Source organism: Xyrauchen texanus, chromosome 29 (assembly GCF_025860055.1).
Source record: "Xyrauchen texanus isolate HMW12.3.18 chromosome 29, RBS_HiC_50CHRs, whole genome shotgun sequence".
Taxonomy (NCBI): domain Eukaryota; kingdom Metazoa; phylum Chordata; class Actinopteri; order Cypriniformes; family Catostomidae; genus Xyrauchen; species Xyrauchen texanus.
The window spans coordinates 27,684,086-27,750,176 of NC_068304.1; the positions used below are offsets into that span (position 1 = coordinate 27,684,086).

The window sequence follows — 66,091 nt, forward strand, 5'->3', positions numbered from 1 at the left end:
GCAGGCAGTGAGGGAGGCCGAGAATTGTGGGAAATGTAGTTTTAGACAAGGACAGTGAAACACGGGGCGGACAACAAGGAAAACATGACATGGAGCGTGAACGGTGACGGGTGAAATGGAAAAACGGAGCAGACAAGGAAACATGACATGAACGTGAATAGTGAGACACAGAACACAGGGTAGACAACAGAGGAACGTGACATAACCCCCCTCAAAAGGACCGGATTCCAGACGGTCCTAACAAAAAAGACAGAAATACCAAAAACAATAAATTACCAAGGAGTGAGGGGGTAGACAGGGGGGAAAACAGACAGATGAAAGGGAGCACAAGGGAAACAGCGACCATCCAGGGACAAGGGACCATTAGGCTGTCCATGGGGGCACAAGGGGCAATTAGGCAGTCCACGGGGGCACAAGGGGCAATTAGGCAGTCCACGGGGGCACAAGGGGCAATTCGGCAGTCTACGGGGGCACAAGGGGCAATTCGGCAGTCCATGGGGGCACAAGGGGCAGTTAGGCAGTCCATGGGGGCACGAAGGGACAGGTTTAGGAGGCCAGGGAGGTATCGACCGGGCAGGGACAGGTTTAGGTGGTCTGGGAGGTGTTGACCGGGCAGGGACAGGTTTTGGTGGCCTAGGAGGCCTGGAAGGCTCTGGAGGCGGAGCCAAGGGAGGCTCAGGGGGCGGAGCCGTGGGAGACAGAGCTGTAGGAGGCTCGAGAGGCAGAGCCGTAGGAGGCTCGAGGGGCGGAGCCGTAGAGGGCTCGAGAGGAGGAGCCGTAGAAGGCTCGAGAGGCGGAGCTCTAGAAGGCTCTGGAGTCTCTGGGAGCAGAGCCGTAGGAGGCTCGGGAGGCGGAGCCGTAGGAGGCTCTGGGGGTGGAGCCATAGGAGGCTCTCGTTGACTGGGCAGGGACAGGTTTTGGTGGCCTAGGAGATGGCCGTGGGGCAAGGGCCGGTTCAGGGGACCTGGGAGGCGGCCACAGGACAGAGGCCGGTTTTGGTGGCCTAGGAGATGGCCGTGGGGCAAGGACCGGTTCAGGGGGCCTGGGAGGAGGAGTGGCCACTGGGGAGGCCGGCGGAGCCGCGTGAGGCGGAGCCAAGGAGGACCTCTGAGGCGGAGCTGAGGGAGGCTCGGGAGGCGAAGCCGAGGGAGGTTCGGGAGGCGGAGCCGAGGACGGCCCAGGAGGCGGAGCTGAGGAAGGTTCAGGAGGTGGAGCTGAGGAAGGCTCAGGAGGCAGAGCCGAGGGAGGCTCTGGGAGCTCAGGAGGCGGAGCTGAGGGAGACTCATGAGATGGAGCTGAGGGCGGTGGCGCCGTAGGCAGCTCTAGAGGTGGAGGCCTGGAAGGCTCTGGAGGCGGAGCCAAGGGAGGCTCAGGGGCGGAGCCGTGAGAGGCGGAGCTGTAGGAGGCTCGAGAGGCAGAGCCGTAGGAGGCTCAAGAGGCAGAGCCGTAGAAGGCTCGAGGGGCGGAGCTCTAGAAGGCTCTGGAGTCTCTGGGAGCAGAGCCATAGGAGGCTCAGGAGGCGGAGCCGTAGGAGGCTCTGGGGCGGAGCCGTGGGAGGCTCTGGGGGCAGAGCCGTGGGAGGCTCAGAAGATGGAGCCGTGGGAGGCTCGGGAGTCTCTGGGAGAGGAGCCGTAGGATGCTCGAGAGGCGGAGCCCTAGAAAGCTCTGGAGTCTCTGGGAGCAGAGTCGTAGGAGGCTCGGGAGGCGGAGCCGTAGGAGGCTCGATAGGCGGAGCCGTAGGAGGCTCTGGAGTCTCTGGGAGCAGAGCCGTAGCAGGCCCGGGAGGCGGAGCCGTAGGAGGCTCGGGAGGCAGAGCCGTTGGAGGCTCGGGAGGCAGAGCCGTAGGAGGCTCGGGAGTTTCTGGGAGCAGAGCCGTAGGGGGCTCGGGAGTTGGAGCCGTAGGAGGCTCGGGAGTCTCTGGGAGCAGAGCCGTAGGAGGCTCTGGAGTCTCTGGGAGCAGAGCCGTAGGAGGCTTGGGAGGCGGAGCCCTGGGAGGCTCGAGAAGCTTGAGAGGCAGAGCCCTGAGAGGCTCGAGAGGCTTGAGGGGCAGAGCTCTGAAAGGTTCGAGAGACTTGAGGGGCGGAGCCCTGGGAGGCTCGAGAGGAGCCCTGGAAGACTCGAGGGACTTGAGAGGCGGAGCCCTGGGAGGCTCGGGAGGAGGAGCTCTGGAAAGCTCGGAAGGCGGAGCTCTGGAAAGCTCGGGAGGCTCGGAAGGCGGAGCTCTGGAAAGCTGGGAAGGCGGAGCTCTGGAAGCTCGGAAGGCGGTGCTCTGGAAAGCTCGGAAGGCGGTGCTCTGGAAAGCTCGGAAGGCGGTGCTCTGGAAAGCTCGGAAGGCGGTGCTCTGGAAAGCTCGGAATGCGGAGCTCTGGAAAGCTCAGAAGGCGGAGCTCTGGAAAGCTCAGAAGGCGGAGCTCTGGGAAGCTCGGGAAGAGGAGCCCTGGAAGGCTCAAGAGACTTGAGAGACGTAGCCCTGGGAGGCTCGGGAGGAGGAGCCCTGGGAGGCTCGAGAGGCGCTGACTCTTGGACGGACACGACCACTGGCGCTGGCTTTTGGACGGTCACAGCTACTGGCGCTGGCTCAGGGACGGTCGAGGCTACAGGCGCTGGCTCACTGACATCGGAGGCTACAGGCGCTGGCTCACTGACATCGGAGGCTACAGGCGCTGGCTCGCTGACGGCTGAGGCTGCAGGCGCTGGCTCACTGACATCGGGGGACTTGAGAGACGTAGAGTGACGGATGAAATGGAAAACACGGAGCAGACAAGGAAACATGACATGAACGTGAATAGTGAGACACAGAACACAGGGTAGACAACAGAGGAACGTGACACAATTATGAATAGGTAACATGTTGCAATATGGAAATGAGTACACGTGTTTGAGCAGGTATCCATAAAATTACTTAATTTTACTTAATTAAAAAATTACTTCCCTTTTGTGCTGGGTGATATGAAAAAATCATTTGAATGATAATCACATTTAAAATATCAATATCCAATTATATGGTCAATCCCCAAGGTCGGTGAATATTTTTGCTTTATTGATTTTGCTTTCAAAAATAAATTAATTTATTGAAACACAAAAAAATTGAACAAAAGACATTTCTAAATTCAAATTGCACTTTAAACGAAACAAAAAAGAAATACAAATAATGAAGCGATAAAATCTTATATATAACACCTACCGTCTCCAACTGCTCCATTTGCCATCACGCAAATATCAGTATGCAGCAACAGGTGAAAATTACTAGCATAGAACTTAAGAACGAAAGACAATTATGAATGTAAATATAATTACAATAATCATCATAATAAATAAGCCTAAAAAAATGCTACCAAATGTGTGTTCTTATCGAATGTGTTTGTATTCCATTTTGGTCATATTTATGCTGCCTAAAAACAAAAATAGAACTCAATTTTAGGTTCAAGGTGAACGGGTCTTGCTTTACCTTATGATTTAATCACTTTTGTCTTTGTTTATTTAATACAAAGATACATACCTACGAAGTTGCGTTCACAATGTGTAAGAGCGAACTAAACTCGCAGTACCTCACGAGATGATCATAGATCATCTGCAGCATTCTCATAGACTACATTATTCTTGCAAACAGTTTTCAGTTGAATAAAACGAAGAAAAAGGAGTGATAACTCTTTACATGCGCTTGTTTCGTGAGACAGGGTCCCGTTGCACGCCTCTCAAGAGTGAATCTGACACGAGCATTGACGGCTTTTGTCTGTTCTTAAAAATATTATAAAGTTGTTTCTTCAAACACGTCAGCATTTCTTTTCATGTGTCACTCCGAGACATCTTACAGGTCACCAACTTTTTGCAGGTAGATGAGCAAAATTACTTGTGCATGAAATGCATTTGGAGAGGAGCTTACGAACTGGATTAAAGGGCACCTATTATGGCATTTAAAATGTTCCTAATATTGTTTTGGGAGTCCCCAACAACAGTTTTACATGCATGCAATGACAAAAAACACTTTTGTTGTCTTATAATATGCATTTATGTTCACCTGATTTGCTCACCGACTCCCAAATGATTCGTTCAACGACTCATTTTTCCAAACCCCTCCTTTGCGTGACGCTAATCTGCGGTGATTGGTCAGATGACCCAGTCAGTTGTGATTGTATACTCTGTGCAGAGATTGTCGGAAACGGGATGCCCATCACCACTTTGTAGTAAAAAAATCAAAATCAGACAAGGAATTTGAGTTGATTTATGTTAGCGATCATAGCCCAAAGTTCGGTGGTAAACACCCAATCAGTTATTGTTTGCGTTATCCCAACGCATAAACATATTGCTAAAGCACTGCATTACTAGCCTACAAGTTATTGCTCTATTCTATATGACAACTCCAATAACATTGACAAACATTTCACATATTTCAAAAGAATTGACATTGGAGACCTAGAAGCTGCGCTGAGCGTAACTTACACACCACACACAAACACTTATTAAGCATGCTAAAAAACACATAAAAGCAACAATTATTAATAATACTTACAGGTTGTGATTTGGAGGAGGAAGCTGATCCAAATAAACTTGGTACTGAAACTTCCTTCAGTATCAACCGGCTCGCGAATCCACACTTGAAAGCATTCATGTTCGTAAAGCAATCGTCATTAAAATGACGCGAACACAGCACAAGGTTCGGGCTATACTTGTGTGGTATAGTTGTAAATATAAACTCTAGCCACTGATTCTTCACATGCTCGTCCCTAGGCAGTGAAAAAAAGGTCGCTTTTGATATGCACTTCAGAACACAGCGCCTTGTTGTCGAAATTATGTTTTCAAGTTTTCCCTGGTCACTGCGCGCGCAATGAGTGGGCGCGGCCAATTTCATAATTTTTCGTCTTGACGTCATAACGAAAAGGAAAATGACTCGTTGGAAAAACGATTCATTACATTGACTCAGAGTCGACTCCTACTTTTGAGAGACAATAACCTTTTTTACGGTGAACTTTCATATATAAAACTTTGCAGGATGTTTTTGTTCACTTAAATCTATGTTACACACTACATGAAAGGTAATTTTCAAAATTCCATAATAGGTGCCCTTGAAGTCTCTTCGCATTTTGCGGGTGCTACATCACAACCTGGTTGCACATAAAAATAACGAACGTTCATAAAATCGCTCGTAGAAAATGTTCTTAACAGCTAAGATCAATAGTCATTGGGAAACGAGTCCCAGAACTCTATGAATGTTTGTGTGTTGGAGAAGCACTTTCATTGTACTCAGAGCTCACTCCATGCACATATATAAAATCAGACATGCATCAGCGGCTTTTCTTTCATCTGTTCTTCAAAATATATTCACGTTTCATCAAACGTGTGTCTTTGTGTGTAATTTCTTGTTATATATCTCTCCAACAAGTCTTTAAGGTTGCCTTCCACAGTGGCTGGAACATCAGCAAAATACTCTGCATGAAAAATCAGCATTTGGCAGGTTTTCATTTAAAATCTTGTGCACCAGAAGTAGGCTGTAAAATTCAGGAGAAGGGAAACCAAAACAGTGTCACTGACTTCAAGTTTTGCAATCGCACCCACACTTTCTGTTGGAAAAGTATCTCTAAAAAGTTTTAAACGATCATTTGTTGGTGAATGGTGAGAGACCCGGTGAGCCACTTGATTTCTAACAAAGAGCCACTTGTGGCTAGTGAGCCATAGGTTCCCAACTCCTTTACTTTATCTTATTTATTAGATATTAGTTCTTATTCATTAGATACTAGCATTTATTCATTAGATACTGCCATTTATTCCGAATGTTACTAGTAAGATTTTTTTTATTTTACTAGTAAGAATTCTACTCTAGTTGCCATTCTGCCTAGTCATTGCATTGGATGGGTAAAAAAAAACTATTGTTGCTAGTAAGATACAAAATGTTACTAGTAACAACAGGAAAAGACACGATACAAAAAGTATTTTGATTACTGAAGAGATTACTTTGCATTTTATTGTGATACATCTAAATGTTGTGATCAAAAGTGCATTTGAACAGCGTTGAAACACTTTCATATGATGTGTTACATTCATACGAGCAGTAAATGTTTTCTTTACATTTATGCATTTAGCAGGCGCTTTTATCCAATGCGACTTACTAGTGCACTTATTACAGCAGTGGTTCCCGGGCGGGCGCGAGTAGGCTACGATGGAAGGGAAAAAAAACTGGAAGAAAACAATTTTTGGGCACATTTTTTTTATCACTAAACTACTGTCATAAAAAGTTATAGTTTTGTATATACATAACTCCTGAATAAAAATGAAAATGTGTTTGGACTGATTTAAAAAAAATTTTTTGAAATTTGAACAAATTTCATTAAGCGAGTCATTAAGTCGTTCATTCAAACGATTCGTTCAAACGGCCGATTCATCAAGAATGAGACAGATGTTTGTGAATGGGTCATTGAATCTTTGACTCAACCGATTCGTTCACAACACTGAATCATTCAAAACACGATTGAGTATTGCTGTGAGATGCGCTATGGCTATGCTGTGATCTTTGTTTGGATCCATCGGATCTATTTTCGCTGCTAAAATAGACCAAAACAGTCATTATTTCGTCTAAAATGTAAGTGACTTAATATTATTAACTTGTTTGTTGAACTGTCATATGAAATCAGTGTCACATTTTCAATCGTGAGGTGATGGTAAATTAAGTGATGGTCAACTGTCAGCTCTCTTGGTCGTCAGGTCGTGTGATGTACAGTATGTTGCTGAACTGTATTCAAATGTTATAAATATAAAAACACCACATTTTGAAATTTAACTGCAGTATGTCAATTTAGTTTATTTGTGTGTGCTGCGCTCATAGACTTTAGAAAACGGCACTCATTTGTTTGATTTCAACCTGTCTTTGCAAGGCCGCGAAACTCATATTTTGCTCCTTGCAGACAAAGTGCACGCCTTCACACAAAAACGTATCGGTTACCTAACGTAACCTCGGTTCTCTCTAAATGAGGGAACGAGTATTACGTAAGCTAACTACGCTTCACGGGAAAGATTCATCTTTTCTGAGATATTGAAGCCAAAAATTATCCTTAATTTTTGTATCCATTATCAGCGCAGTCGCGGCGGCTGCAGACCTTGGCCGGGCTAGCTAAGCGAGCTCATAGGTTGCTCTGTGGCAACTGCTGCAGCCTATAGACGAGCTTGGCGAACTCGCATCCAATGAGAGGCGTCCGGCGCTCACTGCATCAAAGCCCGCCAAAATGGGCGTGACTAGAGTGCATATAAGCGTGGTTCAGTAGGCTGGAACCCTGGTTTTCATTGACTGAAGCGAAAAGTTAAGCTAGGTAGCGCGAGCACGGCGGCTCACGCAATACTCGTTCCCTCATCTAGAGAACCGAGGTTACGTTAGGTAACCGATACGTTCTCTTCTGAGAGGTTCTCTCGTATTGCGTAAGCTAGCTTACGCTCACGAGGAACCCATTGTCAGCGCCGTCTTGCTCAAGCATCCACTGTATGAGCCCCAGGGAATTAAGGGGGGACCGGGGAGCCCTTATGAGTGGGGAAATAATATTTGGCCGGCAAGAATGCGGGTCATTGATTGTGTAATACATAAGCACATAGTGGGAAGGGAGCGACAGAGCGGCGGTGCGGTCTGTGTGGAATATGTCCCATCAGTGCAGCTCACCAGGGGAGCTGTAGCGTGATAAACAGCTAGTAGTTTTGCCTGCAGAGCGGGCACTTCCATATTGTAAAATCTGACAAAGGTGGAGGAAGTCCATCCGCTGCCACACATATGTCGTGAATGGAAATCCAGCTGGACCATGCCCACGAGGATGCCATGCCTCTAGTGGAGTGAGCCCTAATGCCCAGCGGGCATGGCAGATCTTTGTGGCGTATGCAGCAGCAATAGCGTCCACTATCCATCTAGATAGTGTCTGTTTCGGCTGAGACCTTTGGTGCGCCCTCGAGCGAAGCAAAAGCTGCTCAGAGCGTCTGAAAGCAGCGGGCGCGCAGTATACAATCTCAGTGCTCTGACCGGGCAAAGGAGATTGGCGTCGCGTTCAGCTATCGGTGCTGGCAGCGCCGATAGGAAATGACCTGTGCTCTGAAAGAGTACCGATCACCTTGGGAACATAGCCGTGTCTAGGCTTTAAAATGACCTTGGAGTCACTTGGTCCAAACTCAAGACACATGGCGCTGACAGACAGCGTGAAGGTCTCCCACGCGTTTGACTGATGACAGGGCAGTCAGAAAAGCGGTTTTGAGTGAAAGGTATTTCAAATCCACGGATTGAAGTGGTTCGAAAGGGGGCTTTCATAGTTTAGAGAACTATAGAAAGATCCCAGATAGGAACCGATGGAAGCGTGGGGGTTCATCCTTCTAGCTCCCCTGAGGAAGCGGATGACCAGCTCGTTTTTACCCCATGACTGGCCGTGCAGGGGTTCAGCGAGCGCCATAGCGGCCGCCACTACACTTTGGCGTGGATGGGGATCTGCCCTTATCCAGCAGCTCTTGTAGAAATCTGAGCAGCGACGACACCCCACATGTCCAGCGGGTCCAGGTCTCTGTCGGTGCACCATTTTGAGAACACAGACCATTTTGGCGCATAGAGTCTTCTCGTGGAAGGGGCTCTAGCGTGTATGATGGTGTTTATTACTCCTTCTGGCAGAAGCGGCGGGTAGTCGTTGATCACTCGCATGCAGCGCCCAGCGCTCTGGGTGGGGATGCCAGATTGTGCCGTGAGCTTGAGAGGAGATCTGCTCTCACTGGGATGGGCCCGCGGCTGTCAGTGACAGCTGCGTAAGCTCCGGGAACCATGTCTGATTCTCCCAGCGGGGCTATGAGGAGCACCGGTGGCCAGCGTTCCCTGATCCTCTGCATTACCTGTGGCAATAGCGAGGCGGGAGGGAAAGCGTAGCGAGCGTCTGGGCCAGTCCTGGGCCAGCGGCGTCCTCGCTTTCGAGAAAAATATTGGGCAGTGAGAGTTCTCTTTGGGCGCAAAGAGGTCTATCTCTGCTCTGCCGAATAGGTGCCATAGCGTCTGGACTGTTTGGCGTGCAGGGACCATTCCCTGGGGAATATTGTCTCTGGACAGTCTGTCGGGCCGTCGTTCAGGTGGCCTGGCGCGTGCGTCGCCCTCAGCGGCGCAGGTGGCACTGGGACCAACTCAGTATGCGTTTCGTCAGATGGAAGAGGTTCCTGGATCTGACACCGCCCTGGCGGTTTAGGTAGGATACCACAGATCTGTTGTCGAGCGGACCAGGGCGTGGTGACCCTGAATGACGGGAGAAAGCGCCGCGGCGTGCTCGACCGCTATCATTTCCAGACAATTTATGTGAAGGAGCTTTTCCTGAACTGACCATAGGCGAAAACCGGAGAGCCCTCGCGGACAGCGCCCCAACCCGTGTTGGGCGCGTCTGTCGAGATGACTTTCGGCGAGATACAGCTCCCATTGTCACTCCCGCTGATACCATTCGGCCACTGTCAGGGCTGCAGAGCTGATATACAGGTCTGAGTCACCTTGATGGGCTGGTGGCCTGTGGCCCAAGCCGGCGAGGCAGCGGTGTTTAGCCAATGCTGAAGCGAGCATGTGCAGTAAACCCAGCTGAAGTACTGCTGCGGCTGAGGCCATGTAACCTAGCACTCTCTGGAATTTCTTCAGAGCGTGAGGCTGTTCATCTGAAAAGATCGCGGCTAGTCAGCTGAACACGGCGTCTTGCGCTGTGTAGATAAGCGAGCCGTCATTGCCACGGAGTCTAGTTCTATTCCCAGGAAGGAAATGGTCTGACTGGGCTGTAGTGAGCTCTTGGTCCAATTGACTGCAAGACCCAAACTGTTCAGATGGCTGAGGAGAACTGCTCTGTGAGACAGAAGCTCCATATGTGACTGAGCCATAATCAGCCAGTCGTCCAAATAGTTCAGAATTCGCAAACCCTGACTCCGCAGGGAGTGCGGCGCCGCATCCATGCGCCGTGAAAGTGCAGGGTGCTAAGGACAGGCGAGCGGAAGGGCGGTGTATTGATAAACCTGGCCGTCGGCGAATCTCAAGAATGGCCTGTGGCGGGGATTTATCTGAATCTGAAAGTATGCATCTTTCAGATCGAGAGAAATAAACCAGTCCCCTAGGCACATCGCTGAGGAGTTTCCTGATTGTAAGCATTTTGAGCGGTCTTTTTGCAAGCACCTTGTTCAAAACCCTGAGATCTAATATGGGTCTGAGGCCGCCGTCTTTCTTGGGAACAAGAAAATAGCGGCTGTAAAGCCCGACTTCGCTCAGAGAGGGTGGCACTTTTCTATGGCCCTTTTGCACAGAAGGCTTGCTATTTCTGAGCGAAGCATGCACGCTGCTTCCGTGTTCACAGTGGTTTCGAGCAGCTCTGAGGCGAGGCGGCGATCGAACTGTAGCAAATAGCCCTGTTGTATTGTGCTTAACACCCACTTGGATATCCCTGGAATAGCTTCCCACGCTTTGAAGCGTAACGCTAGAGGGTGAATGGCCAATTAAGCTCTGATTGCCGCACACAGGCTGAACAAAATGTGTGGCGCGTTTAGTGTGTTCATGCATGATTGCTCGCAGACAGCATGAACAGGCTGTTTTGTGAGTGACTTCCGATTGGAATGAATGGGGAAAGAGTCACATCTGTTACGTGATGCATAAGCATAGTCATGGACGCGGGACTTACACACAGAGGAATGTTTGCTGGCCGTGTAACAGAGCGGGCAGAGAATGAGTAGCGCCGCGCATTTGTGAGCGCCTTCATTGACTCTGGCCTTCGGCGGTTACGTAACAGCTTTATGTGGCGTGCTCTGGTGGGGACCACGAGACATGCAGTGCTTGTGTGCAGAAGTGAACACTGGATTGTGGGCACATTTTCTACACATAGGGCTGGTCGTGTGACAGAGCGGGCAGAGAATGGTAGCGCCTGCGCATTTGTGAAGCCTTCATTGACTCTGGCCTTCGGCGGTTACGTAACAGCTTTATGAGGCGTGCTCTGATAGGGAGCGCGGGATGTGTTATGCTTGTGTGTAGGGCGAACACTGGGTTGTGGGCACTTTTTCTACACATAAGACATGTTTGCTCTTTACAAGATTTATTTGGATTAGCCGTAAGCGGCGTTTGAGTGCTGAGCAAGCGGGCAGTGTCACCGGCTTGTTGGCTGCTAAATTCACCACTGTAGTAGCCTGAGAGAAGGGGACTGACAGGGGGCAAAGCTTTGGCGGTGGTCGGCCGTGGCGGGACTGAGCCGTCGTTTGTTCAACAAAGTTAGGAAGACCCGGTTGCTCTGGTTTCAGCGTTACCTTAAATCGAGGCCAGCGGTGGCGGTCTGCTGCGGCTGTCTGAGCCTTGATCGAGGCGGCCGCCCTGTCGGCGCTGAGAAGTCTGAGTTTGTTGAACTGGAGCTGTGAAGAGGCTGCGTGCAGGAGGCTGATCACGTGGCGGCCTGCAGAGGAGCTAGCTGGCAGCGGCAGGAAGAGGTTCATGGCTTGGGTGGCTTTCTGGACTTCTGAGAAGCGGTCAACAATGCCACTCACCGCGAGCCGAAGAGACCCGGTCGGAGAGGCGGTGCGTTGAGAGCGTGGAGCGCTCTGCTTCTCCCATGTCGGCTAGTGTTAGCCATAAGTGTCTCTCGGTCACAGTCAGCGAGGCCATGCACTTCCCTAGAGCTTGGGCTGCAGCTTTGGTAGCCTGAAGGCGAGGTCTGTCAGCCGTAGATCAGTAACAGCCTCTGGGTGCCTGCCTTTCTCATCCCACTCGAAGAAGGTCTGCTTGTAGGATCTGTAAAACGGCCATTGAGTGCAGAGCAGATGCGGCTTGGCGGCGGCGGAATAAGCGCGGCCAACATAGGCGGAAGTCGCTCTGCAGGCCTTAGGCGGGAGCACAGGCTTGGACACGCCATCTCGCGGAGGCGGACAAAGGTGTGCTGCTACCGAGTCCTCGACCGGGGGATGGAGGAGTAGCCTCTCTCAGTGGCGCCGTCCACCGGCGTGAGAGAGGTGGAGGCGTGGGAGCGGGTCCTGGCTGAAAAAGGGCGTTCCACGACTTTGCAAGCTCCGTATGTAATTCCGGCAGGAAGGGGCGGCCGGGCGCTGGTGTAGAGCGGCGATGGCTTTGAAGAAAGCAGCCGTCGAGTCTGTTGGGTGCCTGCTCAGGGGCGGTGACCACTCGAGCCGAGGCGGTCGGCGGCCTGTGTGAGGCGTGTTAACTCCCGCCGACTCCGGCCGGGTCCTGCTGGATTCCTGGGCGAGGAGGAGGCTTGGAGCCTGACCACTCCTCGCTGTCGAAGCCATGATGGAACAGCGGCCCTTATCCTCCGCCTCGTCATCCGAGATGGCAGCAGTCGCGGCGCTTCGGCGGCAACTCGCGGCGTCCGAGGCGGGGAGGGTGAGCGATGCTTTCGAGGAGAGGCTCGGCGAGGCAGTCGCTTCAACCACAGTTTCCGGCAGCCTTTGTGGCGGCTTCTTCCTCTTGTGACTGAAGGTAAGGCGTGGCGGTTTCTGCTTTGGCGCTGAGTCGAGCCCGCGGGGTCGACATCGGTAGCTCCTCGCAGAAATCGCATCCGCCCTCAGTGAGGCGAGCTCTGCATGCCCCAGTCCCAGGCAGAGGCGCCAGATGATGTGGCGGTCTCCTGTGCTGAAGAGCAGCGACATGAGCGCAAGTGGGCGAGGCATCTTGAAAAAGAGCGCTTCGTACTCTTTTGTGAATAGTTACGTGAGAACTAGCTTGCTGAATAAAAGGATCGTCGTCGGATGGCGTGCTTCGCAGGATGGCTGAAGGTGGCTGAGGCGGCCGGCTTCTTCTAGCGCTATCCACGCTTGCTTGATGCCCCTCGAGCGGCGGCGGCTTCCAGGTCAGCGATCGCGAAGAGCTCGCTGAAGAGATGAAAATCAGGGTTCCAGCCTCACGAACTACAGCTTATATGCACTCTAGTCACGCCCATTTTGGCGGGCTTTGATGCAGTGGCGCGGGCGCCTCTCATTGGATCGTGAGTTCAGCCCAAGCTCGTCTATAGGCTGCAGCAGTTGCCACAGAGCAACCTATGAGCTACGCTAGCTAGCCCGCTCAAGGTCTGCAGCTGCCGCACTGCGTTGACAATGGATACAAAAATTAAGGATAATTTTTTGGCTTCAATATCTCAGAAAAGATGAATCTTTCCCGTTGCGTAAGCTAGCTTACGCAATACGAGAGAACCTCTCGTAAGAGAACTAGACCTCTGGCATGGCCGCATCAGTCGAGGGAACTGCGACATGTTCCCCAGCATTGCAGACATTATCACTGATGCAGGCACGTCACACGATTTCTCCTCCCTATTTCAATCAGCGTCTGAGCACCTGTCAGCAATGAGAAAACAATTTGCGACGTACTTTAAAGAGGATTATCGCTCTTTTGCGTGGCTTCGAGATCCGTTTGTGTGCAAACGAGCTATCAATTGATATGCAGGAACAGCTTATTGAGCTGAAGAGTGACAGTAGACTGAAGGAACTCTTTAGCTCCTGCCCTCTTTCGTCATTCTGGGCAGCATTGATGCAGGAATACCCTGAACTCTGTGACGTCGCCTTGAAGATTCTCCTTCCTTTCGCGTCGACATATTTGTGTGAGGCAGGATTCTCAAAAATGACTGCACTCAAAACGAAATACCGCAATCGTGCACAAATCGAGGATGATTTGAGGCTATGTTTATCAAACATTGAGCCAAGAATTGAGGATCTTTGCAAGGCAAAGCAGGCTCAGGTCTCACATTAACATCACCTACCAGCAAGCTTCTGTAAAAATGCAGATGATGCCTACTATTAGGCCTAGTAATAATAACAATAATAAAGCATAAATTAATATCAGAGGTCTGGTGCCAATTCCCAATTATAGCAATAGCCTAGTAATGATAATAGGCCTACTGATGATGATAATAATAATAATAATAATAATAATAATAATAATAACAACAATAAAAGCATGTAACCTCATATAATTATATAGCAATAGCCTAGTAATGATGATAGGCCTACTACTACTCATAATAATAATAATAATAATGCCTGCAAGCTCACATTAGAAGTCTGGTAATACTGCCAATTATAATAATAATAATAATAATAATAATAATAACAACAATAAAGCATGGGGCGGGGCGGGGGGCACTGGGGCCCCAACTGCAATGAACCAGCTTTGGGGGGGCCCAGCTTGCAAAAGGTTGAGAACCCCTGTATTACAGGGATAATTCCCCCGGAGCAACCTGGTGTTAAGTGCCTTGTTCAAGGACACAATGGTGGTGGCTGTGGGGATCGAACCAGCAACCTTCTGATAAACAGTTATGTGCTTTAGCCCACTACGCCACCATCAATCCCACTTTCCTTTAAAAATATATGTAAAAAAAAAATTCCTTAAAACAAGATCAGTTTGATTTATCTTGTTTTTGAAACAGCACTGAATAAGATATTTAGTTTTTTTTAACATGTGTATTTTGTCTTGCTGTACTGGCAGAGTTTTTATAGTCAAAACAAGTGAAAAAATTTACCAGTGCTGAAGAGTAATCCAAAGCATTTAGAATATGTTACTGACCTTGAGTAATCTAATGAAATACGTTACAAATTACATTTTACAGCATGTATTCTGTAATCTGCAGTGGAATACATTTCAAAAGTAACCCTCCCAACACTGACCATGGCAGAATGTCTGTAAACAGAGACAGATAAAAAACAGAGCCACCTTGACAAAGTTCAGACTCAGTGGACACAGCCTCATTATAGAAAAGGGCAGCCACAGGAAAACATGGCTATCACAGGAAGAAAGATTGTGTCCACACTGTGATCAAAACACAAAACATCGAGACAGAGCTGCATTTCCAAACAAAATGCACAAAATACACAGACAACCGTTAACAAGTGATGAAAAAATGCTCTTCTTATTAGGAGAACACAAGGATTGATGCATGATAGCTTCACAACATGTGTCTGTCTGCCACAGAATGAGACAATGAGTGAACTGACTTGACTCTGTGTTTCAATTATATTTTACTATGGCTGCTTCTTATTGTTTTGTTTTTTTTATAACTTTTTCTTTTGTGTAACTTCTCATCTTTTTTTACACTATGTACGTTGTTTTATCATGTCTTTGATTTGCACTTTGTACAGTTACATTCAAAAATTATTTTGATTACTGAATCAAATTAATTTTGAAATTGAATTTTTGTATTGCCAAAGCTACAGCCTAGCTGCATACAGATAAAACAGTGCAAATCAAAGATATGACAAAACAACGTACATAATATAAAAAAGATGAGATATACAATGTAAACTTGACGTTTAAGAATACTTAATTTCCTTGACAAACACTCAATCTTGTGTACAAATCCAATTGGCTTCCTTCCAAAACACCGCACCACTGACCATGTACATGTATATACCTTCACAATTTAATTAACACATGTACACCAAACTTTTTTTATTGATTTCAAGAAAGCTTTCGATTCTATTTGGCATGAAGGGATATATATAGACTTGTTTGCATTGTGGTATAGGTGGCAAAATATAGGATCTGATTAAATCAATATATTTGAAAAAACAGGTGTGCTGTTAAAATTGGAGACAAACAAACTGAATTCTTCACCCAGAGAAGAGGTGTCCATCAGGGTTGCAATTTAATTCCAACTTTATTTAATGTATATATAAATTAACTTGCTGTTCAGTTGGATCAATGTACTACTCATCCTCTCCCCCTCCTAGATCGAGAGGTGAAGTATCTGCTTTATGCTGACGACCTTGTTCTACTGTCTCCTGCTTAACAAGGACTGCAGCTGGAAATAGTAGACAAATACTGTCAAAACTGGGCTCTAGCAGTAAACATGAAGAAAACAAATGTCATGAATTTTCAAAAATGGCACAAGTGTCATGAAAACAAATACCAGTTTACTATAAATAATCATATAATTGAACATAGCATGGGTTATACCTACTTTGGTATAACAATAACAGCATCAGGCAGTTCCAGCATGGCAGTGAATGCACTAAAAGAAAAGCTTGAAGAGCCCTAAATGCAATTAAGAGAACATTTTATAATCTCCAAATTCCAATTAAAATCTGGCTGAAAATATTTGATAGTGTCACCAAGCCTATTGTGCTGTATGGTAGTGAAGTATGGGGTCCACTCAGTCATCATAGCTATACACATTGGGACAAACACCCAACAGAATCTTTACATGTGGAATTCTGCAGATACATCTTACATGTACACATCGCCACCACCCTCCATCTGGCCCTCACCCACTTAGATAAAAAGGACTCATTTGAATGCAGTTCATAGACTTCAGCTCAGCATTCAACACAATAATTCCTCAGCACCTGATTGGAAAGCTGAACCTGGACACCTCCCTCTGCAACTGGATCCTGGACATCCTGATTGGGAGACCTCAGTCAGACCGGATCGGGAACAGCATCGCCACCATCACCACACTGAGCACCGGGGCCCCCCAGGGCTATGTGCTCAGTCCACTGCTGTTCACTCTGCTGACTGATGACTGTGCAGCAATGCACAGTTCAAACCACATCATCAAGTTCGCCGATGACACGACCGTGGTGGGTCTCATCAGCAAGAAAGACGAGTCAGCATACAGAGAGGAGGTGCAGCGGCTAACGGACTGGGGTAGACCCAGTCTCTGAATGTGGACAAAACAAAAGAGATTGTTATTGACTCTATGAGATTACAGAGTGACCACTCTCCGCTGAACATCGACGCCTCCATTGTGGAGATCATTAAGAGCACCAAATTTCTTGTTGTCCGCCCGGGGAGGAGTGGCTGTCGTCCGCCTGAGAGGGTGGAGGAGTGATCGAGGACCATGCGACGGTGTATCAGAGAACTGGCGAGTTGTTTTTTTTTTTTTTCATCTATCTCTCCTCTCTCTCTCTCACTGCCGCTCTGCTTTGGCCTTTTCCCTCTCTTTTAAATTTTAGTGGTTTTTTGGGGGGGTACTACACGTTACAGGTTTAATTATTTCTGTTTCCCTCCCCTTGTCCCCTCCCTCATTCAGGTAGACGGGGAGGACCTGCCGGCAGACGGGGCGGAAGGCACGCCCCTCCCCAGGGAAAGAGGGGGGGAATGTACGTCATGCCAAGGGCTCCCCCGCCTGAGAGAACGAGGTAGGAATGTGGCAGGATGGAGGGCGGGCCGGGTTGTGATTCTAGACACCCGGTCCCTTTTCAGGCTAATCAAGCCTCCGAGAGGGATAAAGGCCGACTGCGGAAGATGGTGCGGGAGAGAGAGAACGTTTACGGGCATGTCCGTCATGTGTGTGTTTGTGTTTTTTGTTTCAGTTTATCATTAAAATATTATTTATATTGCCAAGCCGGTTCTCACCTAATCTATTGAGAGCATCCTGAGCAGCTGCATCACTGCCTGGTTATGGACTTGCTCAAAGACATCTACACAAAACGCTGCATCCGCAAAGCAACCAGCATTGCGAATGACCCCACACACCCCTCACACAAACTCTCCTCCCTCCTGCCATCTGGCAAGAGGTATCGAAGCATTCGGACCCTCACGGCCAGACTGTGTAACAGCTTCTTCCCCCAAGCCATCAGACACCATCCGACTTTTGCACATGTCCAGAGTTGCTCTTTAATTCATTGTCACTTTACCTGGCTGCTACCTCAATAACTGCTATGTCCATAGAACACTTAAAGTACCTACCAATACAAAACTGAATTTATAATATAATAGAACCAAGAATTTTTTTACTTGCAGTTGTATAGGCCTACTTCATTATAGACTGAGCAGAACAAGCGCTGACTGACTGCATATAAGTCAAAGAGTTGCTGACACATATAGGCAGATTTGTTTTCCTCCTCGGAATGATCCGAGGTCAGACAGAGTGCAAATAATTATCGATTTATGAAGAATGAAGATTATGAACACAGAAAGAAGCATTCTCCTCAGAAAAAGATGTTGGTTCCGTTCCTATATACAGTCATGTCTGCTGCAATTAGTTTGTTGCAGTAATCATTACATAAAGTATAATTTACTGTAATTCATTGCACATAATCTTTAAAGAAAAGTGACATTGTGGATATAAAAATAAGACAATATACAAAAGAAATATAAAGCAACTGACTACAATTGCCACATATAATTTAATTAGCCATGTATTGTATAACTGAAATATTTATATTCAACATACTATTTCCAAAGTATGCAAGTAGGCTCTAGAAATAGTACTAGTACCAATTAAGTTTGGGATATCTGTGGGCTAAATAATTACTAGTCTATTAATACTACTAGTACTTATATTTTTTAAGATAGTAACATTTAAATAGATACAAGTCACTATTAGAATGAATACTTGATTACAATTACGAAGATTCACTAGGATCAGAATAGTATTCAAAACAGATTAAAGTGCAACAAGATTTGTGTTTTTAGTGACTGGTTAAGTGCTTGTGGAAAATATGTGTTTTAAGTCGTTTTTTGAAGACTGAGAGTGAGTCAGCTTCATGGATGTAGTTGGGAAGGTCATTCCATCAACGTGGTGTAGGGCTGTCAAATTTCAAATATTCGTCGAATTAAAAAAAAAAAATCAACTGACATGATGATGACGTAGCTGACGCGGTTTGTTTTTGTTAGCCTTTCCAGTTCAACCCATTAGATGCGGCAAGGCTGCGTTGATAATTTAAAAAAAAAATGTCTAAAAAAGAGAGTGAGGACTCAGAAAAGATCTTACTTACACCAAAACATCTTAAAAGTGCAGTGGCGCTTCTTCGGTTTCTGGAGTATGGAAGGCGAGATTGTTGACAAAACAATCATTTGTAAGTTGTGCAAGAAACGTCTAGGTTACGTATGTGTCAGAGAAGCGACACTAGGGGTCTCTCTTGAGCGCCGATATTCACCTCTGGACTATGAAAAAAGGCCAATGAGAGTTGGCAACCAGTATTTGCATGTCCGCCCCGGACATCACGGGTATTTAAGCGGCGCAAATCACGGGAGTTCATTCAGGATTTTTCTGAGGAGCGGAAATGGTCCGGCCACAACAGTGGCTCGGCTCAGCGACATGGCAGGGGAGACACAACGTCTCGTTCCCTCCATCGGGGAGCGGAGGTTACATACGTAACCTAGGCGTTCCCCTTCTGTCAGCTCTCTCCACGTTGTGTCAGAGAAGTGACACTAGGGGTCCACTTATAAAAGCGCCAGCGGCTGAGCCATGTGCGTGAACTGCTGATACAGGAGCGAGCAGGTATTCTTACGTGCAGGGCGACCAACTGTATCAGGCTGCACGTACCCTTCCCCAATGCCCCATTTAAGCCATCAGGATTCCTTATCGTTACCCGGAAGGGGAACAAGGTGCTGGCTGCCAACCTGGGAGCGGGCCAAGCCTGGCGGGCCTCTTTTCTCTCTATGTTTCTTGCATAGAGCAACTTAGGCAGGGGCCCTTACGCGCATTGAGGGAAGGGGGTCTTAGCCCTTATTCAGGGCAGAGAAGACCCTCTGGAGGCCACGCCTACCGAGAGGGAGGCAAGTTTAAGTGGCAAAACCATCAGAGGCCTGACTTTGGGCCTATGTGGAAAAGTCAGTCGTGGTGGTGGATCCAGCCTATAGAGGGGAACATACAGCCACGGCAGCCGAGGCAGCCGTGACTGCCTAAGGGAAGCACGGAGTCCGCTCGCCAGAGGGACAGAACGTGGCGTTACACACAGGGGAGTCTGAAGGAGGCCTTACCTGTGGAGCACCTACACCAGTGCAGGGTAGCTTGCGGTACCCGCAGTGGCTTGGGTTGGCGAGTTCCTCCGCTGAACTGCGACCCACGAGGGCTAGGGAGGAATCAACCAATGTCCCAAACCTGAGATCTCCTGGGAATGAAGGCACTGTTTCCCCTGGTTAGGGGAAGAGCTAGGTGCAAGCGATTCACCTGGTCAGATCGTGGGCGTGCCACCGAGTTCTCACGGGCTCGGTACCTGAGAGAACACGGGGCGATACTGACCCAACTTGGAGATTGTAGAATCTCGTGAAAGTGTTAGGTGTTGCCCAGCCCGCTGCTCTACAAATGTCTGCTAGGGCAGTGCCCTAGCCAGTGCCCATGAGGGCCTTAACACTCCTGGTGGAGTGGGCTCGGACCCGCAAAGGGGAGCACGGCCTGGGTGTGATAAGCCAGGGAAATGGCGTCGACAACCCAGTGGGCGAGTCTCTGCTTGGAGACAGCATTCCCTTTCTGCTGTCCCCAAAGCAGGCGAAGAGCTGCTCAGAGCGTCTAGTGCTCTGTGTGCGGTCCAGGTAGATACGTAAGGCGCGTACTGGACACAGCAGTGAAAGGGCTGGATCTGCCTCCTCCGGGGCAGCGCTTGCAGGTTCACTACCTGATCCCTGAAGGGTGTGGTAGGAACTTGGGCACATAGCCCGGTCGCGGTCTTAGGATCATGAAAGTGTCTGCGGACCGAACTCCAGGCAAGCGTCGCTAACAGAGAACGCATGCAGGTCCCGACCCTCTTGATGGAAGTGGCCGCGATCAGCAGGGTGGTCTTGAGAGAGAGGGCCCTGAGTCCAACTGAGTCAAGCGGCTCGAAGGGGGTCTCTGGAGTCCCGTGGGGCGACCGAGAGATCCCAGGAGGGAACAGGTTAGGCGGGAGGGAGCTATCCTCCGGGCACCTTTTAGGAACCTGACGATTAAGTTGTGCTTACCAAGAGACTTTCCATCTACCGTGTCATGGTGGGCCGCGATAGCGGCGACATACACCTTGAGGGCAGAGGGGGACAGCCTCCTCTCCAGCCTCTCCTGAAGAAACACGAGCACTGACCTAACTGCGCACTTCTGCGGGTCTTCGGCTCGGGAAGAACACCAGTCAGCGAACAGACGCCACTTTAGGGCGTAAAGATGCCTGGTAGGGCTCTGGTTTGGCTGATTGTATCTACGACGGTAGATGGTAGACCGGCTAGATCTTCCGCATCCCGTCCAGGGGCCAGACGTGGAGGTTCCAGAGGTCTGGGTGCGGGTGCCAGAGCGTGCCCCGTCCCTGAGAAAGAAGGTCCTTCCTCAGGGGAATTCGCCAGGGAGGGGCTGTCGTGAGGAGCGTGAGGTCCGAAAACCAAGTCTGGGTAGGCCAATAGGGGGCTACCAGAATGACTTGCTCCTCGTCCTCCCTGACCTTGCATAGCACCTGTGCAAGAAGGCTCACTGGGGGAAATGCGTACTTGCGCAGTCCCGCGGGCCAGCTGTGTGCCAGCGCATCTGCCCCGAGGGGAGCCTCTGTCCGGGCATACCAGAGCGGGCAGTGGGAGGTTTCTTGGGAGGCAAACAGGTCTACCTGAGCCTTGTCGAACCGGTCCCAAATCAGCTGGACCGACTGGGGGTGGAGCCTCCACTCCCCGACAGGCAAGCTTTGTCTTGACAGCGCATCCGCTATCACATTGAGGTTGCGGGGATGTGAGTGGCGCGCAGTGACTCCAGTAGCTGCTGACTCCAAAGGAGGAGGCGGCCAGGCGAGCTGTGACATGTGGGGGCGTGCTCTGCCTTGGCGGTTTATGTAGGCTACGACTGTGGTGCTGTCTGTCCTGACTAGGGCGTGTTTGTTCGAGTTAGCGGGAGAAACTTCTGCAGGGCCAGACAAACAGCCAGCAGCTCTAGGCAGTTGATGTGCCAGCGCAGTGAGCCTCGGTTCCACCGGCCTGCGACTGCTGCGCCCGTTACTACGGCACCCCAACCCAATTTGGAAGCGTCAGTTGTGACCAGAACGCGTCGGGACACCAGCTGCAAGGGTACACCTGCCCTTAGAAAGCAGAGGTCTGTCCAGGGTTTGAAGGTTTAGCAGCAGGCAGAAGTAACTTTTACGTTGATGCGTGCGGCGGCACCATGCTCGTCTCGGGACTCGAGTCGGAGCCGGTGCTGAAGTGGTCTCATATGCATCAACCCCAGCGGCGCGCCGCGGAGGATGCCATATGCCCCAGGAGCTGTTGGAAGCGTTTTAGCGGGACCACGGCGTCTGGCTTGAAGGAAGCGAGGCATTTCAGCACTGACTGAGCACGCTCGTTGGAGAGACGTGCTGTCATTGAGACTGAGTCTAACTCCAGACCGAGAAAAGAGATGCTCTGGACGGGGAGAGCTTGCTCTTTTCCGGTTGACCTGAAGCCCCAAGCGGCTGAGGTGCCTGAGCACCTGGTCTCTGTGTGCGCATAGTAACTCTCGAGAGTGAGCCAGTATGAGCCAGTCGTCGAGGTAATTGAGTATGCTTATGCCGGCTACTCGGGCGGGGCAAGAGCTGCCTCTGCGACTTTCGTGAAGACGCGAGGGACAGAGACAGGCGAAGGGAGGACTTTGTACTGATACGCCTGGCCGTCGAACACGAACCGTAGGAAGGGTCGATGTCGAGGGCAAATTGAGGCGTGGAAATGCGGCGTCCTTCAGGTCTACCGCTGCAAACCAATCTAGATGCCGGATGCCAGATAGAATTTGTTTCTGGGTGAGCATTTTGAGCGGGAGTTTGGACAAGGTCCGACTGAAAACTTCGCAGGTCCAAGATCGGTCAGTAAGCCGCCGCCTTTCTTGGGTACAACAAAGTAAGGGCTGTAGACACCCTTCTTCGTTTCGGTTGGAGGGACAGGCTCTATCGCGTCCTTTAATAGAAGGGAGGCGATTTCTTCGCGCAGGGAATGGGCATGTTGGCCGTGTACTGCGGAAAAATGTACGCCCACGAAGGGGCGGAGACCTGTCAAACTGAATTGCGTAACCGAGTCGAATGGTCCAGTGCAGCCAGCGTGGCGGGTTGGGCAGTGAAAGCCACGCCTCTAAGCTCCGTGCTAGGGGCACCAAGGGGCGAGTTTTTGGGCGTACCGGCGGGGCTTCGCAGCGGTCGCGGCACAGGTAACGCGGCATCGGGAGGCAGCGTGGCGTCCGAGGCTCGGTGCTGAGAATAAACTCAAAGCACTTACCTTGCTCCGCGCACCTGGCAGGGGCGGGTTACGTGACTGAGGAGGAGGTCTGATGCTGGCGTCCTCTGGACTCGTCTGAACCGGCCGGCCGGGGAACAGTCGTGAGGCTGAAGGCGGGGACACCGCGTCCATGGAGCCGGGACTGTTGAGGCCTGAAAGCAGAGTGCCGTGAGAACGGCATTTGCGGGCCAGGTGACCCCAGAGACAACAAGGAAATAGCTCTATAGAGTGTAACGAATTTAACAAAAAATTCTCCCGGCCCTCCACCGGGGAACGGAGTGGTCTTACCAGCTCTCGGTCTCTGGGTCTGTCATCTCAGGAGCGCCTGGGAGCCTTCTGGGTCCTCAAGGGGGTCCGTGAGACGATGGGCGTCCAACTTCTGCGGGGGGCTCAACGCTGGGGCTGAGAGCTGGGCCCACTCACTTGTTAGTTGAGGCGGAGCACCACTTTCTTTCTTTCTTGAAAGCCGCGGGAGGGCGCCCTCGGCGAGCAGACAGGGCATGGCCCCTGGCGTGCAGGTTCTGCGGCAGGGCAGGATGCTTTTTGCTTGAAAATAGCCTTCGTCTGTTTCTTCACCACTGAGGACTGCTGGGTGAAGTCGTCAAGTGGTGTCGCCGAATGGGCGGAGCTGGGAGATGGGGGCGTTTGAGAAAGCGTGCTTTGTCTGCCTCCCGTACTGCCTGTCCATCGTTGCGTTTCTGGACCACGGAGTGGCCATCGCCTGTTCGAGTGCAGTTCCTGCAGCACGTCAAGAACAGGACTACCCAAGTGCAGATTTTGAAGTGCCCTGGCCCGGTGGACTTGCAGGAGGGGGCCATGGCGTGCAGGGGGCGGTCTGGGACCGTTCTACCACCGAGGGTAGCGAGGCGGAGGAGCGAGGAAGCTGGGCTTGCTCAGCTCGTCATGCACGTCCGGGAAGGAATCCGGGGCGCAGCTGTGGCGGCGCACATGCCCGCGGAACCAATTAAGCCCGGGAAGCATAGCGGACCTTCTTGCGTCAGGCTCAGACTGGGCGGAGACCGAAGGTGGCGGCCCAGGCGAGTTATCCGCATCCGGCGCCGCTGTTACGCTCTCCGATGCAGCGGTGATGTCATCATCAATGCTGGGAGCTCGAGGGACGGACGGTAGGCCGTTAAGCGGACCGCACTAATCCCGAGCTCAAGGGAAGCAGGCAAGCATGCCGGGAGGCGGGAGGTTTTCGGGGATTTACCGGCGGCGTCCGTTATTCTCCCCAGATCGTTCTCCATCAGCCCGCGCGCCTGCCTCAAACCCGTAGGAAGGAGGCGAGGGCGGTGGCTGAGATGGCTCTCTCTCACTACAAGAGAAAGCAGAGATCGCATACGCTGCCGCGGCTATGTTCTCACACTGAAAACATAACCCATTGGAGAGAATGCTCATCCCGAGCTCGGACAGAAACAAGCAAGCGTGCGGGGAGGCGGGGGGTTTCGAGGGGTTCACCCGGCGAAACGGAGCCCGTCATTGTCCCCAGATCGTTTTCATCACCGCAGCGCCTGCCTCAATCCCGTGGGAAGGAGGCGGCGAGGCGGCTGAAGCGGCTTTCTCTCACTACAAGAGAAAGCCTACGACGCTAATGCTGTCATGGTTATGTTCTCGCACTGAAAACATAGACCATTCATAAAAACGCTGCCTGCGTGTGATCGCAACCCAGAAATGCAAGGCAGTTTTTATGACCGTCAGAGGTGGGGAGACATCAACCACATCCAGAAACTACACAGAGGCGGAAATATCGTCTTTAAAAGACGGCGTCCTGAGAAGGGCGTTCAACGCCGCTGTGTTTTGCTCTTTAGAGTGAAATTACTCTTTTAGAATAACTCTTTCGAGTTGTCTGCGCTGTCGTAGCGCCCAGGGGCAAGAATGCACAGCCGTGCACGAAGGAGAAAGCCGCTGTTATGCGCCGTCAGATCCAACAGCATGCAGAGCATCAGAGGATTAACCAGGAACTTGGTGTGTAACTCGCAGCAGAGTTCATGCACGACCATCGGCTCCGAAGAAATTTTTGAATGAACTCCAGTATTTGCGCCGCTTAAATACCCGTATGTCCGGGGGCGGGACATGCAAATACTGGTTGCCAACTCTCATTGGCCTTTTTTCATAGTCCAGAGGTGAATATCGGCCCTCAAGAGAGACCCCTAGTGTCGCTTCTCTGACACAACGTGGAGAGAGCGACAGAAGGGGAACCGTTGCTATATCACTCCACAACATCTAACTTGAGAACACACATGCAGTCTTCTCATCCCGAAGAGTTTTCTCGAGAACGTCATGACGAGGGGCCACTGTATTACTGGCACATCGGTCAGAGAAGAGCGTATTTTCATCAGCTGGAAAATTGTCAACAAAAACGCTCAGCCCTTACTGCAGATCAAGTTGACCGTCTGGTGTTTTGACAAGCAATATGTAGATGTACGAGTGAGTGGATAGATTCAGAATAACAGTTTGCCATTTTGTGTTAACATAATACATTACTCTGTCTGTTGAAGCGTGTTTTCTCATTACTGATGCTCTTCGACTTATATGCACTTTTGTTACCTCAATTTCCTTACGTGCACATTTAGGAAATTATATTTGATCTATTAACTATTGTTTAAAACGTTATGCACTTTAAACAAGTCATGTCATTTCATTTCGATAAAAAATGCGACACTTGATTTGGATTATTTACCATTTTTTGCACCCTCTTGTGGGTTACAGTACTTTTTCCTCTAACATAAAGTAGTCTTTAGAATTCGAATATAATTCGAATATTACTATTATTTAAGTAAGAAATTCTAATTTAGTTTTCAGCCATTTTGACAGCCCTAACGTGGTATGATAAAACTGAAAGTCCGGGAATGTGATTTGGTGCCTCTTTGTGTTGGTATGACAAGGCGACGTTCTGACCGCAGGCTTCAGGTGGGCGTGTAGTTCTGCAGAAATTATTTTAGGTATGCTGGAGCAGACCCAGTGACTGTTTTGTATGCTTGCATCAGAGCCAATTTAATACGTGCAGAGACTTAACAGAGACTGGAAATATTAAAATGAATGGGAGAATTTGGAACGCCCAACCAAGAAGCTCTAGCGCTCAACGGACGTAGAAAGGAAGTCCCGATTTACAAGTTTTAGTGACAGACTATGGAATGATATTCCGGACATTATTCAAAAGAATTGCAAATTGTATTTGCAATTGCGTTTTCAATTTGTGGACGCATAAAATGTGACATAATCCAAACGCAATTGCAAATCGCGCATTACCGTTTGCATTTTCGTTTAAGCGAACGCACAGTGACTGCCAGATTTCAAATGGAAAAGCAAAGTCCGTTTGCAACTGTGTTTCCCATATCTTATGAGTTTTGGCCCTGTCATATTTAAATAGCAATTTCAATTACCACGTCTGCTTTTTCACTTTCTCAGCGTCGCGTATGTAGCCAGCCAAAACTCAAATGGAATACTAAATCCCTTAGTATTTCCATTTCCGATGCCTTACACAGAAACCTGTCAATCAGGGTCAAGGGTGGGATTATGCTATGGGGCGTGTTTGTCTTGGGAAGTGATGTCACTCACAGTCTATCACGATCAATAATTAAAAAAGCACTGCACTTTATTAATCTATAATCTCACACTGGACTGTCAACATATTCTCCTCAATATACTACTTCATATATATATATATATATATATATATTTCATATACTGCTACTTATTGTATTGTATATTGTGTGTATTGTTTACTGTACATTGTATATAATTATTGTGTTGTGTAAGTATGTGTACATTTGATTTGTAAATTGTGTTGTGTAAGTATGTTGTTTACTGTAATGGGTATATGTCTCGTCACTGTCATGACTGCTATGTTGCTCGGAACTGCACACAAGAATTTCACCTACTGTTGCACTTGTGTACATGGTAGTGTGACAATAAAGTGATTTGATTTGATTTGATTTGATAAACCGGCGTCTGTTCAGGGCATCACCTCTTGACCGTCGACTGTGAGTGACGTCACTTCCCAAGACAAACATGCCCCATAGCATAATCCCACCCTTGACCTTGATTGACAGGTTTCTGTGTAAGGCATCGGAAATGGAAATACTAAGGGAATTAGTATTCCATTTGAGTATTAGAAAATCAGTTATTTTGAATTCTTATAATAAAGGTGGCTTAAATTTAATTGATTTTGATTCTCTTAACAATACCTTAAAAATTAATTGGCTTAAACGTTTCCTTCACAATCAATCTTCTATTTGGAGTATAATCCCAAGATATATTTTTTCTCAATTAGGAGGTATACATTTTCTTTTAATGTGCAATTATTCAATTAGTAAACTTCCTGTCAAACTTTCCAATTATCATCAGCAGATGCTTATGGCTTGGAAACTTATTTACAAGCATAATTTCTCGCCACACAATTTTTTAATTTGGAACAACTGTAATATTCTTCATAAGAGGAAATCTTTATTACTTGAAAACTGGTTCAATAATGGGGTGATATTAGTAAACCAGCTATTTGATAGTGAAGGTAATTTATTTAATTATTCCGATTTTGTTTCAGGATACCAATTCCCAGTATCTAGTAAAGAATTTAATATAGTTTTCAAGGCCATCTCTTTGGAAATCTGTATGCCGTTTAGAAACAATAATAGTGCTACAGTGACTTCTGTTTCTCCCCCTAGCCCTGAATCTACTGTGGTTGGTTCTATTTGTTTTTCAATACATAAATCCAATTATAAAATTAGGTCATTATTTTTGGACCCTGTTACTTCAATTCCTTCCTCCATTTCTTATTGGAATAACCTTTTTGATGATATTAAATGGTCATATGTTTGGTCACATCCTCAGAAATTCTTTCTAACTAATAAAGTTAAAGAAATATCCTATAAAATTATTCATAGATTTTATCCAGTTAAATACTTTTTTAAAGAAATTTAGAAATGATATTGATACTTCCTGCTCTTTTGTGAAGCCTCCTCTGAAACTGTTGATCATTTGTTTTGGGAATGTCTTTTTACTCGGTCTTTCTGGAACAATATTGATGCTCTGATTGTCCAAAAGGTTTTATGTAACTTTTCTTTATCATATAGACACATTCTTTTTGGATTTTATGTTAAAGACAAGAATCTAATTAATGCATGTTTTTGTATAAACCTTCTTTTATATATTGGAAAGTTTCATATCCATAAATGTAAATATATGAAAAGTAAACCCCACTTTAGCTTTTTCAAAGAAGAATTGAAGATGTATTTAAATACAATTTCAACTTCTGTTAACAAGAAAGCAATGAAAACATCCAGAATTAGTGCCATATTTAATATTCTCTCTTAATGTTTTTTTTCTTTTGTGCCCTCTTCTTTTTTTTTTCTTTCTTCTCTTACACTCTTTTCTTTTTAGACTATTGTTGAATATATTTAAATTTCTTTCACATTTCCTCTCTTAATGTATTCTGAACCATAATTTCTCTTTTGTTTTGAAAGATTGTTTATATTTCTTGTATGTATGGTCTTGTTCTGTTTGTTAATATTGCAATAAAAAAAAATAAAAAAATAGTATTCCATTTGAGTTTTGGCTGGCTACACGCGACGCTGAGAAAGTGAAAAAGCAGACGTGGTAATTGAAATTGCTATTTAAATATGACAGGCCCAAAACTCATAAGATATGGGAAACACAGTTGCAAACGGACTTTGCTTTTCCATTTGAAATTTGGCAGTCACTGTGCGTTCGCTTAAACGAAAATGCAAACGGTAATGCGCGATTTGCAATTGCGTTTGGATTATGTCACATTTTATGCGTCCACAAATTGAAAACGCAATTGCAAATACAATTTGCAATTCCTTTTGAATAATGTCCGGAATATCATTCCATAGACAGACATCGCCTGTCAATCATCTCGAAAACACGGCTTGCGCATTAGCTACACAAGTCTGGAAAATTGCGAGTTTTAGCGTAATCTCAGGCAAAGCACAATTTAAGATACCAGCGTTGTCAGATGTTACTGCTGATTTGAAATATGTTCTTTAATCGCAATGCTGACCAACCGTTTTTGAGATTTCGGTGTTTCCCGATTCAAGTAGGAGCTGCACTGTCATGACTCGAAATAACCTCCCGAGAGCGTTCCAAGTATGGCCGCCTTTGGACTGACTTACTAGAAAAACCTTGGCTGTACGTTTCTGTGATAAAATGCGATTTGAAACATCAGTTATATTTTCTTGAAAATGACTGTTTAACTAAAAGTGAGATGACGCTCCAGGTATTGCTGTGCATTGACATGATCATTGCGATACCTTTGCCACTAGAAGGCGTACGTGTTCAATAATGTGTGGCGTGACGTCATTCTGATGCGCTCAAAACAATGACGCAAATTTGCGCGACAAGTAGATTGTGCATGAGGTACCATGATGGAGTTTGATCAAAGTTGTCCAGTTTTAAGAGAGTATGGGAGTGAGCAGTGTTTGTTGTCCAGACCTGATGGATCATCCACATTTGTTCAAGGTATCTGCAGCTCAAGCTTTGTACATGTGTGTCTCTTTTCAGAGAGATTGGAATAGACATATGTGAAGACAAATAATGTCCAGCAATTCAGCAGTATTTTTCCCCTCCCTTTTTCTTATTATTGTACCTATATTTATAGGAGACACCAGTATCTTGGCTGGAATATATGGGCCTGCTGAGGTTAAAGTCAGCAAGGAAATCTATGACCGGGCTACCGTGGAGGTTCTGATCCAACCCAAAATGGGGCTTCCAAGTATGTAATATAATAATCAGCTCGTATGCAGCCTTATAATGTTGACAGTCATCCTACAATCATATTTATAATATTTAGCGTTTGTATATGCGTTCACTAAAGCAAGAATGAAATAACGCTTTCCCCTCATTCATGCTAGAGCCATCTTTGATGTTTATTGGCAATGACAACAAGGCTGTGAGGGACAGTATAGTCTCTTCAATGGCACGGACTATATAACGTGTATATATATATATATATATATAACTCCTAGATCCCATCTGATTCTCCACAAGGCATGTTGCCTGGAGATCTTTGTATACTGAATGTTCTTGGACATATATTTTATCAATGTTTTAATAATGAACACCAGGGACAAGCCTTGTTAAATTACATGAATGGCTCTCAGTGATTTTACTTTTAAAGGGATAGTTCACCCAAAATGAAAAGTATCTCATCATTTACTCACCCTCTTGCTATCCTAGATGTGTATAACTTTCTTTCCTCAGCAAAAACACATATGAAGATTTTTCCGCTCGGGGTATTCCTAAAGTCACCTTTAGTGTAAAATCATAGCTAAAATAAGTTTTTAGAATATGACCGGTCAAAGGGCCTGTCAATGAATCCTAAAACTGTAAATTTCACCAGAATATGTGTTATATAGTGTTATTTTACCAGAATTGTATTTAAACCGTGTGTCTGTTTTAAGTTGGTTAAAGCTGTGAATAATTAATTGCACAGACTGTCAATGTGATTAATTATCATGTCTGCTGCAATTTTTCAGTAATTACATTCTTTAGACAACCCATTTGTCAGCAGACACTAATGCAAAGGTGTCCTTCAGCTTGGATCTGTATCTGTATGTCAGTTCTCACCATAAGGTGGCAGGCTGGTTCAGACAAATTTTCTTCATAAATATTTTCACAAACTCCTCATGTTGTTTTCCATTAGGTGTCCCAGAGCGTGCAAGAGAGCAGTGTGTGCGTGAGACATGCGAAGCAGCTCTTCTGTTAACACTTCACCCTCGCTCTTCTCTCACACTCATCCTACAGGTCGTACACGATGATGGTTCTGTATCCTTAATATCAGCAAAAGAGTTTTCAGTACCTGCATACTTGTTTCTGAATAGTAAACCTAACATATTGTGACATCAGCTCATGGCAGTCTGTGTTTATTGTTAATGGTTAGGCTAATTCTCATTTTGCAATTCTAGTTTGCATCATTATGGAGCGATGACTTGCCTTAATATGAACGTACATTAAAGTTGAATGTTAACTAATACTGTGTGACTGAATTGAATTGTCCAGAAGTTTGAGTCCTTATCTAACTCTCAGCTGTTGTCATGCTGTCTGAATGCTGCCTGTATGGCTCTAATGGATGCAGGGCTGCCCATGACCCACCTTTTCTGTAGTGTGACCTGTGCCATTAGCAAAGAGGGCCAGATCATCACTGATCCCACAGCTCGACAAGAGAAGGTACATTACACTTCCTGTATCCTATGAGAATAAACACACGAAACTGACGCAAACCATTCATCATAAGTTAGCTGTTGATCTGTGTCCTTAACCCGAGTGTTTTCTTTTTCAGGAAAGTAGAGCGTTGTTAACATTTGCTATTGACAGCATTGAGCGCAATGTTTTGATGTCATCAACTACAGGCTCTTTTTCAGTCCAAGAGGTGAGTTAATATGGAATAAAGAGTATGGTACATTCTTCATATGATTTGTTGCTGTGTGTGTTCCATAACTTGTAAATTTAACAAGTGTATTTTCCTTCTACACAGCTTCAGCAGTGCATAGCAATCAGTCAAAAGGCTTCTGAACAAATCTTCCAGTTTTATAGGGATTCTGTTAAACGCCGATATTCAAAGGTACAATAAACACACTTTAGGATTATTATTTTGAGTGTGCGTTGTCATTTCTTTGCCTATAGTTAATACTATAGTAAATGTTGACGTTATTAGGGCTAAAGTTGTTTTTAGAATTTTGTCACTCCAATCAATTATTGCATGTGTAATGTCTTATGACCCTGCCTACATAGTTTAAAGCTTTATTTTAGTCTGAGAGCAGTTGCTTTCATCAGTTCAAGATTACATTTTCTAGCTTCTACTGTATTCATTTGCATCATCATCGTTTCGTTTAGTTACAGTCCAAGTTTCTAATGCGCTACTGATAAAATGCTTTAGAGATGCAGTCTAAATTCCCAGCTGTTTTAATATCTTTCCTTATTAAGTAGTTTAATGTCTGCAATTCCTCTTAGGAGAAAGTCGTGATTTAAAATGGGCAATAAAGCTGCTCTTTTCTGATTAACACAAAGTACATGTTTGAAATTAAAAGAGGAGTTTAAGACTATTGCCTTGGGAACTGTAGTTATCAAAATGGAAATAAAAAGAATAGAGGTTTCCATTAGATGTCACAAGCTGAGTCATTGAGAAAATTACATCGTACATTAACATGTATTACCGTTAATTGCTGTTCAGCAGAGTTTTGCTTGATCTAGCATTTAGTTCCTCTAGAGATGAGCATTGTAATGAGTATCATTAAAGTATGTATTTTCATAGCAAAAACTTTAATGCAACAACAGTTCAATCACAAATATTCCAAAAGGCAAAAGAAAGCAAAACATTCAGTCAAGTGTTTTTATTGGCTCATAACTGGAATCTGCAAAATGTACATACATTTTCACAACAACAATAATGAAAAGAAGAGACATCAGTTCTTCAGATTTGTCTGCTCCATGTTTCTGTACTGATAATTAACTGCATGAAAACTGCAGCACTTTGATGAGTGTAGCCATTTGTGGTGTTGCTCTAACATGCCAATACCACATAGGCAATGATAATTTACTGGAGGGGCCTGTGCTATCGCTCCTCTCTTCTGTAACATGGAGCAGCTTGTTGTAGAAGTAACATAATTGCCTACTATGATATGACCCCATTTTTAACTGCAGGGAGCTCTGAGGACACCTGCCAAGGCAGTTTAGGCTGACTGCTGTTTTGTGGCTTTAATCTTTTGCAGTAGGACACATTTCAACCTTTGTCAACTACTGTTGTTTTGTGGTAACATTACTGTACATTTGTATGTGGACTATTTCAAAGAAAGTCTTGTATTTGATAATGACTGGTCTACCACAAAACCTGCTCTATCCTGTTTAGAGAATCCTTCCATTTGTGGTTTGTGTATACTGTTTGATTTTGTCATGTAGATAGATGTATTATTTATGTCCTTTTCACCAAACAGCTGAATAGGTATAACGTAATTAGTTGTTGTAATCGAATTATAATATTGATGTAAAAGTGCCTTTACATTTTAAATTCTTGTAAGCAGTTTTCAATTGCTGACTTTAATTACACAACTTTGCTTGCTTATAAAATAATTATTCCATAAAGTAATAGTGTTATTATATAATAGTAGTAATAAAGTAATGTTATATATTATACTATTTTATAAGAAATTAAATATTGACATGAAATAAATGTAAATATGATTTGTTTTAAATTCGAAAAACAAAAACTTCTGAGAAAAATGTTAAAAGGGTTTTAGAAAGTAACTTCAAAGTATTGAATCAATGTGATTACATTTTCCATGAAGTAATAATTAATCTGATAATTTTAGAGAAGTAATAAGTTGTCTGTGGTTCATTACTTTTAGTCATTGAATCAACACTGCCAGTCAAATTAATTATCAAGGGTCGACAAACTGATATTACAATTATATCTCAGTTGTGTACTGCTACAAAAAGCAGCCTTATTTATTTTTAACTTCTGTGTTATGGTAGAGGTTGTCAAGACAAACTGTAAGCTCACAGCATAAGGGACTTTTATAGGTAGCGTGTTACAAAATGAACAGTGCCCATGCACATTTACTGGAAGAAATGTCACTGACTCCATATTTGTTATGACAAAGCTTGCAAAAAATTGTGATTGCTGTAGTAAGGAACCACCTCCAATATCCCAAAATACCCTTTTACCCAAGTGGAAAACCTCAAGAGCAAGTCCCCAATCAGACAAATGCAGATTCATGTCAATGACTGCCTTTTAGTTTACATGAGCATTCACATCAGGCACGAAGACATATACAAAACATACATGTTATATGCTAGTAGCTCGGTGTAAATATAAATTATGACTCGCACAGAATTCAATAAGAGCCATATGAGGGGTTTAATTTCTCAAAATGTTTTTGTTAGTAGATGGAAAAATGGAGACTTTACATTTATTAATCTGGGAATATGTCTTGCAAGAGAGGCTTTTCTTAATGGCATGACTCGTAGTGAAAGCTGCAGTTTGTATGTGTGCTCAGCCCCCATAACAAATGAACGTTAATGCACATGTTTGTCTGTGCATGCTTTTTTCTGTGTTTGAGTTCACTACATCTTACCAACATAATGATCTTTGAAAACAACTGTAATTTTTTTTAAACTCAATTTCTAAAGTCACTTACTGTGGTATATTCAGTTTGATTTGGTATTTAACAGGCAGTCTTAGAGCTGTGGTAGAAACTGACCCGGTTTGTTCAGAATCATGTGTCTGATTTGCAGCCAAGTCCGTTGTGATCTGATCTTGCTCTTATTGTGAAGTCTGCTTCAAACTAACCCTTAGGCCTCAGTCACTACCTTCCCTTCTTATACACAAACACCAAGAAGAGTCTTGACACTGCAGAGAAACAAGTCTCACTTTCGTTTGTGTGTGCTATAATCATCATCATCATCAGTTTTTTTATTTTATTTTTTTATTTTTTTTACCCAAATTCAGAGATTTCAGCAAAAATGTCAGCATGACAATTGCCATTATGTCTCCATATATTGTGACCTGACCTGTTTTTTTTTTTGTTTTTTTTTCAAATAACTCATGAACACTATTCTGGGCTGCATCTCCACCTTTAGTTCCAAACATATCTGAAAGTTTTAAATGAGGCTAAGACCCTTTAATAGGAACACAAACTTGCAGAATATGTAAGAAAGGTGCAGTTTTGGCTGAATGAATGCACTTATTACAGGTGTATACGAGTGTGATGTAAGGAGGACAGTTTGTGTGATTAGGAACCAGGTGATTTCTGTGTTGCTCAGAGAAATTAGTTAGTATAATGATGCGTTTGTATAATGATGTGTTTGACTTTAAAGTGGTTTCCCAGACAAATAGGAGATCAGGGCAGCGACGGCACAGATGTAAGTGATGATGCCAAAAATGATTGAAAGGACTGAGAGCCACAGAGCCTGTCGAGATGCAGTGATGGCACCCTGGAAATCTCCTTGTGCTGATGCTTTGTTCGTCTGTATTGGAGAGAAGAGAAGGGCACACGTCACATGAAGTTAAACAGTGCCATCAATCACTTTCTACCCTCTCTAGGTTGTTTACCATATGACTATAGCTATTGTGTTAATAGCTTTCTTTGGGATTTTTTTGGTCTACGTTATCCTCCGCTTTTATTCATTACTGTATTCTCCCTTCATCTTTGATTCCCTAATTTTAGGCAACACCTCATGCTCTATTGGAAATCAATCACAAGAGTCCTCTCATTATGACACTAATTAAAGCCTGAATGAAATCCATTGATCAGAGTTGTCATTTAGCTCTGCTGGTTATGTTGCTATGTTTCTGCAATTCATGGAAAAGGTGCAATCAGATTTGTAAACTCACTCAAATGAAACATTTTAATTAAGAAATGTCACATGAGCAATCGTGTTATTGTAGGCCAACTGCTGAAGTTAATATCAAGTCAATTTCATTAGACACATGGCCTGCCAAATTGTTTATTTTTGCTATGCCGATAAAGGATCAAATGTTGCATGTCATTGTGCAGCAAATGGAATGCCGTAAACACAGAAACGAGGAGTGATATAAACAGAGACGCTTCCCAGTGCTGTCATACTAAATCTCAGCACTATTGGAACACCAATTGTCCAATCAAATTAAAGGACCAGGGGCCTCATGAATAAAACTCTGCTTAGATTTCTTCCTAAAAGTGTGCGTAAGTGCAAAAATTCGATTTTGCATACGCACAAAAATAAATCAGATTTATAAAACCATATGTACAGTCCACACTATAACGTGAAAATGGCGTTTTCAAATGTATCCACTTTGGAGTGCGTTTTCAAAAAGCTCCCTTTTCGCAGACAAAAATGCCATCTCAGTGTGGACGGAAGGCCAAAACGGAGAGAAAAAGATGCGTTTTCAGACAAAAACATATTAGTGTGGACTAGGCCAGAGTCAAGTGCACATCGCATTACATGACACGGGAAAATCGCTGTCCTTTTCTGCATATCGCTGCCCCTACAGCATATTGCGGTGCCATTTTGTGGACTGTTCTGCATAATGTGGCTGCTCATTTCAGCTCAAGTCCCAGTTCTCTCGATGGCCATTCCACCCCTGATCGGCCCCAAAGTGTGCCGGCCCACCAGGAAAATGCCCGGTATGCCAGAATACCAATCCAGCCCTGTATCTGCCACATTGATTCTCTGGTGGCATAATCCTGCAAATCTCACTGTAATCCTGTCTAAACCCTCAGGTGTAATTCCATAATGTCCACACTCAGTCCCAAAAGAGCACTTGTGTTGAGGTTAACTGCAAATCTCTGCCAGTTTCAGTCCATCTGTAGTCTGACTATTCACTATGAACAATAAGTAATAACAATATTTATGATGAGCTATGTTTCTATGTATTTTTGTAAGATTGTCTCCTGTAAACAACTCTTATATCATGGTTTGTGAGAGTTTTGCTTTATTTGATACAGAACAGATTCTTAATACTTCAATCTCAGAAAGATACAATATGATTAGGGGGAAATAATTGTTGATTATCAACCATTCTTATGTAGTTTAATCTCATTGTATATAGTCAAATGTATTGACAGAGACCGGATGTGAGGAGAAAAGTGAAAGGAATGTTATTATCGGGCACTATGGAGCAATGCTGCAGTCCCCTATGCAATGGACTTTGTGGTGTATGATTTATATCATGGGTTCTCATTCTTCTTGTCCTTTTTCTTGTTCTCGCAATAGTTGACATTCCAATCTGTTTCCTATCTGCTATTTTTATAATATTTAATTGAAGGAAGAACAAGTTGACATCAGAATTCTTTATGGATCCTTTTATTGTAAAAGGATTAATCCTAATTGGATTGCGGCATCTGAATAGTCAATATACATGTATCTGGGTGAGAAGAAAAATGATTTCCTTCATGACAAAGATAAGATAACCACTGGTTTTACAGGAATAACTAGATTTACATGTCCTGAAGGAAAAACAAGAAGAGTGTTAAAGTGTTAGGTACTTTTAGGTTTAGGGTCTGTGTAAATAAAATACAGCACCAGAGCCGCTTTACCATTTCTATGAGTGCGTGTCTTATTTTCAGTTGGCTGTGTACAATAATCACATAGTCACTGTGCAGTGTTAAAACAGCTATAAATAGTCAAATATATACAAGTCAAGACCAGTCACAATTCAGTATGCAAATAGACGTAAGAAACAAGACTCAATATGCAAATATGTTGGCATCGCTGTCAGATGCATCATGCTGAACATTCTATCAGTAGGAGGTGACATACACTGATGAGAACTTTAATTTTACATTACTTAACGTATAGTTTACAAAAAACAAATAGTTAGCACGCCTAAGACTAAAAGTATCTGAAAAAACATTTGGGTAACACTTTATAATAAAGTGCAGTTTGTTAACAGACAACAACATTAGTTAACATGAACAAACAATAAACAATTGTATTTTTAAGAACTAAGATTAAGAATAATAAATGCTGTAAAAATATATTGTCCACTGTTTTGTCATGATACCTAATGTTACAAACCTTAACTAATGTTAACGAATGGAACTTTATTGTTAAGCGTTAACTACATTTGAATGGAGTCTAGTGGTTCAGGCTGAATTACTTGCAGAATTGAATACTTAGTAACCTTAAGTATCAAATTCTGCAATTAATCCAGCCTGAACCGTTTCAGTTTAGAACGAACCCCAACCTGGATTATTGAGGAATATCAATACAGTGCTGCCTTATAAGCACTGCAACTTTGGGTTCTTTTGATCTTGGTGAATTGCTAGTAATCACATACAGTACATTTTAACTAGCACAATTAATTCTCACTGTAGATATGTGTTTTTGCATTGCTGTTTTTTGATCCAACACCTCAGTTTTGAATATAACCATAATAAAGTGTGATAGAGTGAGTGATAATCATTAGTGAAAAAGTGAAAAGAATGAATTTACCTATTACCTTTTGGGAAAGATAGAATGCAGCAATACCCAGAGGCCAGAAACAGCACAACATAGAGAAGAATGCAAGACCAAGGTAATCCTGTGGAATCATGATGGGAAAGTTGCTCTCACTGTCTGTATCACTGAAGTCATCACTGGAGGATTCCTATGGGCAGAGTTCACAACCATCAAACTCTACAGCAGTGTAAAAGTCCCAAGAGGATAGACCAAGTGTGGTAATGAGAATCTGTTAAATATTGACTTTCACGCAAGGCCACAATATTTTTCACTGTGCATAATGTATAGCATTTAATATGTCGTATATTAAAACTTTTATTAATTGTGTGTGGTTCTCAATTGAATTTGTCCTAGTAATGTCTAATCATACTTTGAAAGGAATTCAAATGGGGTAAGAAAATACAGCATCCTGCATTAAATGTTCTTTTCATCCAGGCAATATGAGTTCCAGTGGCATGACTGAGTCTATAATTGGCAATATAATTTGCTCCGTGTCAATTTAGAAAAATACATGTGAACTTAAGCATTGCTTTATCTTTTTGCCTTACAAAATGTAATGACTTTGCATTTTCTTTTACTACACATATAAATGTATATGTTGCAGGATTTGCCTGTTCCTGTAAAATAATGTGACTGAATGAGGTTATACCAAACGCGCAGTACTTGTGTTGCCTACAGGCAAATTCCGACTCATGTTCTTTCAAAAACGGGCTGTGTTTACAATCTGCCTCTCCTTACGACTGTGTCTGACAATTCTGCCTATTTTTGTCTCTCTAAAAATGTAGTGTTTATGCCTTTATGTATTTTTACAGCACTTCCTGGCATTCTACACCAAAGAGATTCCTAAGCATGGCCTTTAAAATGTATGAAAAAAGGAAAAACAAGTTTTAAACAGAATAGAGATATTTGTGGCAAACAATGCAGTAGTAAATATTCTTGTTCGAGTCGAATGCTCTTTATGGTCAACGTGAATCAAAGCTGTAGGGTGTTTTAAATTATAAACATTACAGGCCCCTGAAAATGATATAAAGCCTCATGAATACTTTAGAGTAGCCTTCCAATCATGTTACCTTGTCTCACGTCACATTTTAGTTTCCTTCTGGTTTTTAAATAGTAGAATCTTTTATTAATGCTGTGTCATGGTAGAGCAGGGCTTGACAAAACAATATATTCACATGCTCTGGTCGTGCTGGTCTCAGAGTAGTCTCTCTTATTTGTTAGCTCTGCCTATGCTCAGAAAAGGTTTTTAAATATTTCAATGGCAGCAGTTTTACACTTGACCTCCTGATGAAAAGCTCTGATGGCATGACAGCATGTGTAATCAGTGCTGACAGAGAGAACCTCAAGCGCTCTTTCAAAGAGACTGGGTGTTTCTGCTGTGTGACAAGCTGCTTTTGGGCACTGATGTAGAATGTTAAGTGTAGGAGTAGGTTTTGTTTGGGCATCTTTATTTGACTGCATGTGGTGATGCAAAGTAAATCAGGATATTGCCAGATTTTCTGACAGACATGGTCTTGATGTATTTTATTTCAGCTTTAGAGCTATCACAGGTAAAGAAGTAGCCAGATACCTTCATTTATTAAACCTATCAATCAAAATGATTTCAGGGGAAAACTGAATATGTTATTTGGATCTTTGCTCGGCCACTCTAGATCTTGTTTGCTGGTGTATGAAATAGGGGTTGGCATGGAGCTCATCAGCACAGTGGCATTATTATTCACACACCAGTGGCCACAGAGCTTTCAATAATTGCACTGAGTTTGAAGGCCACTGTCCACGCTCCGCAACCCCCTACTACTCATGCCTTTTGATTTTTCAATTTAAAAGCTCATTCATCTTTACCTGACTGTACTGCATATGAATTCCACTTTTGTGCGGCAATATCCTGAGCATTAGTGAAAATACAGAGCTTAACTGCAGGTTCTCTATTTTTCGGATGCAGGAAAGAGGTGAGGATTTTAGATTGTAAAGGAACACCTGCGATAGCATGTACAGTAAATGTTAATAAGAGTGACTCGGCACTAACTCAGTTCCCACTTCTCTTCAGGAGTTTAAATAAGGTGAATACAGGACAAGTTGGACACTTTTTGTCATTGTGATGTATGGCAATTCCACTTTACCTGTATTCACCCTCAAAGGTGGGTAGTAATGCACTACATTTACTCCGTTACATTAACTTGAGTAACTTTTTGGAAACGATTTTACTTCTATTCTCACTCAAGTAAATTTCTAATTAAATTTTTTTACTTTTACTTCGTAACAATGGGTGGTGTTCCTGTCGTTACATAACTGGGCTTAATTTTAATTAATGTGTTATTTATTAAGAGATTACTGAATGGAACTTTTATGACAGCGGAAGTTCACACAGCTGCTTGTGCTGACACAGACTGTCACTCAAGTCCATCACTGCTGCAGCATCAAGCACTTCAAAGTGAAACACATTCTTTGCTCTGTACAGTAAAAAAAAAAAAAAAAGAGAATAGTTTCATCATGCAATGGCTTCAATTAACACCAAGACAAGCAGATATTTCAAGATTAAAATTGAAACTCCAACTTAATGCAGCACACTGAGGTAAGTTTTGGCTCTAATGATAATGCTGGATTTTCTGTGACATGGTGATGGTCATTTTCAGTGTGATTCTGTAATATGGGCTCTTGTGACATCAGTTTTTAAGTTTATATTTTTAAATCTGCAGCAATATATCAGTGCGCTTTAACCTGCATCCCGCATGTCATAATCAGTATTTACGCATTTAACCGCCCCCCTCACAGGTATACTGGAAACTATCGCAGCTCCTTCGGGTTGATTAACCATAAATCCATGTTAACATCCACGTTAAGTTTTTTTTTTTTTGGCCAAAACAGTGGTTTGATATTATTGTACATTAACCTTTATGTTCTTGCTGTTTCATACATTTTTTATTTCAAATTTTTTTTTTACTCCATTGTCCATTGTGACAACATACCACATGTAGTGTTACAACATGCTTCGCTACTGAATATCACAAAAAGTCTTTCAATGAATTGTATCTTTTTTCCCAAAGGCAATATCGATGAAAATGTTCAATAGTTTTTAGTAGCAAATGCTTTAAGGATTTTCCTACACAAAATGACTTTCAAAAATAAACCAACCAAAAAAGTATATACTGGAGTAAAAAGTATGGCAACTACCCCATTATATCCTATATTTTATTCTGAAGGAAAAGCCTTACCTCAAAATCTGGCAGAAGGTCATCCCCATCTTCCATGCTGTAGGACACACTGTGGACATCTCTCATCTCTGCTAGTAACTTCCTTTGTAATGGTGAACTGGGTCCAATGTCAACAAAGGTGGTTTCCAGATACTCCTTACTGTGGATGCCCAGGGAGTCAGCTGCGGCCCAAATAGTAGTTGGAGTGTAAAGAGACTCTAGAGTGCTAGGCAATGAACATGGGTCCAGTAGCTGCTGCTGTTGAAAATCTGTAGAACTGCAATAATTCCTCCACTCCTGTGGTTCCAATCTTTTGTCCTCTTCATTTCTCACCAATATGCCTTTGAACAGTCCACCACCATCACTGGTGCCTGTTACAGATGTGTTCTTGGGGCTGTCACCCAACAGGGGATGTTCGAGTTCATCCAGACTCTCCATTTTCTGAGGTGTCTAGAAGTGACAACATCAACTGAGGCTTTTCCACAGATCTATACAACAGTTCCACTCTCAAAAATATGTAATTTACGCTAAAGCAGGGGCATGGTAATTCATCTCACACTGAATACTTTTGTTGATTCTCTCTGCAATACAAGATCCAAGTATAAATCACAGATACAAGCATAAATCCAAGTGGGGAAAATATAGTCACCACACTAACTCATGCTCCATTTAATTCTCTCCTCCATTTCTTTTGAGGCTGTGCTAGGAGAGTGTATTGAGCTCTTGCATATTCCATTTCTTCACATGTCATAAGCTATTTGTTTCTTAACTTGATGACTGAATGCAGGATCCATGTAGCACAGTTTACATGATTGGATGTATCTTAGTCCATAAATATGCTAATGTACTTCACTTTGCATGAAAAAGATGGAAGTCAATTCTGATGATGGAACACCTTGATTAGTAACAGACTGTCGACAGGTTTTGAAATGGTGGAGATTTTAACAGTAAACTTCCCTTATATTCCCACTCGTCTTATCTATTCAAACGAGTGTCCTAAAATTATTTCAACAGAATCTAAATTTGTTGTTTAGAGGGCTGTAAAAATAGCTGAGATTTTGACCAACGCTGATAGGAATGTTTTTTGAAGTGCTAAATTCTTTGATGGAAGTGTCAGTATACATGTAAAGAAATCCCTTAAAGACAGGTGATTGAAAGAAAGATCTGCTTTATCGACTGTGAAGGAAACAAATATATAAATATATACTTTTTTTCTTCCTCTTTTTAGTCTCCCAGTGTGTTTTCAGAGTTGCAGCGTAAACTGGACTTCAGACGTCCACAAAAATAGAATCCTCAAGAGTGCTGCTTCTGTTCAGCAAGTGCAAAAGAAACCCATTCCATTTGTAGCCGAAGAGAAATATCTTGATAAAGAAATCAGAGTTAGGTATTGATTTATGGCAGGGTCTGCGTGTGCTAGCTGAGACCAAAGTGCTCAGGGACCTGTATTTTTAATGCGCTGTGCTCTCCCAGCCATCCCCAATCAGAACAGGCAAGAAGTCTCGATGGGTTGTGTTCAGCACCTCTCACCTCTCGTTGTGTCACTTGAACTGTTCTGCCAATAGAAGAGAACAGATATATGGTAAAGCTTCAATGCACACAGGAAAGCTCTTGATAAGTGATCCCCAAGTGTCTGCACTTTATAAGGCCAGTCTGGTGTAATGCTTGAGTGGCAAGGCAGGACTTGCCAATGAATGGGCATTAATGAAATAGACATCTGCTTTTGAACACTTCTGAGCGGTCTATTCCAGGAGCACATGTCTCAAAGGCAAATTTCATCAGTGAGAGGACAGAAGGCTTGTTGGTTTGAAAATATGATCTGAAGTGAGAAGGCAGCGGCCTGAGTTCCCTTTAAAAATGTTATATGGGCATGAAAGTTCAAAAGCAAATGAAAAAAACACTCATCTTGCTGCACACCATTTAGCAGATCTTGTTGACCATGGTTTTTTGCACATCATCTAGTCTACTTACTCTCTTTGCATACAAATCAATGTGGCACTCACCTTAAAACACCTAAACAGCCTGAGTACTTCCACACTATTGCCAAAGAGAAATTACCTAGAGACCTTAACGGCTGAGGTTTGCAGCTCCTGGCTATGTATTCATTATATATATATATATATATATATATATATATATATATATATATATATATATATATATATATATATATATATATGCAACATAAACACCTAGAGGAATGCCTAGTTATATAAGAAACATCTTCAGGATTAAATGGATATTATGTTGTGTTGATGTAGCTAGTGCAAATGCACATTCTTGGCACCCATTCACCAATGCCACAGTTAGTTGTCCTCTTTCTATGATATGCCCTCTAGATTGTGTTTATGTTTATTTTGTCACTAAAGTCTAATTTGTCATCAGGATATGAGTCATCTTGATGGTGTATTCATAACTTTTTCTTCCGTCAGAAAGCTCTAGTTTTCTTAAAGCTCAATAATCTGTTCTGCCACTGTAATAAATGTATTGTCGGTAACCTGAAAAACTGTGCTTTGTGTAGCATATCTATATGAACTGGTTTTATTTAAAGGAATATTCCAGCTTAAATACGAGTTAAGCTCAATCGACAGCATTTGTGGCATAATATTAATTATCATAAAAATTTATTTTGTCTCATTTCTTTAAAAAAAATTAAATAATTAAATAAAAGCAAAAATCTGGGTTCCAGTGACACTCTTATAATGGAAGTGAATGGGTTTCAAATTTTCTCAGTGGGTCTCAAAATGTGTATTTAGATTTTAGTGTGATATACTAACCTTTAAAGCCAATTTTACAACTTCAATTACCATGATGATGTAATGTCAATAAACCCTAAAACGTTTGTAAAAATGAAGTTTTGAACAAATTTACAGCTGAAAAAATAAGTTTAAACAGAGAAATTAATTCAAGTGCTTTTATAAAATTATAAGCTTCACATTTCTGTGTTTTAACCCTACAAAAATGGGCCACATTCAATACCTCACTTTTTCTTTTCTTTTTTTTTAAGGAGGGACGAGTCTAAATACATTTTTGTGGTTGTCAACATTATGCCACAAATGCTGTCGACTGAGCTTAACTTGTCTTCCAAGTTAATGTGACAAAGCCACCTTTATGAATTTGAACATTCACAGAGTCTGATTATGTATTTCTGCTTTGATTTTGCAGTGTAAATCTAGACAATTTCTTTCATTTTTTTTAATGTCCATTATTTAATGTATTTGATATCACTGTACTTTATGTTATTGTATACTGGCATTAATAATAAAAAAAAAATAAATGTTTAACTCTGCAAATAGTCAATGCTGCTGCAATGGGAGTTTCAAATGCATGATTTGGTTGATCAGATACCAGAAGTATCGGAAACAACATGCTGGCCTCCCATGTGACCATGTTGGTAAATTTGGCACTTTCCTCTCTTCTGACTGTTGCAGTCCAATTCTCTATATTTTTTCTCTTTTGGAAAGTTGTGATAGTTATAGTCATTTTTTTATTTTGCTGTTGGAACAAAAGAGAACACTGCAATAACATTTGTTATGATCTCCCAATAATTTCTATACCCTACTATAGATTATGTGGCTTTTTATTGATTGCCACTTATCGATACACTAAAGTGAAGCAATGACTAGAAATTATGAGAGGAACCAGATTGGGACATAATCAAAGACAAACCTGCATCCCTTCATGGACTCACCAAAGCTCAATGGGTCTAACCCCAAGGCCGCAGCTAAAATAAATTATATTATAAATGATGAATTAGGGATTATTTTTTTTTTCTGTGTTCAAATATAAAGGTATTTAAATATGGTAATTTTACATTTATTTAAAATGTATAGAACCTCAGATGGCTTTCTCTTGATGTAGACCTTATTTTATCAGTAATTTTGAGCTGGAGAGTATCGTGGGTGTAAATGAAAACAATTCGTCTCTATCAGAATCTAAAAGAAAAGTGCTGTCACAACTCCCATGGGCCCCTCTGTCAGTCAATCAGCCCCTGAAAAACCAGTGTGACAGCTTCAGAATGATAGCCATCTGCAAGTAGTTGAGCATCTGTCTCTCATTACTAACCTTGTGCTGTACTCTACATGCCTGTCTGCACTAGTCTAACACACCTGAAATAATATCTGTCAATGGCATTGCCTTATCATAAGAGATTTACCTGAGGCATAGCTGATTATTTTGTAAATTAGTATGCTTTGTAATTTAGTATGTAAATGGATTTAGGTTTAGTATGCATGTTGCAGCCTCGAAGTTAGTTAATAATGGACTGTAAAAACTGCATTGGTAAAAGGATTCCGCTTAGTTGATATTAAAGATATATATGAGAACTGCATTAGAAAATTTAAATGAGATTTTAACAATTTCCTTAAGGCAATAATTTTCCATCTGCAGAGTGTGTGGGTGCGAATATGCTGATCTTTTTTTAAGTGTACTGCAGAGCCTTTACAGACATATCCTCATTAGTGCAATATACTTTATGTAACTTTTATCAGATGATCCTCACAATTTTTCCCTATTTGTTACAGCTTGTGCAATGCTGCGTTGAAAGTAAAGCAGAGAAATTGAAATGGAAGGAACGGTTGCCTACTCATTTGATATATGGACAATATATGGACTAGACTGATGCATATTGTGGTGCAGCACTCTTGTTTAGATCTGCCAAAACAATAGTGAGCTTGATTCTGAAAGGGAATGCTGAAGCCTGCACTGATGTACTTAATTTTGCTTTGCTCGGCTTTACTGTCCAAGTTTACCTTCAAACAACTTTCTTCCTACTTCATTTCTTTGTTTACCCCCCTTTAATGTCTTTCTCCTCTACTGTTGTAGTGTACTGTCTGGCTGGAGTGCAAACAGACTGCCAGGGTGATAATTCAGTAGAGGTTCCCTGCTCTACCACAGTGATTCTCTGAACATGTTGGACACTTGGGAGAGGACCACAAACATGGACACAGACCTAAATCCACACACAATCATAACAGCTGACAAATGCTGCCTTCACAGGCAGAATACAGAGGTTGAAAGGTTTCAACTCTAGTCCAAATCTAATGTTTGCAAGACATGCTGTCAAATAAGAAGCATTTATTTGGTACATATTTGAAGGCAACATAGATGGTTCAGTGGTAAGTGGAAAGAATAAAAATGGTGTCTGATGGAGATGTTAAAAGAAGTACATTTATTCATAAATTATGTTTTTAACCTCTGATTATATTTCTTCTTGGAAATAAGCATTGTAGTCACTAAATATTTTCTTATTTAAAGCTCACTTGAATTTGTTCTATATCATTGGACAAGATATGTGACTTTCTTCAGTGAAACATAAAGAGAGATGGAAAGGGTTTGGAGCAATATGAGGGTGAGTAATTTATGTCAGAATTGACATTTTTGGATGGAATATCCATTTATGTCATTGACTTCTGTGTTGGACATAACCAATATTTCAATAGCTCTTAAGCCCCTCACAAACACACGCACACACGCACACACACACACGCACACACACACATTGGTGCTGCTTTCCTTATGAGGACTCTCCATATACATAATTATTTGTATGTTGTATGCAGTGATTGGGAGTAATGGAATACATTTAAAGGGATTATGTATTTAAAATACAAAATATAAGTAAATGTATTCCACTACAGTTACAATTTGAATCATTGGTAATTAGAATACAGTTACATTCCAAAAGTAGTTTGATCACTGAAGAGATTGCTTTGCATTTTAGTGTCATTTTTTTCATTTAATATTTAGTCCTTTCAGATGCGATCCAAAGTGCATTTTAATAGCGGTGAAACACTTTCTAATGATGTGTTACATTCATACAAGCAGATGAGAAGTACATTTAAGTAAGTTTGGAGCAGAAGAAATAGAAATAAAAGCTTGTGTAAATTGTCAGCTTTACACTAAGCTAAAATGCTATTTCTACCCATTTTACAGGCACGATCATATTTTTTTATCAAGACAATTCACATTGGATCATAATTTCTTGATATAAGGGCAAAAATCTTATTCTTGATAATCATTTTTGTATTGTTTTCCTGTAAAAATATCTAAAAATCCTTAAAACAAGATCAATTTGAACTATCTTGTTTTAGAAACAACACTGCATAAGATATTTAGGTTTTTCAGAGAATGTATTTTTAACATGTGTATTTTGTCTTATTGTACTGACAGTTTTTATAGTCAAAACTAGGGAAAAAATCTACCAGTGCTGATGAAGTAATCCAAAGTATTTAAAATATGTTACTGACCTTGAGTAATCTAATTGGATACGTTAAAAATTACATTTTACTACATGTATTCTACAATCTGTAGTGGAATACATTTCAAAAGTAACCCTCCCAACCCTGATTGTATGAACTATAGTTTCTATCCCCTAACTCTACCCCTAAACCTAACGTCACAAAAAACATTCTGCATTTTTACATTAATCATTGTTTAGTATGTGTTTTAAGCGATTGGAATTATGGGGGCACTAGAAATGTCCTCATAAACCACATTTATAGCATAATACCCTTGTAATTACCAGTTTATAACCTAAAAAATGTCCTCATAAACCACCCAAACCCACCCACCAACACACACACCACACCTCCTATGATGGCTTGCTTCCAAGAGAGATGCACTCAGCTTTATTACTAACCCACCAACTCCATCCAGTCACCATAAAAGGTCTGTTGTCAGCAGCATTACAAGCCTGCCTCACTTTCTGAATTCTGCCTCACACATGAAACACCCAGTCAGTTGGACAGAGCTCTACAAGGACAGCAAAGCAAATCAGCACCAGCGCTTTTATAGAGAACCGCTTCCCTATTGCTCTCTTCTTTTTATTCTATAACTCTTGTGCACATTTGCTACTTTATCCTCTTTCTGCACTTTATGACTGGCCTCTGCTGTTCCTTTGATTCCTTTACCCAGTTCAGCATTATAGCAGCTTAACTGACCGTCTCAGAGTCCCAATATAAATGTGCTTCCAAAGCAAAGGGTTCTGGTATCAGAGTGAATGTGTATGATATTGATACTGTATGTGCAGTTTGGGTTTACACTGTAAAAACAGTTTTGTAAGGTTCACTTAAAATGTGCTTTTTGTGGTAACATCTACATTAACTGGTGTCACATTCCTGTGTGTCTGCCCTATGTTCTCTGTTTCACCCATCACGTTTATGTCACGTTCCTGTGTTGTCTGCCCTATATTGTCTGTTTCACACGCCACTTCTCACATTCCATGTCACATTCCTTGTGGTCCGGTCTGTGTTTTCTGTTTCACTCAGCACGTCACATTCCATGTCATGTTTTCCTTGTTGTCCACCCGTGTTTCACTGTCTGTGTATAAACTACAATTCCCACAATTCCTGGCCTCTCTCACTGCCTGCACTCTTCATTGTTCTCACCTGTGTCTTGTTTAGTCTTCATTGTGTTTGTGTATTTAAACCCTGGTTCTTTGTTTAGTGACTGTCGATTGTTGAATGTTGATGTGTCGTTTCATGCTCGTTGTTCCCGCTCCCTGATGTTCACTCTTGGTCTTCTTATTCTCTGGATGTTTATTCGTGTTCGTTCGGCCCTTCATGGATGTTTCCCCAACCCGTGTAGCTTCTTTATGTTCGTTCCCATTGTGGATTGTTCTTTTGTTCCTGTGTTTGTTTATTTTATTCAAGTTTGCTAATAAACCTGCATTTGGATCCGCACCTCCTGTCTGCCTTCTCCTGACTTCCCAGCATTACAGAACAATCGACCAACTATGGATCCAGCGGTTCAACGTGCAAACTATGACCTGCTCTGCTTAAAGCAAGAGGACCGCTCTATAGAGGACCACATCCGCGACTTCCTTACACTGGCGAGTGTCTCGGATTTCCCGGACTCCTCTCTGGTGGTTTTCTTCAGGGACAACCTGCGGAGTTCGCTGAAGGAGCGGTTGCCGCAGACGACGCGCGGCTGGACTCTTCGCGACTTCCAGGAGGCGACTTTGCTGGACTGTGGCTCGCCGTTCACCGTGGGCGTCGTCGAGGAGGACCTTGCCTCTCCTCCCTCAGTGGTGACTCTTCAGTCGCGCCAGCCCCACCTGTCAGCGAGCTCACCCCCACACCTGTCGTTGTCCTTGAGCCAGCACGGTCAACTTCGTCCGCTCGGAGGAGGAAGAGAAGACGGGCTTCCGCCTCCCAGCCCACGCCTGCCCCGGTCTGCGAGCCTGTGCCCACGCCTGCCTCGGTCTGCGAGCCAGAGCCCACGTCAGCCACGGTCAGCGAGCCTGAAGCCTCGACCGTCCCTGAGCCAACGCCTGTAGCCTCGACCGTCCCTGAGCCAGCGCCTGTAGCCTCGACCGTCCCTGAGCCAGCGCCTTTAGCCTCGACCATCCCTCAGCCAGCGCCTGTAGCCTCGACCGTCCCTCAGCCAGCGCCTGTAGCCTCGACCATCCCTGAGCCAGCGCCTGTAGCCTCGACCGCCCCTGAGCCAGCGCCTGTAGCCTCGACCGCCCCTGAGCCAGCGCCAGCAGCCATGACCGTCCCAGGGCCAGCGCGAGTAGCCATGACTGTCCCAGGGCCAACGCCAGTAGCCATGACCGTCCAAGGGCCAGCGCCAGTAGCATGGACCGTCCAAGAGCCAGCGCCTCTCAAGCTTCCTACGGCTCTGCTCCCAGAGACTCCAGAGCCTTCTAGGGCTCAGCCTCTGAAACCTCCTACGGCGCCACCTTCCTCGGCTCCGTCTCCCGAGCCTCCCTCGGTTCCGCCTCCCTCGGTTCCGCCTCCCGGTCCTCCCATTGGCTCCGCCTCCCGGTCCTCCCACGGCTCTGCCTCCCGAGCCTTCCGCGGCTTCGCCTTCCACGGCTCTGCTTCCCAGGCACCCCAAACCAGTCCTTGCCCTACGGCCACCTCCTAGGCCACCTCAACCAGCCTCTGGCCTGTGGCCACCTCCCAGGCCCCCAGAACCGGCCCTTGCCTTGGGGCCAGCTCCTGGGCCATACAAACCTGTCCCCCTATTGTGGCCGTCTCCCAGACCACCTAAACCTGTCCTTGCCCAGTCGATACCTCCCTGGCCTCCTAAACCTGTCCTTACCCGGTGGACGCCCCCAGGCCACCTGACCCGGTTCTCTTCACACATCCCCAGAGACTGCTTGCTTGCCCTCTCGGCCTTCCTGGTCTGCCTAATTGCCCCTTGTGCCCACGTGGACTGCCTAATTGCCCCTTTTTCCCCCATGGACTGCCTAATTGTTCCTTGTGCCTCCTTGGTCTGTCTCTGTGTCCCTTGTGCCTCCTTAGTCTGTCTTTGTGTCCCTTGTGGCCCCTTTGGTCTGTCTGTTTTCCCCCTTGTCCAGGCCCCCTCTCCTTGAACCTTTGTTTATTTTTTCTATTCCTTTTCTTAGGACCGTCTGGAATCCGGTCCTTTTGAGGGGGGGCTATGTCACGTTCCTGTGTGTCTGCCCTATGTTCTCTGTTTCACCCATCACGTTTATGTCACGTTCCTGTGTTGTCTGCCCTATGTTGTCTGTTTCACACGCCACTTCTCACATTCCATGTCATGTTCCTTGTGGGCCGGTCCGTGTTTTCTGTTTCACTCAGCACGTCACATTCCATGTCACGTTTTCCTTGTTGTCCGCCCCGTGTTTCACTGTCTGTGTATAAACTACAATTCCCACAATTCCTGGCCTCTCTCACTGCCTGCACTCTTCATTGTTCTCACCTGTGTCTCGTTTAGTCTTCATTGTGTTTGTGTATTTAAACCCTGGTTCTTTGTTTAGTGACTGTCGATTGTTGAATGTTGATGTGTCGTTTCATGCTCGTTGTTCCCGCTCCCTGATGTTCACTCTTGGTCTTCTTATTCTCTGGATGTTTATTCGTGTTCGTTCGGCCCTTCGTGGATGTTTCCCCAACCCGTGTAGCTTCTTTATGTTCGTCCATGCTTTAGTTATATTTTCCCATTGTGGACTGTTCTTTTGTTCCTGTGTTTGTTTATTTTATTCAAGTTTGCTAATAAACCTGCATTTGGATCCGCACCTCCTGTCTGCCTTCTCCTGACTTCCCAGCATTACAACTGGAGTTATTCAATAATAAATGCTTTTAATCTGAATTAATTTACCTAAAAAAACAGGTTACATCAATAGATCCAAGAGGTAAAAATTGCAGGTTACCAATTTGTTTTTTTTTCCAGTGTATCTAGCAACATTTGTCATTAATGACATAGGGTGTCCCCTCAAAGGGACAGTAGCTTTACTGTAATGTCTTACATTTATTTATTAATATATATTAATAATAAAAATGCATTAACCCATGGACCATTTGAAAGGTTATATTGAATGTTGACTATTCAATTTCTGAAAGCTGCACTATAAAAAGTGGTAACTTGCACTTCTTAACATATGGAGATATTTCTACCTGATCTAACCTTTTTTTTTTATAAATGTTTTGGTCAATCTAATGTATTCAAGTTTATTCAGTGATGTTAAATAATATTTTTTTACTTATACTGTATATCATTTAATATACTGGTTAATATAAAGGTTATAATATACTGGAATATATCTAGTTAATTTAAACTTTAACACATGCATTTTACATTTTTAGGTTGCAGTTTTATGTTATAGCAATAGTATTAGCCAAAATTTGGAGTAAAAGTACTTTTTCGAGATAATTTAAAGTATCTCAGAGAGTAAATAAGTTGTTAAGCATCTCTCTAGCGTCACCAAATGAAATTGCAAAAATAGTGACAGCTTTGCCAAACTCTCCCCATCTTCCATTCAATTTTTACATTTATTTGCAAATATATATTTTTTGTTTATTTTTTAATATTGGGAGACCTCATGCTCCATATTCCATACCTTTAAATTGCTTACTTATAGCTGTCTTTCCATACCACATGGAGATAGAAGAAAGTATCATTTTAACCATGAATTAAAATTATTTATTTGCAGATGAACAGAAACAGTATTTTTTCTTTGCAGCTCTAGCATTCACCTGCCTCCTTTCCAAATGGTAACCAGTTAAAACTAAATAAAAGAACAGATAATAACCTTATAAAATAGTAAATGGTCTGCACTTATATAGCGCTTTTTTTAACCTTAGACGTTACCAAAGTGCTTTACACTGTGTCCCAATCACCCATTCACACACACACTCATACACCAATGACTGCAGAGCTGCCATGCAAGGTGCTAGCCTGCCATTGGGAGCAACTTGGGGTTCAGTGTCTTGCCCAAGGACACTTCTGCATGTGGAGTCGTGTGGGCCGGGAATCGAACTGCCAACCCTGCAATTGCTTTGATACATTTGTTAATGTTTTATATACGTCTATGTATTAAACTTTCATACAAACACACCAAAAAGGATACAGAAGAGACTCTGTAAATGGCATTAAGATGCAGTAGCAAATTGCCAATGAACACACTGATGTAAGATTAAGATATTGCACTGATAGCACAGAAGAGGCTTGCTGAGTGGACAGGCAATATCATGCACGCACACAGCACGTACTGCAATACACTGTACTTTCAGAGTACACACTCCATGATGGAAATTAAGTTTGATGGAGAATGGGTATGTGTTGCTAATCAGAGCAGAAATGAACTCAGTCTGTTGTAGTATAGGGTCAATATGAAAACACTTTGGCTGCAAATGTACTTCCTGAGATTAATGAGGCAAAGTCCCATTTGCCATTTCTATGTGTACGTCTCTGCTCTTCTTATATAAGTGAGCCTTGATTATTCCAGCACAATAATTCCTTGAGCCCAACGGTCACATTATACTCAGGATGAAAAGATACGTAATTCTCCCTAAATTACATTATAATGGAAAAAGGAATTCTGCTCCACTGAGAGAGGGGTTATTTTACATTCTCAGTGTTTGGAAATGAGGCATTTACAGTATCAGGCATATTTCTTTCTTTTCCTTTTCTTTTCTTTCCTTTTCTTTCTTTCTTTCTTTCTTTCTTTCTTTCTTTCTTTCTTTCTTTCTTTCTTTCTTTCTTTCTGTCTTTAACCCAGGTTACAAAAAATACTGTGGTGATACCATGGTATAGTGATTTTGGCCTATATATTATACTGGTACAATGTAAACCTTGGAGGAAAACATCTGTTAAATTGTCCAATTTCTGTGCTATTAGCATCACTAGACAGAATTGCAAAAATAATGTCAGGTTTCCCAAAATATTCCACTCGTCTGCCATTGGTCAAAAACAGATAATCCTGCCCCAAACTCACACCATTGTTTGAGCCAGTACCAGGCGGGTTGGGATGCTCAAAAACATCGCAATGTTTTAAAAAGTGCCACAGAGTCACAATGTTAACTCTTTTCAAGGTAAACAACATTTGAAGCCGTATTTACACAGTAGCTGTCTCCATTAAGCATAGATTTCAGATTTTAACAGAAAAAATAACACATGCAACAACAATTCTGGCAATAAATGATAAAATATTGGTGAAACTTTTGAATATGGTTCTTTACGTTAATATTAGATAATGCATTAAATATCAAGAACTAACAATAAACAACATTTATTAATCTTGGTTAATGTTTGTTTATTAACACATTATTGCTCATTGTTTGTTCATGTTAATGCATTAACTAATGTTAACTTAAACAACCTTTTTGTAATGTGATAAAAAATATATATATATATATATATATATATTCATATACTATGGTATTTACATATTATTCATTTACATTTATCCATTTGGCAGACACTTTTATACAAAGCGACTTACAGTGCACTTATTACAGGGACAATCCCCCCCAGAGCAACCTGGAGTTAAGTGCCTTCCTCAAGGACACAATGGTGGTGGCCGTGGGGATCGAACCAGGGACCTTCTGATTAACAGTTGTGTGCTTTAGCCCACTACACCATGACCACTCCATATTTGGGAATATTATTCCCAAATATTTCAAAGAATATTATGGTATTACCATGTAAATAATAAAATTACTCTCATTCTTTTTGTCATTGTCCCCCTTGGTCTTTCTGTATCGCTCATTCTTCCACCCTCTTTCTCCCTCTGCCTCTCCTCCATTTTTCACTGTCATTTCCTCTTCTCTCCCCCACACACACTCTCTATCTCTCATTCTCTCCCTTGGGTTGGCAAGAGCAGTCACTGTTTCAGAGGAGCCATTTGCACATATCTTAGCTGGGTGATTTCTCTCATCCCTCAGGTCCCAATGTGTCCCACACCAGCTGTTATAGAGAACGAGTGAGACAGACAGGGAACATACAGACGCTGTAGGGGAAATGCCCTTCCACAGACCCAAGTTTTGTAAAATGTGTGTTTGTGATGTATGTTTGTCTGTGAGGCATGAACACCATGTGTCTGTGTGTGAGTCTTCCTCATTATATGTAATCTGTTTACAATGGGACATCTCATTATTCTTGTTGATCGACTAGGGTGCAGAAAAGGGCACTAGGTCTTGATAGATCTATATTGGTGACAATTAATGAAAAGAGGAAATCAGAGTTTTTCTTTTTCTAATTCCAAGGTTTTTTTACTGCATTGCATTTCTTGTGTTTCAGTCTGATTTCTTGTTGTGTGTCTGAAATCTCTGTGCACGTTGCTCGTTTATAAGAGTCATTCTTAACTGGTGGGTCATGAATGAAAAATGGGTGACAGGTCTGATCTAATAGGGTCGCGGACAGCTGGGGTAAATGCATCCAGCTATATAGTTAAGATAGCAAAATAATAGGCTGACAAACTTTTAAAAGGTCTGGAAAAAAGTTTCCCATATGTTCTGTTATTGATGTCAAAGACCCGTTTACATCTGGTATCATGATGCATTTTGGGTGATCCGATCACAGGTGGTCTGCGCCATATACAGGTGAAAACAAGGTGCAAACATTTTTGTGATTGAATACGGAGGTATTAAAAAATGCATTTAATCACATTGCATTTGAGGTGTAAATTCTAATCTGTCCTGAAAGCGTCCCAGACAGCAGTGAAGTGATTCTCCACACCTGTCAATCAACTGCTGCACTAAAACCAGAAGTTAAACTTTATCGGTTAGGTGCTGCTTTAAAGTCATCATGAATCGGAATCTGATGCCACCCTATGTGACTGCCTTGCTTGTCCACAGTGCAATCTGGGTGGTATAGCAAAACCAGCTGAGAGTTTATAGTTTCAAAGACAAGTGGCTTTTATAAGTGATCACTTCGAGAATGATTCACCCTCACAGATCCATGAACATGAACAGTCCAACAGTTGTTGTTCAATCTCTGCTCAATCTATTGGCTCAGTCCTCCATTGCATTCTCGTTTGGTCTGAGAAGGATCTTATTTTGTGCTTGTTAACCAAGACAGCAACAAAACATGATAGCTGTGCTATGCATAGTGAGCAAAATACGATTGATTGGAAATGCTGTGATTTGGTGTATTATGACACCTTTTCCTTTATTTGGGAATGTACAAATTGAGCCATATGAACTACACATGCAGCTTTCTATTGCCAGAAGGCATTTGTTTAATTAACAAGCCTGGGATAGTGCATCCAGGAACTAAACATGCATCTGGGCTTTTTGCTCAGGTTTGATGCACTAGGTGAACATATTTCAGGTCTGTCTTACTGTAGAAGAAAGGATGAAAGAGTTTTCAGTATCCTCACCTCTTCTTGGCCCTCTCCTCCTTCATCTGAGTCAGAGAGACCATTGGGGGGCACATACACACACTAGTTCTGTTCCAAAACATTGCCTACATAGGCAGCTGCCTTCTACAGCCGGTCTCACTCACTTTGTCCATCATCTTGGATTTACTCTTTTTTTTCACTGAGCTCATCATTGCAATGCATTCTTGGATTGTCTTCTCTGTAAAGGATACAATTGATGCTTCCTTAGAATTTGGTTAATGTGTGATATTATGGGAGGCAGCATAATTAAGTTGCTTACCTTTTGGAACATCCATTGCATTGGGAGCACACCTATGATGTTTTAAAACGTTGCCTACATAGACAGCTTACTACTGTAGATTTTAAAACAGAGCTACTGAGCACCCATCCCACTGAAACGCCTCACATACAATATTTAACAAAAATAAGAATATAATAAACAATGTCTTTGCAGTAATAACACAAAAACGGCAGACTCAAATATGACGACTTGTCTATGACTTTGCAGCAACACGGAAGCTCAGATAAGGCGTTGCTGAGTGCACATTTAATCAATTTAGAATTCCGATCACATGTCACACATAATCACCGGCTAATTGTTTATTACTCATGCTAAGTAAATGTTTATCTCGCTAGTGTGCAGCAGGCAAGGGAATATGGCAGCATAATGTGACAGCACTACAGTGCTAATAAACAAGAAGAGCTGTCATGTGCTTGCATGCATGAGTGTGAGCTTCTGTTTCTTCAGGACTCTTTAGATTGGTAATGTGTGTGTGAGTGTCTGTCTCTTCAGGACTGTATAGATTAGTAGTGAGATTCTGTTTTGTGCATAAGGGTGAACTGACATTTTAAGCCTAATAACTCACAAGACCATATGTCATGAAGTAATCTCCTTTTTATTGTAATCTGAAAGCATGCTTTTTAGAGATTTATTTCATTTACATTTACATTTATGCATTTGGCAGATGCTTTTATCCAAAGCGACTTACAGTGCAAGTATTACAGGGACAATCCCCCCGGAGCAACCTGGAGTTAAGTGTCTTACTCAAGGACACAATGGTGGTGGCCGTGGGGTTAGAACCTGTGACCTTCTGATTAACAGCCCTGTGCTTTAGCCACTACGCCACCACCAAAGAATCATATTCTTTGTTCAGATATAATGGTCTGTCTGCATGTCGGTGAATTTACCAGTGTGAAGCAATTAATGTGTGTGTGTGTGTGATATATTTACTTGAGTTTATTAATGTAATTACCTGGGATCATCCAGTCTACCAAATGAATCATGATATAGGTAAAACTGTATTGCGGTTACAGTCACTAAGAATAGAAATGTCTCTCCCTAATGGGAGTTGCTGCAGTTCAACTTAACATTAGCAGAAAGTGCATCCTTGCCAAAGCCAGCCTATTTACTGCTAAGCAACAACATCCTCATGACAGTGAGTGAAGTCAATAATATTGGAAAAGCTTGCATGTTGTGATTGCCCGAAATACCATTACATGCCATGCAAGTAAAGGCACAGGAGAGTTTGGCTGAGTGGGTTTTCAGAAGGATTTGAAATTGAATTTGTTCAACACAACCATCAGCTGTCCATGAAAATCAAAAGGATTGTTTGAAATCTTGCGTCATGTATTCTGGGCAGCACGCTGAGGTCAGAGGCAAAGGTCCATATAACAGCACAGCAAAATTGAAAAATGTCCCACACATCTGTTCACTCTGGATGTGATATGAAAATATTATATACCCAGGCACAGAGGAATGCAGACAAAGTGAAATAACATCTACACCGAAACCTCTTATAAAGACTCTGTATACCCTGAATACACAGTATCATTATGAATTAACCATGAAACCATAATGAAAACCATAATATATATATATATATAAATAAAAAGAAATAATTACTAAAAAGAAATAAACTACAACGAAATACACATTGAACATACCAACAGCTATGCATGTACATACTGGTTTAGTTTCAGCATAAACAAGTGCAAAAACAGGATATCCATGCATAATAAATTGATATAAAATATACACCAAACATAATAGCACTGTAAGTACTCTGTTTATTGTATAAACATGGGCTAAAATGTGATTCCCTCACATAACAATACAATTATAGATTTTTGTCATTGTACATAGCACTTTATTTATGAATCATTACATAAAACAAGCTTAAAAAGCATTTCCTATCACTACAAATTAAAGCAGAACTTACCTCTTTCATTTGATACTGAACTCTTCAGTGTTGTCCGCAGAGTGTGTGGGTAGATTTGTGTGTGTTTGTGTCCAGTGTCCCCCAGCACAGCTGAACTCAGATCAAAGGAGATACTGAGTGGAGAAAAACAGAGGAATCCAGCAGCCCAGTTTGAACTGTCCAAAGCTTCAGTAAAACTTGTACCAGCACCAAGAAGTAGCCTCCATGCTGCAGTACAGTATATGTGTATGAGTGTGTATGTGACATAGAAAAAGTGAGATGGGATGGAATGGATACTGTGAGAGTATGAGTGTGTGTGGTTCTTGCCTCCCACGTTCAATGATGTAGCAAAGCCGTGCTCCAGCAAGAGTGTGTGGACACACAGCTGTACACACTGCTCCTGGTGCTTATACACACACACTCTCTTTCTCCTTCACTCTCTCTATCTCGCTCTCTCACTTCACACTCACTCTGCTAAAGAGTGAGTAGTTGCTCTTTTAATCCTGTTAATGCTGGGTATTTATACCACCAATGCTCTTCTAAGTCCCACTGGCGAGACTTTCAAACTACAGCAGCGAAGAGGCTCCTCTCATCTCCCTCTCCTCTTCTCTTGCCACATCTCTCTTTCCATCCTCCACTATCTTTTGCTACACTCCACCCCCCTCTTTACCCCCACTCTCCTCGGCTCTTCTCGGTATAGCATCGCTGAATCACAGGGTCCTAGAGCCTGAAAGTATAATTGTGTACAGTGCATCCCTGCTAAAGAATATCCATCAATATGTTGCAAGCTCTCTCTCTCTCTCTCTCTCTCTTCATCCTGGCTGCCTTTTTTGCTCTCTTTGCCTGTGGGTGTTTCAGAACTGTTGGCATGTTGGCATGAGGTTGTTTTGCAAGTATGTGGAGTGTTGTTTTCGATCAAGCTACAGCTGAGCCACACTTGTTAGGTATATAAGGGAACTAAATGTAAAAGTTCAACCAACAAATATTGAAAAAACAAACCCTACTGGTCAATCACAATTTTCTTTCCGTAATGTGGCATATTTTTGAGTGAAAACATTTGAATGAATTGATTGGACACACGAAGGACTTGATTGGATCATGCAATAGTCTCTGTTTTACAGGTAGTTGGTGAGGATGGGTTGAAAAACAAGAGGGTTTGGTGACATCATCTGAAAAGGAAAGCTGCTTGAGGCGGAGCAAGCTATTACATTTAGTCAAAATATTGCGAAGATTTATTTTATTCAAAAAAATAATATTATTTGACATCACTGAATCAAGCTGACCACATGACAAAAAACGATTTCCTTGGGTTAAATCAGGTCAAAATAGCACCGTAAAGTAACCACTTTTTACAATGTAAAAAGCTGGAAGAGTTGTTGACTAGTTTCATGGTGAAAAGTCCACAGTGGCACCCTAAGCAAGTTGTATTTTTAGCAGTAAATTATTTAATACAGTGAAGAGTAAAGCATATTTTATGTGGAGTAAAAATTTAATCTTAGAGGGAAAATACAACCTCTTATTCACACTCAGCATTGTTAATGTGAACGCAAATACTTCCTGGTTTCTCTGAGAAGGTTGTGCATGCTTTTGTGTCTTCTCGATTGAACTATTGTAATGCTTTGTATCTGGGTGTGAGTCAGGCCTCTCTCTCTCGCCTGCAGCTGGTCCAGAATTCAGCTGCTAGGCTTTTAACTGGAACCAGGAAAAGAGACCATATCACACCAGTTTTGATTTCACTACATTGGTTACGATCCAATACAGAATCCAGTACAAAGTGTTGATGTATGTATTTAAGGCTCTTCATGGTCTTGCACCTGAGTACATCTCTGCTTTAATAAGTTTGAATCAACCTTCAAGGTCTCTCCGCTCTGGTGATCAGCTGTGTCTGTCAGTTTCTCGATCTCGCCTAAAAACTAAAGGTGATAGAGCTTTTGCGGTGGCAGCCCCTAGACTTTGGAATGAGCTTCCATTGGTCATAAAATCATCTCCATCTCTATTCTCTTTCCAGAGGGCCTTAAAAACATATTTATTTTCCCTAGCTTTTAATTAATTTCATTATAAATTGTACTAGGTCAATTTTATCTTATTCTTGTTTTATTGGTTTTAAATGTTTTTTGCATTCTTAAGCTGTATTTATGTGATTTTATTTATTTTTTGTAACTCCATGTACAGCATTTTGGTACCAAGTGTGGTTTTTGAAAGTGCTCTATAAATAAAATTGAGTTGAGTTGAGTTGAGAACAGAAGCTGTCTCTGAGGCTGCTCACACCTTTTGCTATCAGCAGCACCACAATAAAAGGTAAATACATCTGAATGGGTGCAAAAATGTCTGATGACATACAACACTAGTCAGTAATTTGGCACAACAGGGTTGATTTCAGGGTACATGAACATTTAGCTAAGCGTGTCGATTTCCCCCCATTTTCATGTTGGTTCATGATGACTTTAAGTAAACAGCATTGTCCTGTTATTATTGTGGGTTCCATCCAGACAGAACTGTTGAATCCATGGCAGTAAGCCCTTCATGTAATTTTCTCCCCTCTGACCCAATTCTGGCCACTGTTTTTGTGGATTTTAGATTCCTGTTCAATACAGAGAAAGAAAAGGCAGGAGAAAAACATACTGTGCTGTCCTGGATTTTAAAATTAATACAACAGATTTCAGGAGACCCAGCCTGGGATAAACCCGAGTACAGGGGATGGACATTAGTAATCAATAAAAATCCTCAAAGCTTATGAAGCCTTTTGTATGAAGTTTTCTCTCTCTCTCTCTCTCTCTCTCTCTCTCTCTCTCTCTCTCTCTCTCTCTCTCTCTCTCTCTCTCTCTCTCTCTACACACACACACACACACACACACACACACACACACACACACACACACACACACACACACACACACACACCACTGTTGGAGTCTTTCATGTGGTGTTGTTGTTAGGAATAGGTCAGTGAGCACAGTGAGACTGATGCTTCATTTGTCTTGTGCTCTCAGGGCGACAGCTGTTTGGGTGAGTGTATGGTCAGCATCAATCCTGTTTCCTCTTGCTAACTGCATCCATGGTGGCAACAAAAACAGCATTACCTCACACAAATCAGAAGCAGAAGAGGGCCAGTTTGAACAGAGGTACTGATAATTGGAGGACAACAAAATAATTAGGGTGTGGCTACATGCAAAAATACATGCATTTGTGTGTTTGTTTGAGAAAGACAAAGCAAGACTAAAGTGGGGTACACATATGCAGCAACAAACCACTAGATCGCATTGATTTTCATCAAAAGCCTCTGGCGACTAGATGTGGGGATGTCCAGTGACTTGAGAAAGTTGAGAAAAGTTTAACTTTATGCAAATGAGGAGTGACTTTCGGGAGCGACCACCAATAGGAGTGAACAGGATGTGGAGCTCACGTCACGTCATGTAATGTGGCAACTGTTTCTCACTCAAAGCGATCTTATCATTTAAAAAACATTAATTTAATGACTGGAGTCATATAGAGATTCATTTGACTGTGATTTTCTGTGCTTTTTGAAGCTTTAAAGTGCTTGTATTATATGTACCTACAGAGCTGAGATATTCTTCTAAAACACTTGATTTGTGTTCTGCTGAAGAAACACATACATGTCACATACAGTACATCTGGGATGGCATGACAGTGAGTAAATGATCAGAAAATTAAAATTTTTGAATGAACTAACCATTTAATGTAAGATATTTATGGACTAACTGATTAAACTAGATCCCAGTTCTGGATTCTTATCATGCAAAGCTGCAAAGTCCAAAAAGCACAGTTAACTCCACACCGTCCTGTATTGAAAGGTCACTGTTATGACGTATGCAAAAGCATTCTGACCTAACACAACTACCAGCAGCACCTTAGGAGGTCAAGGTCATTCATTCAGGTTAGTAAAAGAGTAATCCATATGGACAATCTGTGACCTTTTTATAAGCAAGAGAATAAATGGGAAACAGAGAGGATCAGATTACTTGACCTCACTGCCACATGTAGTCAGTCGTAAACACACAATCTCACACAAACACGCAGCCTGCATATAGTGAAATATATGTCACTGCCATATGTGAGTGCGCATTCTGTTTATTCGGGTACACAGAGAGCAGACAGCCTGAAATAATCCCTAGTGACAGCAGAGAGCTCACACACCTGAGAGCACCCAGACAAATGAGCTCAGCTCTCAACTCCACTCCTGCTTATTACATTTTGATACACACACCAGTAGGGAAGGTAAGCATGCAAGCATGCACACGGTGCAAGGCTTTTTTAAAGTTTTTTTTTCTTTTCGGAAATCGTGTGCAGTTAAACAATGAAATATAAATAGGATTTCTGTTGCCAGATCCCAAATGTACCTTTTTGTCACACCTGCCAATTGAAAAACAGGACCGCACAAGACCATATGTCATGAAGTAATCTCCTTTTTATTGTAATCTGAAAGCATGGTTTTTAGAGATTTATTTCAAAGAATCATATTCTTTGTTCAGCTATAATGGTCTGTCTACTTGTGGGTGTTTTTTCCAGTGTGAAGCAAATAGAAAATGAATAGCTTTTTTCGGTTTTCTTATAAACACACATACATACATACATACATACATATATATGTGTGTGTGTGTGTGTGTGTGTTTGACTCATTATTGGATATTATTTAATACAATTTAATGTTTGTCACTGTCTGTAAATCTCCCTGCCCTGGGTGCCAAAATGTTTGCATGATGTAACACACACCTGCATCTTAATGAAATGGGAGTTGAAGATTTCCGCAGGATTTTCCAAGTTAGCAGTCCAACATAAAGTGTCATTCCGTTGCACTTTCCCCAGTTGAAAGTTGGAAATTCCAACTCTCTGAGTTGAATGGAATGCTACATGAATCATCACAGAAACAACAAGGAGCATCGCGGCTTTCCCCGCAGGGGCGACACTTGGGCAGTGGACTCAAAATGCTGCGAGTGTTTCCAACAGCTAGACAAAGCGCAGCTAAATGGAACAGAATGCAAAACTTCAAAACTAAACTTCAACTTAACACGCGTAGCATATCAACGAATCATTCAGAGCGCTATTTGAATCTTTTTAATCAGTTCAAAGGAATAACATTTAAAATATTCAGTGTTCAGTCGCAAAAGTAAAGAAAGAGTCTGGAGAAATGTATCGAATTTTCTCTTCAAAATATAGTGAATTAAAATAAATATTTGTACTCAAGTAAAGTACAAATATTGAAAAACTGTCCTTAAGTACAGTAACTAAGTATTTGCACTTCGCTATAATGCACCACTGTGTAATAATGCCATTTCAAAACATGTGAAGCATTCACAAAGGCCAACGCTGTATGGAAATTAACATACTCTAAAAGTTTCTAATGACACATGTACACACACACACACACACACACACACAAACGCACACCTGTTAGTGCAATGATGCTACAGTATATGTAATTCATCTTGCTCCATTTCTTGCCAATAAAGTGAAAAGAGCACATAAACAAAGTATGCAAAGGCATTTTCAAACAGATGATCCTAAGCAGCCGAAGGGTGGAGAAGCCTCTGGGACGGGACAGCAGCACTGTGCTTTTACGAGTGGTTTCTGATCATAACATTGCTGTTTTAGTAAAAAAAAAATTGTTTCAATTAATTATTAGGACAACCATTAACTGCATCATTGTACGGGAAATTTCAAAGACATCTTACAACATTTAAAGTGCAAGAATGACACGCTAGCCAGCAGTTACCGGCTACACACAAAGCGCCAACCAACCGGACATCCCATAACCAACCAGAAATTCCACCTACCTAGCAAAATACAGTGGACTTGCTGAAAATATGGTGGATGCCGACAGAGTAAAGGCTGACCTTTTACCTGCTCAATTAATCTATCACATGTCCAGTGGCACACACAGTATTTACAATAAATTTAAGACAGAACACAGTATTACAGGTGGTGTTCTGCATCAGCTCATCATAACCGCTTGTGAGTGTAAAACATCTTCCCTCAGTCAGCCCACATTGCAGTTCCAGAGTAGCTCCAGTTAATGACTTGTCACATTACAATCCTCTTAAGGAGGCTGAGCACAATCCGGCTCGTTTCCCAGATTTTCTGAGGCTGTTGTCTAGTGTTACACACACACATACACAAACAGTGGCCTCAGCAGTGCAAAGACCATCCAACCTAAACAAGCTCATTACCGAATCAGCAGCTGAACCAACTTACTCAACACATACTCGTCCCCACCGCTCAACATATCTATTTTTCAAACTGCTAAAGTGCCAAAATAGCACAACACTGCCACAGTGTGATCGTAAATATAAAAAATATATATATTTACATTTCTTGTTGCACTTAAATCTGTTTTGTATACTATTATGATGATAGTGAAACTTTGTAATATGGCACTTTTTGTACCACTGTCTCCCTAAGATGATTCGCTGATGTTCTTCCTCTTTTGTAAGTCGCTTTGGATAAAAGTGTCTGCCAAATGAATAAATGTAAATGTAAATGTACTCCACAGATAGATGTTATCAGACACAAATCTGACCTAATAGAGCCTTTCACCCCACTGTCTGAACTACCCAGATGACTCGAGAAGAGGGATATTGCTACGTAATGTTGTAAAATTGACAGAGAATCTATGTATTTTTCTTTTTTTACTTGAATGCCACACTACTTGAATTTTATGTAAGCTGGTGAGTCAGAACAAGCAGAACTTACTGGTGAGTCATTGGCATTGTTCCTCTCTCTCTCTCTCTCTCTCTCTCTCTCTCTCACTGCATGTGTGTGTGTGTGTGTGTGTGTGTGTGTGTGTGTGTGTGTGTGTGTGTGTGTGTGTGTGTGTGTGTGTGTGTGTGTGTGTGTGTGTGTGTGTGTGTGTGTGTGTGTGTTTTAATGGCTGTTTTGGCTAGAAGCATCTTTAGTAGACTCTCTGACACAGGGCTTTGTTAGCAGCAATAGCAATCCCATGATCATTTATAGGGGTAGATCCTCTCAAAATTAAAATTTTATCATCATTCACCCACACATATGACAAAAAACGTACTTTCTTGCTAAGTTGAGATATGTAGCAGAATGTCCAAGATGCTCTTTTTTTATTTAAAAAAGTAGATAGGGATCAGAGATAGACTTAAATTAATAATTCGCCCAAAAACAAGAAACATTTCTAGCAAAAAGTTCAAAAGACTTAAATATTGATCTGTTTCTCACCCACACCTATCCTATAATTTCTGAAGTTATGTATTAAAACACTGGAGTTATATGGATAATTTGTTGCTGCTTTTATGTGCTTTATTGGAGCATCACAAATTTGGCACCCAGTCACTTGCATTGTATGAACCTACAGAGCTGAAATATTCTTCTAAAAGTCTTCATTTGTAATCTGCAGAATAAAGAAAGTCATACGCATCAGGGTTGGCCTAAGGGTGAGTCAATTATGAGATAATTTAATATTTTGGGGTGAACTAACCCTTCAAGGCCTTTGTACACCAACCGCGAAACTTCATCGTGATTTCTCGCCACAATTAACATTTTGAATCGCAACAATGGATTCCTAACTAGCCATTCTCACCTGGAGAATTCTCACCTCTCACATTAGCCCTGAATCATGCTCTGACAAAGTAACTGACAATGCCCTGACCAAAAAAATATGAGCTTGGTATCAAGTATCAGGAGTTGCTGCTGTTGTCGCTAAAGCACAGAAAGTTGTGACCACTGGCATTAAACACAGAGGGAACTTGAGGAAGATGTGCAGTGAGGATGTGTAGTTAATTTTCATCAAATGCTTTAAAAAACAAATGCCTCAAATGGGTTCTCTTAACATGTGAAAACAATTACTGTATCAATGTCTCGCATCCCCTTTACAAAAAAACTCTCTGATCTAAGGTGGATTTTCAGCATAATGCATTCCATATTGCTGAATTTTTTGCCATTGCATTTAACCTTACATGAGTCCTTTAATATCTCTAATATAACAAATGTCACATGCAGCATATTTTCCTTTATAGCACCTTTTTTAATAAAAAACTTTACAGATTGTATGTGTTTTTCTTTGCCAAAAGAAAATGTATAAATTTTTTGTTAATACCTAATGCATTATGCATTAAATTATGTTACTGAATGGAACCTTTTTTAAAGTGTTACCCTTTCATTTTCCCTTTAAGTTTTCCTTAGAAATCTTTCCTGTTGTTTCAATAACAGACTGAGTATGTGCTGTTTTAAAAGACCCCCCCAAAAAAACTATAATAGCTGCATATTTCCAGAGTAGCCTTTGTTTCTCAGTTACCCAACGGCTATATTTGATGTTTCTGTGGTGACTTTTGCTTTAATCTTCACTTTCAAAGGGAATCAAGTGAGGTAGGCC

At 42.7% G+C, this 66,091-nt stretch overlaps 2 protein-coding genes across 3 annotated transcripts; one reads left to right on the forward strand and one right to left on the reverse strand.

The window, feature by feature from the left end:
• The first annotated feature begins 29,190 nt into the window (after positions 1-29,190).
• Positions 29,191-31,458, forward strand: LOC127622946 (exosome complex component RRP46-like). Its single transcript, XM_052097139.1, has 6 exons — positions 29,191-29,329; positions 29,469-29,582; positions 30,513-30,634; positions 30,896-31,036; positions 31,149-31,238; positions 31,344-31,458. The coding sequence occupies exons 1-6, from the start codon at positions 29,233-29,235 to the stop codon at positions 31,437-31,439; spliced, it is 660 nt and encodes a 219-aa protein (XP_051953099.1). The 5' UTR covers positions 29,191-29,232; the 3' UTR covers positions 31,440-31,458.
• A 736-nt stretch (positions 31,459-32,194) lies between these two features.
• Positions 32,195-58,136, reverse strand: LOC127622945 (synapse differentiation-inducing gene protein 1-like). Of its 2 annotated transcripts, XM_052097138.1 has the most exons (5): positions 57,763-58,136; positions 42,185-42,529; positions 40,999-41,427; positions 37,788-37,934; positions 32,195-34,831 (listed from the first exon to the last, which is right to left on the reverse strand). In XM_052097138.1, the coding sequence occupies exons 3-5, from the start codon at positions 41,413-41,415 to the stop codon at positions 34,676-34,678; spliced, it is 720 nt and encodes a 239-aa protein (XP_051953098.1). In that variant the 5' UTR covers positions 41,416-41,427; positions 42,185-42,529; positions 57,763-58,136; the 3' UTR covers positions 32,195-34,675. The 2 variants fall into 2 exon arrangements, with proteins under 2 accessions (XP_051953098.1, XP_051953097.1); XM_052097137.1 differs by having other exon boundaries at positions 40,999-42,529.
• Positions 58,137-66,091: the final 7,955 nt, after the last annotated feature.

Excerpts from the sequence above, each read along its gene's own strand:
- LOC127622946 (XM_052097139.1), top strand. The coding sequence starts at position 29,233 with ATGATGGAGTTTGATCAAAGTTGTCCAGTTTTAAGAGAGTATGGGAGT. Across the intron at positions 29,330-29,468 it reads ATCATCCACATTTGTTCAAG|GAGACACCAGTATCTTGGCT; the intron begins GTATCTGCAGCT and ends CTATATTTATAG. Across the intron at positions 30,635-30,895 it reads TCGTACACGATGATGGTTCT|CTGTTGTCATGCTGTCTGAA; the intron begins GTATCCTTAATA and ends TCTAACTCTCAG.
- LOC127622945 (XM_052097138.1), bottom strand. The coding sequence starts at position 41,415 with ATGGAGAGTCTGGATGAACTCGAACATCCCCTGTTGGGTGACAGCCCC. Across the intron at positions 37,935-40,998 it reads ACCTTCTGCCAGATTTTGAG|GAATCCTCCAGTGATGACTT; the intron begins GTAAGGCTTTTC and ends CTCTGCCCATAG. Across the intron at positions 34,832-37,787 it reads CATTCTATCTTTCCCAAAAG|ACGAACAAAGCATCAGCACA; the intron begins GTAATAGGTAAA and ends TCTCCAATACAG.